General features: G+C 36.4%; 5 protein-coding genes and 1 long non-coding RNA gene across 19 annotated transcripts in view; 4 read left to right on the plus strand and 2 right to left on the minus strand.

Moving 5' to 3' along the window:
• Positions 1-856: 856 nt before the first annotated feature.
• On the minus strand, positions 857-7,335 carry LOC110891289. 11 transcript variants are annotated; one of them, XR_004873272.1, is made up of 8 exons: positions 7,001-7,335; positions 6,294-6,835; positions 5,500-5,571; positions 5,103-5,247; positions 4,945-4,993; positions 4,514-4,615; positions 3,935-4,131; positions 857-3,413 (listed from the first exon to the last, which is right to left on the minus strand). It is a non-coding gene; the product is annotated as an uncharacterized LOC110891289 (long non-coding RNA). The 11 variants fall into 11 exon arrangements; XR_004873273.1 differs by having other exon boundaries at positions 3,935-4,173; XR_004873267.1 differs by having other exon boundaries at positions 857-2,480; positions 3,318-3,413; positions 3,935-4,615.
• Positions 7,336-15,715: 8,380 nt separating this feature from the next.
• On the plus strand, positions 15,716-21,302 carry LOC110891288. 3 transcript variants are annotated; one of them, XM_022138984.2, is made up of 5 exons: positions 15,719-16,047; positions 18,857-18,957; positions 19,994-20,110; positions 20,180-20,281; positions 20,963-21,302. In XM_022138984.2, the coding sequence occupies exons 1-5, from the start codon at positions 15,819-15,821 to the stop codon at positions 21,131-21,133; spliced, it is 720 nt and encodes a 239-aa protein (XP_021994676.1). In that variant the 5' UTR covers positions 15,719-15,818; the 3' UTR covers positions 21,134-21,302. The 3 variants fall into 3 exon arrangements, with proteins under 3 accessions (XP_021994675.1, XP_021994676.1, XP_021994677.1); XM_022138985.2 differs by having other exon boundaries at positions 19,997-20,110; XM_022138983.2 differs by having other exon boundaries at positions 15,716-16,047; positions 19,994-20,281.
• Positions 21,303-29,343: 8,041 nt separating this feature from the next.
• On the plus strand, positions 29,344-30,910 carry LOC110891285. Its single transcript, XM_022138980.2, has 2 exons — positions 29,344-29,885; positions 29,960-30,910. Exons 1-2 carry the CDS (start codon positions 29,393-29,395, stop codon positions 30,886-30,888), a joined length of 1,422 nt encoding a protein of 473 aa, XP_021994672.1. The 5' UTR covers positions 29,344-29,392; the 3' UTR covers positions 30,889-30,910.
• Positions 30,911-32,588: 1,678 nt separating this feature from the next.
• On the plus strand, positions 32,589-34,842 carry LOC110891286 (S-adenosylmethionine synthase 3-like). Of its 2 annotated transcripts, none has more exons than XM_022138981.2 (2): positions 32,589-32,790; positions 33,482-34,842. In XM_022138981.2, exons 1-2 carry the CDS (start codon positions 32,604-32,606, stop codon positions 34,654-34,656), a joined length of 1,362 nt encoding a protein of 453 aa, XP_021994673.1. In that variant the 5' UTR covers positions 32,589-32,603; the 3' UTR covers positions 34,657-34,842. The 2 variants fall into 2 exon arrangements, with proteins under 2 accessions (XP_021994673.1, XP_035836227.1); XM_035980334.1 differs by lacking the exon at positions 32,589-32,790 and adding an exon at positions 32,970-33,186.
• Positions 34,756-36,422, minus strand: LOC110891287 (thioredoxin-like 3-3). Its single transcript, XM_022138982.2, has 3 exons — positions 36,167-36,422; positions 36,041-36,066; positions 34,756-35,082 (listed from the first exon to the last, which is right to left on the minus strand). The coding sequence occupies exons 1-3, from the start codon at positions 36,287-36,289 to the stop codon at positions 34,863-34,865; spliced, it is 369 nt and encodes a 122-aa protein (XP_021994674.1). The 5' UTR covers positions 36,290-36,422; the 3' UTR covers positions 34,756-34,862.
• A 33,328-nt stretch (positions 36,423-69,750) lies between these two features.
• Positions 69,751-72,089, plus strand: part of LOC110891284 (serine/threonine protein phosphatase 2A 57 kDa regulatory subunit B' beta isoform) — a 3,895-nt gene continuing 1,556 nt past the window's right edge. The window contains exon 1 of the mRNA XM_022138979.2: positions 69,751-71,285. Within this exon, the coding sequence (XP_021994671.1) occupies positions 70,149-71,285 (1,137 nt within the window). The 5' untranslated portion in view covers positions 69,751-70,148. The remainder of the gene's footprint in view (positions 71,286-72,089) is intronic.

Below are 72,089 nucleotides of genomic sequence, written 5' to 3' on the forward strand. Positions count from 1 at the left end.
GAACTTTTCAAAATGGGAAAAATGGACGCGTTGCGACGGGTCTGTCAAATATGAAAAATAGAGCAAAAACGTTGAGCCTCACATGAACGCTACGATATGTTAACTCGCAAAATTTAGAACGAAACGTAAAACGAAAAACTTGCGAAAGATAAAAAGCATGGGATACGAAAGTTGTAAATAATAAAGTGTTGTGTTAAATTATAAAAGATGGAAAACTTTGGGTTAAAAGTAAAAAAATGAAAAGGGGTTAAAATGTAAATTATGAAAAGTTTGGGTTAAAAAGTAAAAAATCAAGTTTTTTTTTTGAAACACTCACTAAGCACAAAGTACAACTAATGATGCACATATAAGTTGGTTATTAATATATGGAATAATATTAAAAGAAATTTATTATACAAATATAAATAAAACTAGGTTATCACCCGCGAACTTCGCGGGTTGGACAATTTAAATTATGTAAACAGCGGTTAAACAACATACATAGACTTTACCACTTAATTTTATAATATCTTTTATATTATATCATATTATATTAAAATTATAAATTTGGTTGAAATTACATACGACACTAAATAAAAAATAACAATAATAATTAAATTCAAATTTTAAAATGTAAAAGTATATACAAATAATTCATAAATGTGTAAATATATCTTTATCTACAACCATTTGCTATTTTATTTGTTATACTGCTATCTCTATCAACCTCATTAATGTCTGTTCATGGGTTGTGAGTTACAAAAGGGGCTCATTGAAATCAATTGAAAGTGAGCACCGGACAGGCGCATAATCACCTTCACATTAAACACGTGGCTCTTTGTTTACGCGGTTCTTTGATTCAACTTCACATGGTATATAAACATTTAAAAAATATATACTGACTATAGTATTGTTAAAATCTCCATCAGCATGAGGACCACCATTTAACATATAACCACATCTAAGGAATGTTCAGTTATAAAGGGTAACTTACATTGGGTTCATAAAAAACAGTATGTTACCAAGCCATCCAATTTACTCACGGGGCAAAAACTAAAACAAAAAATTGGAGAAAAACAATTACATAGAGACCCCCCCCCCCCCCCCCTTCTTTTCCCTTTTTTACTTCTCAGCGTCAAATTTGAATCAACTAAGATCCATATAATCTAAAAAAAACAGTCAAACTTATGAGCATCCATGAGGTCTACCATCTTGTCATCCACAAGTTAATTTTTCACTTGTAGTCTTCTGAATCATCTTCAAAAACCAGCCAAAAACTCTAGCATACCAAATAGGCTAAGACTTTGCGCCATGCACAAAGCGCTTTTCATCCACACAGACAAACAGGCCTGAGACTTTGTGCCATGCACCGAAGCACCAAGACAGATTTACCCACTATCCCCACGCCCCATAATTATTATAGAAACTGTAGAAAAAAATACACAACCTACTAAGAACAAAAACTCACGCCATGTAAGAAAACCCGAAAAGAAGATTGTAGCCTACCACTCATTCATTGACATGAAACCCTTAACCAGCCTCCCAAACAACACATGTAAAAACTCACACAAACTCCCCCTGGTAGACCACGAGACTGGCTAAAAAAAACTCACACACCAAGCTTATTGTATTTTTTTCTTGGTGCTAAGATGACTCAAAAAAATTAAAAAAAAAACAACAAAAATGGAAAATAGCCAAAGTTCCAAAACCTTACTCCCCCTGGTAGACCACGAGACTGGCTAAAAAAAAAACTCTCACACCAAGATCATTGTATTTTTTTCCTGGTGGTAAGATGACTAAAAAAAGGAAAATAATCAAAATACCAAAATGTTAGGGGTCTAGTTAATCTAAATCCCATTTTATCCAAATCATTTTAGTGATTTGGGTTCCATTTTCAAAATTTTAGGCAAGAAAATCAAGAACCACAAATTGTAAAATGGATTTGGACTTGAACTTAGATCAACTTAACCCTACCACCATTATCATTTGCCTTCGATCACAGAAGCTACACAACTAACCACTTTACTTCTAATCTTTGGTACCTTTGGTTTAATCTCTAATAGCTCCCAATGTTTCATAGCTTCCTCTATACCTCCTCCAATATCTTCAAACTCATCCATCAAAATCAGGTCTTTCGCGTCTGGAATCTGGTTAGATTTGCTTGCAATTTCAGTAAAAGATTGGTTATTCTTATCATTAGTCGGATTGTTGAGCATTCGATTGCAAGGAGAGAGCCATTTAGCTTTAAGTCTTTAACATAATCGGCTCTTCACTAAGGGGACAGAGGCATTCCTTTCTTCTTTAAGCTCTGTTTTGCAGCATCAGAAACTATGTTGAGGATATTCTGCCGACGATCGGGTCATATCACAGTTATATGAGGAAGCATTTAAAGAACCGTTCTGTAGCTTTTGGTGGATCTTGCAATTTCAAACTCTGATGTGAATCTATGTCCACTATCACACGGTCTCCTTCTAGCATAGCATCAATATACTAATACTTCCCTGTTCATATACAATCCACAAAATATTATTACATAAATCTATGTCCATCACTGCCACACATATATAAACATGAAGTTTCAACGGCATTAGTGGAGAATCAAGTTTAAAAAATGGGAAATGTAAGAGGGTGCACGTACCTGTCTTGGTATCTGCACAAAGCATGCAGTGAACATTAACATTATAATAAACACATCCAACAATATAATAAGCATTTCCCACCAAACCAGTTTTACACTTCTTCAAATGACCATAAGTAGAATAAGACTTGTACATATTGTACGCATCAGTTATATGTTATATGTTGGGTAACATGAAATATCGACAATCCTTTTGATTTATAAAAGAGATTAAATAGCTAATGTGTCATCTATATAAGTATATTAAAGAAGTTGTTACATTGAACAAACATGTAGTACAAACTTGAGCCTGATTTAGAGCTTCATTTAATAAAGAGCATTGCATATCGAGATTGAGAGCCTGTTATTATGTAAATGTAATAAATTTATATTTTATATAATGGTGTATAATTACATAATAGATATTATTCTTCATAAAAATATGACAAAAATAATACTCATTTTATTATTATAAAATTATAAATATAAGTATACATCTGAATATAAATAATTATATATGTATCAAAAATAATAATAATTAATAGACCAAAAGTGAATGTGGATTCAACAAAACATGACCCGTCCCGTTTCAATGCGTACTAAAGTTGACGTATCTCAACCCGAACCCATATGACCCGTTACTTAACCCATCCAAGTTCCAACCATAATCTAAAATATATAAAACTAAACAACATTAGAAAGCTTGACACAAATGAACCACCTCAGGAGAAATCCACCGATATGTCCCGGTTTCTGCTGTCATTACACCAGTCTGAGCCTTCACTCTTGCAACACCGAAATCAGCCACCTTAACCACCTGTATGCAAAACATCCCAAAGATTGAATTAGCCTTATACTGACAGCTAAAAGAGCTTTTTAAATGATACAAAGTTATAGAAAACCAAGAGTAAAATGCCATAATCGTCCTGAGATTTGGCTAGTTTTCCGATTTTTGTCTAAAGGCTTGTTTTTCCGCATCTGGGTCGAAAAGGTTTGAAATCTTACCATTTTCATCCGGCTCGTTAACGCCATTCATTCTTCTTCGTTAAATCAAGGGTATTTCCGTTTTTTTTTTTTTTTGTTAACTTAAGGGACAATTCCGTCTTTTTCACTTTATGTACAAACATTTAAAATACCCTTACTAATTAAAAGTTAAGTCTCCTGACTTTAAGTTAACAAAAAAAAAAACAGAAAATACCCCTGACTTAACAGCGAAAAATGAATGGAGTTAACGATCCCGAAGAAAATGGCAAGATTTCAAAAGTCGCAAAACTGGTCAAGCCTCAGGGTCAAAAATGGCATTTTACTCAAAAAATATATATAAACTGAGAATCTTACATCATTTTTCATCCCTAAAAGGTTCATGACCGTTGATAAGTCAGGGTCACGAACTCACGACTCAGGCTTTCTTTCTTGTCATTTCTGTCTGCAGTTCTGTACCTTCGGTATGCAACCATGCACCTGCACAATCTCCACCCATCTCCCCCTCTTCGGCTTTAACCCACCACCACGAACTGCCACCGCTTCAAGGCTCCCTACCGCCCCATTTTCATCATCACAAGCATGAACAGATTAAACTGATTACAGAGAAGATTGAATAAACGAAAAACTAATTATAAATCGTTTATCCGAACACATTTGTCAATGATAAATCGCAAACCGTAATCAAAGAGGTTGTGACCTAGAATAACATCATAGTAGACCCCGATTCTTGCACAACAAATAGGATTTGAATAGTGTTTAACAATTAATCAACCAAAAAAAACGGAAAACTGACTATTAATCCCAAAATCAAACATATACCACCATAATCCTCAACCCAGCAACCCTCAGCTTAAACCAACCACCCACAAAACTAAAGTCCAAAAACAACACCAAAACAAAACCCATACACAAAATTAAAGTACCAAAACATACCACCAAGCTACCGATTGTTGATGCCACGGCCGCTAAGCCGCCATAGACACACCCATCAGAACCCTAACTTTCGCCGCAGCCCTCCTCTATAACAATTGTCTCCTATAATCAACAATTCAACAACATACTTTAAAATTTGTTGTATGACTTAAAAGTAAGGACCCAAGAACAGTGACACCATTTCATGTAGCACAAAATCTAGTTTAAAGCCCCAAATTTCTTTGATTTATTGCTTGCCAACTCAAAATAAAATGTATACCATCTCCAGATTGAAGAACAAAAACGTTAAAATATCAAATAACATACCAGATCGACAAACAATATCGGTAACAAACTCGATATCTTTAACTTACGAACCTTTAAGCGTATTCAGATTTGAGTATCGATTAACTATAGAACAAAAAAGGCCAAATTAGTATTGATATCTTTACCTTACGAGCCTTCTGGCAACATCCGAAGGTCTCTTGTGACCAGCAAAGCCTGGCGTATCAGCAATATTAACATCAACTGACATTTAATTTAAGCAAACAATAATAAGTTTATATGACTTTTTACAAAATTTGTGACATGAGACTTGTTTTTCACTTACAAAGAGAGCCATAAACCGGAGGTACGCAATGCTGTTATTACTTCATACACCGTAATCATCAAAATCCGGTTCAAGAAACTGATTCTCAGAAACAAAAGCCAAGAAGTGAGCATCCCGGAGATCAATTTGCGGGCCCCATGCATGCCTAAAAAATACAATGAGAATCAAAAATAGTAAACCTCGTGCAGAAAGATTAAAAAAAAAACAAAGAATAATTTTTTCGCCAAATCTTTGTAGCAACTGTTCCTGATATCAATAGTCATGACATCTGGATTGGTTCTAGCTGGTGAAAGAGCGTAATCCGGTGAATAAATATATGAAACATGTCAAATTCAATAGCATTTCAATAAAAAAAATTCACCAAATTATTAAAATTCTGGACCAAAAAAGACCAAACCTGATTGCAAATCTCACAGGTTATATCCCCTTTCTTGTTGCACTATTTCTGAATACATTTCCTATGAGCAAACTGCAACCCACAAATACAAAATTACAATCCAATGTGACAATCCAAATCAATTAGAAAAAAAAAAATACTAATTTTGACTAAATTATCATCTGCATTTAATAAATAATAACCCATTCAAATTTAGATAAGAGTAAGCACCACATAAGCAATAACCTCCTATCGCACCACATTACTCTCTATAAATTTCATTAAATAAATTAGATGACATTGAATACTATATCAGATATTGTGAATAGAAAAGTGTAGTTATTTTTATACTTTATACATTAACAACTCCATTTAGTTTTGTCTTTAAAATATCGTCCTTGTCTTTTTGTCAACACTTTTATGCAATCTTTACCTAAATACCAAGAAATCAAAGGCAGACCACATAAAAGAAATGAATTTTGTGGTTAGAAAACAATTGTCTCTAATCCATATTAACTTTGACCTCAAAAGTCAAAGCATGCTTACCAGTTAGCTCTAACTTATGTTGGATATTAGGATCAGAGTGACCAAGAACATATTTACACAGTCTTCACACCATTAGATGATGATATAGTGGCAGGAGATCAGGTGTTAGAACTTAGAAATGAATAACGTGGTGTAATGGCATAGTAATAATGACCCCAAAACTCAAAGAAAACCTGGCTCTTCATGTTTCTGGTTGGATTTATGCAATATTTAAGGTTAGAGATAACAAACTGGTAGAAATCAGATGTGGTAAATGTAGAATCACTTACTCGGGTCAACTGATATAGCTGATATAATGGGACCATAACTTCCTCTCATTGGAATTCCAGTAGAGCCTTTTCCAGCCCAGTAAAGTTGAATCTTGAGTGTGTTGTTCTTCACAATAACTATAAAACTCTTTATAACTCCAATACCAGCACCTCGAGCCTCTTTTACTATATCAAAATCGATTAGTTTTAACTCCCCCAACAATTAAAGTTTTAACTCCCCCAACAATTAAAACAATGACCAATCATAATCTTGCAAAGGTAAAAAAGATTCAGAACTACATCAGCCGACATAATCTTGAACCTAACAAACTTGACGATGAATTTTTTTTTTTAAATTCTATTACAATGCTGACATAATCTTGAACCTAACAAATGATAATTTTTTTAAATTCTATTACAATGCGAAACTCTAAAATCATTCTTAAACCCAAATCTTTTGTGTTAGACGACCCTTAACAGTTCATCTTTCTTCCTCCTCTCCTTCATGCGTAACCCTAAAATTGTATCAGATTCAGCCGTCACACAAACACACCTTCATTCTTCTTCAATGTTAAAATCAACAAAAAACAACAGCAATCAGAAATAACAATCGTTTGTAAACATTGACCATTTAGGGTTTTGACAATCAAAAACAAAAACAAAAAACAGGATTCTTATGATTGGAATCACATAACAAAAACATCAAAGATAGAAAGGGATAAACATACCTATGTTCTTGATTGATGAATATGAAAGTGAAGAACACGAACTTGCACTCGTTGATCTAGGGTTTTGAGAGAGAAACTGAAAGTAGAGGCACCTAGTATTTTCTTCAACCATTCAATTGATCGACGACATTGATTGTATATATGAAAAAGATGAATGGGGAAATCGATTTAGGGTTTGAATCGTAGAACAACTAAGAAAAAAGAGGATCACGGTTGCTATTGAGTTGAATCGTAATGAAGAAGGAGGAACATGGTGGCTAGGGTTTCAGAGAAATGTCAATAGGGTATAAGATTATGATCTCAATTAGGTTTTTATATTATATCCGAACTGAGAGATGCCTGACCCAAATCATAAACGGATCCCGCGTCCACTGAATTTGTTTGTGTATTCCCTCCTAAACTCACCATCAAAACTTGCCACATCAGCAAAAATGGCCAAATTCAAATGCCACCTAGCCCACATCACATCTCATTTATATATATATAGAGATAGAGATTTATAAGGTTGAAGGAGAGAATGCCATGTGGCATTATTTGGAGTCTTTTATTATAAGTTAGATTTGCACCATTTTTGCTTAATCAATGTTAATCTACACCTTATTGGTTTGCTAACTTGCCCCATTTTTCTAACTTGTGCCCATTTTTTTGCTTTTTTTTAGTTTTCGTTTTAGCGAACATAATAGTTGCCGGTACAGAAAAAACACTATCAACTTTTTAATTAATTTTAACGAATTGAACACGTTCGACACCTTTTTGGTCATACTTTCTAACTTTTCTTTTTTCGTTTGCTATAATGAGTCAACCGAAACCGACCAAGTTCCTATCGTTTTAGATATCATTTTGTTAAATTTTAAGAATTTATTCATCGGTTGTCATTGTGCAATACGTACCGAATTTCAACCGCGTCCCGGCGCAACGTGCGGATGACTACGACCCTAGTTTCCTCTAAAATAAATATAATGTGGATTTTAGGGTTTGTTACATGATGAATCTGGATTATGTAGCTTTTCATAAAAATCCAATCTATGTATGAAAGGCTTGTTAATTGAATGATGGTGAGTAATTCACTAGATGATATATCATATCATATTATGTAACAAACCCATTTTTTTATTTTTTATAACACATTATTCTGTATTGTCAGAAATAAGACATCAAAACCTCTTGAATCGTGATCCTCTCCTAAACACATTCTTATTGCTATATTAACATTTTCTTACTAAAAGGTTATCTTAAGCTCATATAAGTTGATGAATGGTAAATACAACTCATCAATAAACCCGCCTACATTAAGTGAATTATGTAAATGCGTGTTAGATACCGATGGTGAAGGGGTATGGTCCCAAATAGCATGCGCGAGCGCGCATACGTGAGACCATACCACTCTTGAGACCTAACCTTGTCATCTAGAAGGATCTAGAAGGACGAGGGACACACCTGGCGACAGAGAGAATATCCTCGACAGACAAAGAAAAGGACACCACGTGGCACTAATCATTGGATGTCAGGGCCTGTCGCAGGGTCTTCAAAGGACAGCCAGGGATAACCCGACAGAAAGTACTAAAGGACGCTGAGGTGGAACGAGTAACCGTACGCCACGTCAGTCTTAGTACAGAATAAGGGGCTGGTCATGTCAGATAGGACATAATGGATATTCTCCACTATTGGACAACTAGCAAACGACCAGCTGGCACCTCCTTCTCCTTCACAAATCTTCGGCTATAAATAGAGGAGTTCACCTCCAGGTTTAAGGATCGCTTCTCTCACTCTATACACACACTTTTATTCCTCAAAGCGAATACTTATTCAGTTATTCTCACGCCAAATGGTGATTACAAGGGGAACCCCCAACCTCTCCTCCTTGTAATGAGTTCACAGGTGTTGTTTTCGTTTTGCAGGATTCCTGAACAAGAACTGAACAGTTTGACGAGGAAAGAATAGAGATTGACCCCCGTTACGAGACAAACCGGCTAAGTCTAACGTAGTACTGACTTAGTGTTTCTTCATATAGGAACCAACATGACAACGTTTTAAAAATACGTGTTGAATCAGGTTCACTCTTAATAAACTACACATAGAAAATAAATAGAATAAAAACACTTGGTACTAGATGACACTAAAAATACACATGGTCATATGACCCCGATATCCAACCTTGGGTCCAACTCTGCCTACTAACATGAGAGGTGCTTTTTCCAAACATAATAATAATTTAGTGTATAATGTATCACTAAATATAATAATAACATTACAAATTATAACACATTGGAAAACAACATACATGTATAGATTTGAGTTTTTTTATATGTTTTTTTATCTATTTACAGGAATATAAAAAAAAAGGTAGTTGCACGGTACCCCTGACCGCGGAAGGGATCTCCCTTCCCAGTTCACCACCCGACAAGGATCCCTGGCGGCAAATACCCATAGCCATCAAAGAGGGGTAAGAAACATGTTTCGAACCCGAGACCTCGAGTGTCCTCGGTCCGGCTTTAAAGCGGGTGTCGGTGGCCACCAAAGTGACACTAATGGGAATTGACTTGAGTCTCCATTGGAGAACCCAAGTCACTTCACCACTAGGCCACTTGTGATGGTTAAGTGATGTTTATAAGTGGTGTTTATAAAAGTGATGTGGAAACAGATAAAGCAATGTAACCAAATTTATTGGATTTTAGTCATCAAAATATAAAGGTAAACTTAAACTAAAGCTCATGTAACCCATATGAATGGTCTACTTGTCATATAGTTGATGTAATGCTCGTTTAAGCGAAAGCTCATTTTGCTATAAAGGGCATTTATACAGTAAGTTGTTACGGCTTCAGCTTGTGATTTCTAAAGAAAATATGTTTCATGTTAAAATAAACAATATATACTTGTTACGAAATAAAATGAGTTTCGCTAACTATATGGTTAGTGTTTAGTGATTTAGGTTAAGAAAATTTGTAGACACCTTTTTATATTTTACTGCAAAATAGGTTATTTTTAATAAGTATATGTAGGGCTGTAAACGAACCGAACGAACAAGAATAAGGCTATGTTCGTGTTCGTTCGTTAAGAAAATTAAAATGTTCATGAGCTGTTCACGAACGCATACCGAACATAAGTTTATGTTCGTGTTCGTTCGTTAAGGAAATTCAGATGTTCATGAACAGTTCGTGAACACTGGTCTCGAACACAAACGAACGCAAGCAAATAAAAACAAACGCAAACGAACATTTAACTTGAAAATAAAAAAATAAAAACAATGTTATCCTTAAAAATTGGATAAAAGTAGTTAAATACAACTATCAAATGATAAATCATAACACACGAAGTCTACTAGACCACCAAACGATGAATGAGGTTTAACTAATTTAGACATAATTATCCCCAAAAATGTCTTAGAATGTCCAAATTTTGGCCAACTTAGAAAAAAATAGGGTTTCAAGTTTTCAATATATTTAGATAAAAGGTTTATTATTTATTATTTTTTTGATATAATCAAACGGACACGAACGAACGTAAACAAACATATTACCGAACGTTCACGAACGTAGTCGAACGAACGAGACCTGTGTTCATGTTCGTTCGCTAAGCTAACCGAACGAAATTTTTTGTTCGTGTTCGTTCGTTAAGTTAATCGAACGGACATAAACGAACTTCCCACCGAATAGTTCACGAACTGTTCGCTGAACGTTCGGTTCGTTTACAACCCTAAGAATTAACCAAAATTTCATTAAACAAGGAATTAAATTGTTCATTACACATACTACTGGACTCAAAAGAGTTTGTCCTTTTAGAATTAAAACAATCAAAAACACAAAAACTACCGGTAGAACCACCAAAACCTAATCCAACCGTTTATTTAGTCAACACGTCACTATTCTCAATTCCTCCTCCAACCTCATCAGCACTTAAACGTACATTTTCTATATCAGAAGAATCAGTTTGTATAAGATCAATTAAACGATGAGGTGTAGGAATAGGAGCATAATTATTCATTAAAGGATGAGGAAACTGAACACGTTCAAAGTCGAGTTTATCACTATACCTGAAGGGGTATCGTCCCAAAAAGCCGACCAATCAGGTCGCACGCTGGACCATACTCCTTACTCAATAAGCTGACTAATCTATGGACCTCGCGCAAGCTGCTTAAGTAAAACCGGGACCTCGCGCGAGGTCCAAGCAAGGGATACCATCAGTTTCACACTTAGTATTCTGAATAAGAGCCTTCAACTCCTACAACCCTGCGCGGGCTAGTTACGTGCACAACAAGGGTCGCGCAGGAGTTACGGCACAAGGCCACTTCAGAAAGTACCAAAGGTACGAGCGGCAGAAGAGTGTGCCAATCAGCGTCCACCAGGCTGTGCTCTATCGTGCTCCACAATCGACTAACGTGCAGGAGACAGAGAGTACATAAGGACGCCTACGTGGCACCAATCAGAGGGCGGCGACAACTGCCCCATGATCTCCACTCACCTGCTGATGGCAGAGGGACAACAAGGCCGACAACTGGGACATGTGGCTCCAATCACGGTGCGCCAGCATCGGAGAACTTCTAGAAATCACTAACGGTCGATACCAGTGAGACAAGGAGGATATTCCTTGTTGTCGCCTTCCGGCCCAAGGCCCATCAGCCCATCTCCTCTTACACTACTCCAGCTATAAATAGAGACTTCCATATTCAGGTTAAACATTCCATTCTCTCTACTCTCACTCTTAACACACACTTATTTCCTTAAAGCAGTTACTTATTCTCAAGTCGGAGTCTGGTTAAGAGGGAAACCCCCATATTCCCCTCTTAACGAGCTAACAGTGTTGCTGTTTTGTAGGAAGATCGGATCACATCGGAGCTCATGAAAGATTAAGAAGATTAACCCTCATGTTTGAAACATAAACCAAACTAATTAACCTTAAAATGAGTTATGTGTTTCTTCATATACCCAATTCTTGATTTAATATAACTCGATCTTTGATCACTTTTAGTCTTTATCAAAAGCCTTTTTACTTATGTTTCATTTATCAATGATGATTTTGAGGCTTTGTTGCCTCATTTCTAGGGCTGTAAATGAACCGAACGAACACGAACAAGGCCTTGTTCGTGTTCGTTCGTTAAGAATATTATGTGTTCACGAACGGTTCATGAACACTTACCGAACGAGATTTTTTGTTCGTGTTCGTTCGTTAAGGAAATGAACGTGTTCATGAACGGTTCACAAACACAAACGAACACAAATAACATCAACGAAGTTCAATTGTATTTTTCGGTGTGAATAAAAAGAAAGAAAGGTGGAGGTAGGGTTTCCTATTTTTTTTTGTTTGGGTAATGAGATAAATAAGAATTAAGGAATATAAAAGGTTTAGATAAAATAAATAAATGCTAAAAAAATGTCAACATAAACAAACAAACATGAACGAATGTTCACGAACACGTTACCGAACGTTCATGAACGCAATTGAACGAACGAGACAGTTGTTCGTGTTCGTTCATTTAACTAACCGAACGGAATTTCTTGTTCATGTTCGTTCATTAACAAAACGAACGAACGTAAACGAACTTCCCGCCGAACGGTTTACGAACTGTTCGCTGAACGTTCGGTTCGTTTACAGCCCTAAGTATATGTGAGTTGCTTATTTTAAACTAGTTATTCTTAATAACTTTAAAATTACATGTCTATCATTATAGTGAAATACATATTTTTATACTTTTTTTACAAGTAGAGTACACATTTTTTTAAAATTAACAATTCAACACATTCCTATATAATTAATCCACAAGGTATTAAAAAAAAACTAGGTGAGTAATTGATGCACAAGGTATTAAAAAACTATGCGAGGGGCACATGTTGATAAAGTGATGGTGATATATTGGAGGAAACATTGATGGAAATTGGAAACTACACTTTGTCATTGTCCACACAATTTGCTTTCACAAATTCAAGTAGATTAGTTACTTGTCATCTCTCTCCCCCTTTTCATAATATAAAATACATTATTATCATTGTTTTTTCTAATTTTTTACTATATTACTTACTTACTTTAAGAATCTATATTATAAAAACATAATTTTATTCGGAAAAAAAAATAGCGACTCTTAGGGTGCACGCCGGGTAGCTCGGGTAGCTCATGCAGTGGCAACACCGACGTATGGGGCTCGGGTATTGGAGACGGTAAATGGGATATGCTTCTACTACCCGATCATGTGATGGTGGAAAATCAAAGAGGTGACTTGCTTTTGCGTAAACAAATTGGGTAGTTTTGGTAAACAAAAAATGAGGTGACATAGCATCATTGATTGTTTTTGTTTGGGTGTTTTAGATTCTTCCCCTAGTAGCACCCTTATGTCTTAACAATGATCTTGTAAAAGGTTTACCGCATAAGCAGGTCCCGTGGTTATTAAAAAAAACCATGATATTGTAGGGTGTGTATATATTATATCATATCACTATATCTTAAAAGTGTTGTATTTTCAGAAAAAAAGCTTCGGTCCTAAATGAGTAAATGGGTCCAGAAAAAGACCCATCATAAAAAGCCCAGGTACCTTTACAAACTATATGGGTTAGTTGGGCCTGATTGCGTCCAAAATATAATAAATATTACTTTTTCAGACCCGGTCTGTCTTTTTGTAAGGACATTTAATAAAAGGAAAAAGATTATAGAGAAATAATAAAAAAAAAGGAAAAAGATTATAGAGAAATAATAAAAAAAAGGAAAAAGATTATAGAGAAATAATAAAATTATTTTTACATCACACAAATTGATTTTAACTTTTAATATATTTTATAACAACACCTAAAAAAAATAAACCACTGTGAGGAACTCAAAAATCATATGGGCCTAATGACAAGGCTTTTTTTAGTCAAAACGGGCTTTTGAGCTCTTTTGGGCTTGCAAGAATGCAAGCTATCAGTCTATTACGGTTTACGCAATATCACATAATGATTATACTGATTTTGCATCTCACGATATACTTTAATAGTCTGTCAGTTATCCAAATTTGTCTGAGGAACAAATTTCAGGTTCAGGTTTAATATAAGTTGGGTTCGGGCTAGTTTGGTTATGTTATGGGTTCGGGCTAGTTTGGGTTTGTCTATGTCAACTAGGCGAGGATAGTGGGTTAACACTTATTTTTTATTTTTAAAATGTGTGTTGCCTAATAAATTAACATGGTTGAGTATTGTATGCTAAAATTACTTATAAGAGAAATTTATATACTATTAATTTGTAACTTAGTAGTGCATTGATGTTTGTACTTTGTGCTTTGAGAGCATGTTATGGCTCTTTAGATGTACTATATGCTTCTTTTGTTGTGCATTTGGTAGGGTTTTATAAACATCATTTTCAAACTATAAATAAGCAACACTTTCTAGCTTCATGTTGTTGTAATACATGCGTTGGGTTACATTGAGTTCAATCAGATACGTCGGAACGCGTGTTTTCATATGGTTAACGCATCACATAACGTTTCAAACTAATCCATTCGATGTTTGCGATGTACCCACGCCGCAACACGCACGGGTGTTATTGCTAGTTAACATTAAACTTTATAACTAAAATCTGTTTGTTTTATACACATTAGTATTTTTTTCGTTGTAATGTTATATTTCTAAAGTTGTCTTGTGCAAAAAAAAAAAAAAAAAAAAAACACACAAAAAAAAATTGTTGATTATGTCAACCCGTGAGTCTTCTGTTGTGTTTATATGTCTGATTTTTAGGTTTGTGTTGGGTTGGACCCTTCCAACCCGTGATGCGGACTATGTGTGTTATTAACTCTAATCAATATGACTTAGGGGCCATTTGGCAACTTCTGAATGGTTAAGTGCTGAACGAGTAAGAGGTCTGAACCATTAAGTGCTGAATCAGTAAGAGGTCTGAACCATTAAGAGTCAGTATAATACTTAACCATTCAGAGGCAAATGTCTGACCAATTCAGATTAGAGGTCCTAACCATTCAGACTTAGTATAATCCTTAACCATTCAGAGCAAGTTTGAACCATTCAAACATTTGCTCGCGAAACAAACAGTCTGAACCATTAAGTGCTGAACTAGTAAGATGTCTGAACCATAAATAGACTTAATGCCTTAAGAGGTAAACAAACAGCCCCTTAGAATGATAGCTACTAAGGCTTCATGTTGTGGAAGGGGTGAGCACCGACGCTAGTCACGTCATCCGCCACCTGGCTCGCGAGCACCACAACGCAGTTAGGCTAGCGCAATCGCGAGTGGCCAAAGTGAGCGTTGAGCGGGTGTTTTGGGAGTGTTTTGGGGTGTGGTAACTTGGGCGAGTAGAGGTTAACCACAACAAGCTCAAGTGAGATAAGGCGCGAATGAGCAAGGTGATGAATATGCGTATTGTCAACATCATGTGTCACAATGTTAGAGTATAAATCCGAGTTGTTAAGCGAGCGAGCGACAACTTAGGGGAGTGAGGGATCACTCACAGACATCCAATCATGTTCCGCCATGTCAGCAACCACTATTCTATCACTCACAAGCATTTTTTAGTGGCGGTGGTCATCACTAGTGATGGAATTCCAACGTACAAGTATTAAAATTTTTTACAATGCGTGATATATTCAACGCGTTCTTTTTTTTCACGAGTGATGAGAGTGGTGACGGCGGTGTTCATAAAAAAAAAAGAGTAATAGAATTCTATCACGCTCCCATCCCCACTCGCCTTGTACAAAATGATGATAATTTTATATTTTCCAACAAGAGATGTCAACTATCCCACGTGTCAACCAATGTGTGGCACAAACAACAAAACTTCATTTCTTCTCCTATTTTTCTTCTTCATCCACCCCCAATTTCTCAACCCTTTCTGATCAACACAACAACAATGGCTTCCTCATCTGCTCCTTCATTCTCAACATTCACTTCCACTTCTCGCTTCAACGACGTCGTTCCGTCATCCTCTTCATCTCCTTCATCAATCCTTCACAGATTCTCCGATCGCCACTCTCCGTCACGTTCCGTTTCACTCACCGCCAAATCCTCCAACTCCGGTAACTTTTCCGGTGATGATCCGTTTGGATTCTATCCTTGGGAGTCAGCTTCCGGAGATAACGGTACGGATATGAATTATTAATAATTTTACATCTTTTTGTTGTTAGATTACATCAATTTTAGGTTAGAAATGTCAGCACTGTAAGTAATTGTGTAGTTTTATGCTCTACAGATCTGATTTTGTTGTATCGGTTATCGATATGAATTATTAATAATTCTACATAGTTTTGTTGTTAGATTACATGAATATTAGGTTAGAAATGTCAGCACTGTAAGTAATTGTGTAGTTTATGCTCTACAGATCTGATTTTGTTGCATCGGTTATCGATATGAATTATTAATAATTCTACATAGTTTTGTTGTTAGATTACATGAGTATTAGGTTAGAAATGTTAGAACTGTAAGTAATTGTGTAGTTTTATGCTCGACAGATCTGATATTGATTAACCTCAATATCGTAATGATATATTGTAGTTCTACATACTTTTGTTCTTAGATTACAGGAATTTTAGGTTAGAAATGTCTAGCACTGTAAGTAATTGTGTAGAATTATGCTCTATAGATACGAATTATTAATCTACATGCTTTTGTTCTTAGATTACATTTTAGGTTAGAAATTTCAGCACCGTAAGTAATGGTGTTGTTTAATGCTCTACAGATCTGATTTTGTTGTGTTGGTTAGAGAAATTTGAACTTGTAGTAGACGATCTGATTCTGATAAACGTCAATATAGATACGAATTATTAATCTACATCCTTTTGTTCTTAGATTACATTTTAGGTTAGAAATGTCAGCACCGTAAGTAATGGTGTTGTTTAATGCTCTACAGATCTGATTTTGTTGTATTGGTTAGAGAAATTTGAACTTGTAGTAGACGATCTGATTCTGATTAACATCAACACCGATATGAATTAACAATAATAATATTACATCCTTTTGCTCTTAGATTACTTGAATTTTAGGTTAGAAATGTCAGCACTGTAAGTAATTGTATAGTTTTATGCTCTACAGCTCTGGTTTTGCTGTATCGGTTGATGGATTTTTAGTTGTAGTAGATGATCTGATTCTTATTAACGTCATATCAAATATGAACTGTTAATAATTCTGCATCCTTTTCTTCTTAGGTTCCATGAATTTTAGGTTAGAGATGTCAGTACAGTAAGTAATTGTGTAGTCTTATGCTCTACAGATCTGGTTTTGTTGTATTGGTTGAGGAATTTTTAGTTGTAGTAGACGATCTGATTCTGATTAACATCAATACCGATATAATTTTTTTTTGAATCTGTTGTATACGTATATGAAATAAGAGGCAATTTGTTGTGAATGGTGGAAGTTATCGCTTGATTTCAAGATATTTAGGTTAAAATGTTAGCACTATAAGTAATTTTGTGATCTATGCTCTATAGATCTGATTTTGTTGTATCTGTCTAAGTAGTTAATGCGGTAAAATATCGGATATCGGTCAAGGACCGATATTTGAGATATCGGTTATCGCGGTGGGATATCGGTAATTTTAATATCATGCTAAATTTATATATATATATATATATATATATATATATATATATATATATATAGCAATTTAACACTAACAATTGTAACAAGTAAGAACTGACTATGACTTAAAACACTAACATTTAACAATAACAACTAACAATTAAGACTTAAAACACTAATAGCAGCAATAAGAAGAAAAATGAACGGTAGAAATAAGAAGAATGGTACTGATATCGGGAAAATCGGTGATTTATCGATCAAATATCGGTCCTATATCGGTCAAATATCGGACAATATCACTGATATTATCGGTACCGATATTCTGACCAATATTTTGTACCGCTATCTCGGCAAGGGACCGATAACCAATATATCACTGATATATCGGTTGATATATCCGGATATAAACTACATAGGTATCTGTTGAAATTTTTTTAGTTGTAATAGACCATCTGATTTTGATTACATGGATATGAATATGAGTTTAAGAGTTCTCAAACCTTTGATCGACTGTATTCCGGTGCCGGAATTGTTATCAAATTTGTTGTATACATTTGAAGTAAGAGGCAACTTTTTGACTACCGTGTTAATTATGGATCATGGATATATTAACGCAAGTCCTGTTGCATTGGTTGAGAAATTTTTAGTTGTAGCAGACGATCGGATTCTGATTAACATCGCTACTGATATGAATTTTCAACATTTGATTGATTAATATTTTGGTGCCGGAATTGTGTTCGACAACTGTATTAATCATAGATTACTTTTAAACTTTTGTGGATGGAGAACTGTGGAAGTTATTATTTGATTTTATGATATTTAGGGATTTTCTTGGTGGTGTAAGCTCCGTGACAGATTGCTCAACCATAGTTGTCAATAACGAGCGTAGCGATTGCTATAGCGTGCTACGTAGTGTATAGGTCTAGGCTTGCTATTAGGGTGGTAGCGATAGATAGCGATTTTTTTTTAAATATAAATAGTAATTAAATATTGCTATAAAATAGCTGGATTTTAGGTTTTTGTTAAATATACATGTAAAATAGCATATATACCAGGGTATTTTGATATAAAATACATATAAAATTTTAACTTTTATTTCTAGTGTATCACTATTTATAAATTAGCTGCCCGCTATTTATCACTATTCGCTATGTAGCATATAGGTACCTTATCGCTATTTGTCGCTATTTGCCATTAACAACTATGTGCTCAACCTTTGATGGTGATTACGGTCAAATATATAATGATCACATAGCAAATTGCACATGATTCTTATTTCTTAGAAACTTAAGCTAACATCCTATTAAATTTAGGCGTCTTTATCTGTCAACATAATTTCCTGTGGTTTTTAAAATGCATCTAAAACGTTTACAGGTATTGAATGGGAACAGCAGGAAACGATTACATTGTTCACTGCTGATGGGCTTGTTCAAATCGGAGGATTAATGGTTCCTAAACGTGTCTCTTCGTCACAGGTATGTTCAAGAATCAAGATTAGTTCTCTGACTTTTTTCCTATTAACAATAGCCAAGTACACTTGTAATATATAGTTATATCTTATATGCTATATATGTCTTTTCATTACTTGACAGTTGACACCGTTATGGTGTTTTTGCAAGTTGTTGGTTTTTTAACTTTCTTTTTTTTAGAGTGAAATGCCATTTTCGTCCCTGAGGTTTGGCCAGTTTTGTGATTTTCGTCCAAAGGTTTGTTTTTCCACATCTGGATCCAAAAGGTTTGACATCTTGCCAATTTCATCCGGCTCGTTAACTCCATCCATTTTTCTCCGTGAAATCAGGGGTATTCTTTTCTTTTTTGTTAACTTAAAGGGCAATTAGGTCTTTTTTACTTTATGTAAAAGCATTTAGCATAACGTACAAGTATTGAAAAAAGACGAAATTTCCCTTGACTTAACGGAGAAAATAGGATGGAGTTAATGAGTCGGATGAAAATGGCAAGATTTCAAACCTTTTGGATTCAGATGCTGAAAAACAAACCTTTGGACGAAAGTCGCAAAACTGACCAAACCTCAGGGACGAAAATGACATTTTACTCTCACCAATAATTAAGTTTATTACTATCATTGAATAAAATGTAATACTATATTGTTTTGAATAACAAGATTTTAGGAGGTTGTATGCATTCAACATACACTATAGGCAACCTTCTGACCCTTTTTTTAGAGTTAATTACTGTTTTCGTCCCTGTGGTTCGTCAAAAATCACTATTTCAGTCCATTAGTTTAAAAATTGCGATTTCAGTCCCTATGGTTTCACTTTGGTAACCATTCAGTCCACCTCGTAACCATTTCAGTCCCTGTACTTACAGAATAAATGGATTGAAATGGTTACGAAAGTGAAACCACAGGGACTGAAAGCGCAATTTTTAAACTAATGGGCTGAAATAGTGATTTTTGACAAACCACAGGGACGAAAACAGTAATTAACTCCTTTTTTTATTATCTAATATTTATGAAATAAATCTGATAAATGTTGCGGTTCCTGGGTCCAGAAGAAGCAATTGAAGTCAAAGACGTCCGCAAGATCACAACAATTTAAGGAAAGCAATTACATGGATCCGGCTCAAGGCCTGTGTTTGGGTGCACTTTTTGACATCGCAGCTACAAATGTAGATCTTCACATTCTATCGTTCAACAATTACTTCAAATCTTTTTATGAGTTTGAAAATTGGTTTCAGGGACTTGATTCCGGCCGAAGACTTTGCATAATTGGATTTTGCCGTTCCATTGAGATGTTAAGTGATGTAGTTGAGGATACCGTTTTGGAGCACGGTGGAGAAGTATTGCACAAATCCTGGGTCCTAAAAAGCCCGTTCTTGACCAAAACAATTGGGCCAGTTGGTCTATACAGGGCCCATATTTTTTTTTTAATTTTAATTGTTTAAATTTGTGAAATTGATGTAAAAATTTAGAGTAAAGTACATAGATGGTCCCTATGGTTTACCAAAGTTTTGTATTTGGTCCCTAGCTTTCCATAAGTACATGGGTGGTCCTGATGGTTTGCACATTGTAACGCATTTAGTCCCCAACTTTGCCAAAAGTCACATGGATGGTCCCTGTGGTTTGCACTTTGTAACGCATTTAGTCTCTTAACTTTTTCTAAAAGTGCAAACCACAGGACCATCCATGTACTTTTGGAAAAAGTTGGGGACTAAATGCGTTACAAATTACAAACCACAAGAACCATCCGTGTACCTTTGAAAAGCTAGGGACTAAATCTAAAATTTTGGTAAACCACAAGGACCATCCGTGTACTTTACTCTTTATTAAATCACACTAGTCGCTGCCAATCTGGTTTATACAACTAAAACTTTCAAACAAGTAGGCGTTTTGGTCTATGGATCGGGCTTCAGGCTTAACGGTCCATGTAGGGCTATTTTCGTTTTTTTGGACCTGTTTTGGGCCTAACCCATTTGTGCACTTATTATTGTAATTCATATCTACTTCTTTATTGATGTCAGGTGGTTGTAGCAGAGAAGGGTAGTAAGGGGGGTTTAAATGAAAAATTAAAGATGACAGTCGCTGTGCCGCTACTTTGGGGTGTACCTCCGGTGTCGGAGTCGCTTCAGATTGCGGTTCGTAGCGGTGGAGGAATTGTTGACAAGGTTTTCTGGCAATGGAACTTTTGGTAAATCGGTTTAAAATAATGAATGTTCTTTTGTACATAATTGCTGTATAAAACATATGCTGTATCATATCACTAACTTTAATAAGTGTATATCTAATCATTCATGTGAATATCAAATTGATTCAAGGCAATTGTATCTTTTTATAATAATCCAAGAAAATATATCTTGAACATGTTATCGGTTTGTTGGTTGTTATGATGGCGCTTGTAAACAGTGCGTGTTCAAGCGCATCTTGAGATGTCTTCGGGGGACGATTTTCTTAGCCGAAATATTTGTATATATTTTAGGGATATATTTATCTTTATTTATTGATCGGTATTGTATTCATTATAGGATTGTATTTTCTTATTTAGAGATAGGGTTTTTATGTAACCTATATAAAGGGACATTATGCATTATGTAAAGGGCATCAAATTTAACAATACCATGAATGCTTTCATGGTATCAGAGCCTCGGTTCTAATCTCTACCCTATCTCTTCTTTCTTCCAGCTGGCGCATCTGTAACCCCGATTTTACCTCTTTATTTTTTTCCGTTTCCAGCCTGTTACAATCATGACGAAGACAAACGAAGATACTGCTAGCAGCGATAAACCCACACCGTCCAACCTTCACCCAGCGTATTCTGTAACCAACATTCAATCGAAAATCAGAACCCTAGATGGCTCCAAGGTTGCTTATTCTTCTTGGGTGAAATTATTCAGATTTCACGCCATCGCCTATAAGATGCTAGACCACATTGATGATTCCAAACCACCAGATTCCACAGACCCGACTTACCACACATGGAAGGAAATCGATGCACTGGTTTCTCAATGGATATACAACACATTTCAGACGACTTCTTGCTGACATGGGTTCTGGACACTGAAGCATCAGCCAAGGATACATGGGTAAAACTTCAGAAAATCTTTCTCAGCAACAAACATGCCAAGGCTACAGGCTGCAGCGCTGGAAACACGGTTTGTTGTGACTCTTGCCTCTTGCACATCTGTTGATGACTGTTGTCATCAATTAAAGGAGTTAGCAAACCAACTTGCTGATGTCGATCAACCTGTTTCTTAAAAACGTCTGGTCCTACAACTAGTGCACGGGCTCTCAGCCGAGTTTGACAGTACGTCTCAATTAATTCACTCACAGTAGGCTGATTGGGATATGGCTCGGACTATGTTACATGATGAAGTCATTCGATTGGAGGCTAGGCAACAGCGTTCGTCCTCTGCCCTTGTCACTGGTTCACCATCACCTTCCGCACCTACTCAATCCACAGAAAACAATCCCACTAACACAACTGGTTCACAGTTGACGGGGACGAGGACGCGAGCCAAACTCACAGGGTCGGGGCAGACGCGGACGCGGGTACAGTAGTCAGCCCGCAAACAACTCTTGGGCCTTCTAGAACCAACAGTTTCCACAGTGGGCCTGGTGGTCCACACCACCTTGCCCCTACCCAACTCAAACCACTTGGAGGTCCACTTTAAACTCACTTCCAACAAACCAACCCCAAGCCCAAAATCCAAATCCCCACAGCCCGTTATGCTCGTTACAATACCCCTAGCCCACCTATTTACAGCCCATAGTCCACGGCTCCCGCTGCTCCTCCCGGTTTTGTTGCATTGAACCCGTCCGAATTAAGTGCACCCTTCAATACTATGCAGCTGAATTATACGGATCCAAACTTGATTATGGACACCGGAGCGGAGCGTCATGTCACCGAAAATCGAGGCATGATTCCCAATTTAAACTTATCTAATGTAAACACTAAACTAATGGTTGGTAATGGTCAATATTTACCAATTGAGGGATCCGGTACCGGCTTCCTTCCCATTCAAAACCGAACCTATATTTTACCTAATATCCTTTACAACCCGTAAATAATTAAATCCCTTGTTTTGGTTCGCCGTTTCACCCATGATAACCATGTTTCCATAGAAGTTGATTTGTTTGGTTTTTCTTTGAAGGACCTCAAAACTGGACGCCTGCTTTCCCGCCACAATAGCACGGGCAATCTATATCCGGTCGCCCTATCAGTTCTCCCGACGCAAGCTTGTTTCATCGCTACTCTAGCTTTACCTTGGCATGATCGCCTTGGGCATCCTGGCGGTCAGGTTTTAGATATTCTTACTAAGCGTTCTGGTTTTCTATTTAATCACAATAAGACTTCAAGCTTTTGTCATTCTTGTCGCTTGTCAAACATTAAAAGATTGCCATTTTATGAATCTACTTCCTTTACTTTTGCACCCTTTGACATTATTCATTGTGATTTATGGACCTCACCTATAACTAGTAACATCGGATATAAATATTACATGGTGTTGATTGACAAGTTATCTCACTTTGTTTGGGTCTACCCATTAAAATACAAGTCCGGAACTTTCCCCACCTTTGCCAAATTTCATAGCGTTATAGCAAACACAATTTAACCAAACCATCAAAACTTTTCAATGCGATCTAGGCGGGGAATTTGACGATAATGCTTTTAAACAATTTGCACACCAACATGGTCTTCTTCTGTTTCTCTTGCCCACAAACCTCCTCTCAAAATGGCACGGCCGAATGAATGATCTGTCGACTCAATGACATCATTCGTTCCTTCCTTATTCATGCCCACCTCCCGCTTATCTTTTGGATAGAGGCCCTTCATACCGCAACCTATTTACACAACATATTACCCACTAAGAGACCCAATTTCTTCACCCCCACGTTTGCCTTGTACCTACGCCATCCAACATATGAGCATCTTCGTGTGTTTATCTAAACACATTAGCCACCCAACCCCACAAACTTCACCTGATGTCCATTCGTTGTATCTTTCTTGGTTATCCTCCAGATTTTCGCGGGTAGCGGTGCTTTGATCCGACGACTGGGGAGGTACTGATCTCTTGTCATGTCACTTTTGACGAACACACATTTCCCTATACCATACCGACACCACTCACTTCCTACACTTTCTTGGATGACCCGCCTCCCGACTTTACCTTTAACCGACCCACTACCACACCGCCTACCACCCACTCACGACCTCACATGACATCACCTTTCCCTCTTCATTACGCCCGCCGGCCCAGACTGCCCAACCGGTTGCCACATCAGCCCAGCCGTCAGCACCAACTCCAGCCGTCATGTCTGACTTAACCGGACCCACTAGTGTGCCCACCGGCCCTCCACATCAGTCTGTACAACCGCCAAATACCAACCCTATGACAACCCGACCCAAAGCCAAACATGCTCCCCTTTCCACCACTGTCTCCCCTGTACCAACCTCCTACTCTTAAACCTTTACCGACCCTCATTGGTTAAACGCCATGCAAGCGGAGTTTTGTGCTTTACAGGATAATGCGACTTGGGAGCTCGTGCCTCGACCGGTTGACCGACCAGTCATACGTTGCATGTGGATTTTTCACCATAAGTTTAAATCCGATGGCTTATTAGAGAGATACAAGGCTCGCTTGGTCGTTAATGGTAATTCACAGACAGTGGCCATTGATTTTGAGGATACCTTCAGTCCAGTGGTTAAACCAGCCACCATACGGACCGTTTTATCCATTGCAGTCTCGCGTCCTTAGCCGATCCATCAGTTGGATGTTAATAATGCTTTTCTACATGGACATTTGAATGAAACTGTGTTTATGCATCAACCACCAGGTTATATGGATAGAAGTTTTCCTAACCATGTTTGCAGGTTGAAGAAGTCTCTTTATGGTTTAAAACATGCTCCTCTGACGTGTTATACTCGGTTTGCCACCTTTATCTTCTCTCATGGTTTTCGTGGTGGTGTGTGTGATAATTCGTTATTTGTGTACACACGAGGCTCTCACACAACTTATTTATTGCTTTATGTGGACGGCATCCTGCTAATTGCCTCATTCTGTTGCATGATATTATCACTACTCTATCTCTTGGGAATTTGCTATGACTGATTTGGGCCCACTCCATCACTTCTTGGGAATTAAAGTGACTCCTCATGCATCATGCAAATGGTTTATTTTTGGATCAGACAATTTCGAGGGCTTCTATGTCCACATGTAAGCCTTGTACTATTCCGTTTGATTTGTCTTCTAAATTGAGTGCTACAGATGACCCGCTTTTCCATAATCCTACGTTATATTGAAGTCTGGCAGGGGCATTACAATATCTTACCTTCACCTATCCCGATATATCTTATGTTGTGTAACAGGTATGCTTGTTCATGCACGAACCACATGAGCCTCCCTTTGCCGTTTTGAAGCGCATAATTCGGTATTTACAAGGCACTCTTGACTATGGTATTCGTCTCATTAGGTCAACGACCCATTCTATGGCGGCCTATTCAGATGCACATTGGGGAGGTTGTCCCGATTCACATTGATCCATGAGTGGTTATTGTGTGTTTTTAGGAGACAACTTGATTTCATGGTCATCAAAGTGTTAGCTACTATTTCCCGAACACTTATTTCTCGATCAAGTGCCGAAGCAAAATATGGTGGAGTGGCTAACGCAGTAGCTGAGGCTACTTCGATTCGGAATTTACTTTCAGAATTGCATTTTTCGCTTCGTCACGCTTCGGTCGTTTTTTGTGAAAATGTATCGACAATATACTTATTAGATAATCCTGTTCAGAATCAGAGAACGAGAACGAAGCACATTGAGATAGATATACATTTTGTTCGGGAAAAGGTCTGTGTTGGTCATATTCGAGTTCTTCATGTCCCGACCTCTCTGCAGTATGCTGATATTTTCACCAAAGGACTTCCTCGACAGCTGTTTCAATCTTTTCGCTCCGGCTTGAGCGTTTGTCCTACGCCCGCTCAAACTGTGGGGGAGTCTTAGCCGATATATTTGTATATATTTTAGGGATCTATTTATCTAATTGGTATTGTATTCATTATAGGATTGTATTTCCTTATTTAGAGATAGGGTTTCTCATGTAATCTTCCCTATATAAAGGGATGTTATGTATTATGTAAAGGGCATCGAATTTATCAATACCATGAACACTTTCAGATTTCTCTTGGATTGAGTATTCAGCGGTATGATAGTTGTGATTAGGGCTATAAACGGACCGAACGTTCAGCGAACAGTTCGTGAACCGTTCGGCGGGAAGTTCGTTTATGTTCGTTCGTTTAATAAACGAACGAACATGAACAAGAAATTTCGTTCGATTAGTTAAATGAACGAACATGAAGAGATGTCTCATTCGTTCGATTGTGTTCGTGAACGTTCGGTAAGGTGTTCGTGAACGTGTTCATGAACATTCGTTGATTTACGTTCGTTTATGTTCATATTTTTGTGTTTTAATTGAAGATCTTTGTACTTTCTTATATTTTATTTGTACTTTTTATATTATTAAACATTTATTTATTTTATTACTCTAACAATTAAACTAGGAAGCCCACTTTCACTTTGTTGATGCATCATTTCCCTTTCATTTCTCATTATTTACATCGGCGAATATGATCTACCTCCGATCCATAATAAGGGATTCAAGTTCGAGTGCTACTCTCTGGGCCATCTATCTTTATCCTTCGTCGCGTTCGACAAATTTATTTGTGTTCGTTTATGTTCGTGAACCGTTCGTGAACACGCTCATTTCCTTAATGAACGAACACGAACATAAAATCTGGTTCGGTAAGTGTTCATGAACCATTCGTGAACACATTTATTTCCTTAACGAACGAACACGAACAAGGCCTTGTTCGTGTTCGTTCGGTTCGTTTACAGCCCTAGTTGTGATATACATGCTTATTCTGATGCCTGTTGTCCTGATGATCGACGGTCTACAACTCGTTATTGTATTTTTCTTGGATCCAACCTCATTAGTTGGTGTTCCAAGAAACATGGTGTTGCTCGGTCTAGTATAGAGGCTGAGTATTGTGCTTCGGTGTATGCTGCGAAGGTTCGTTGGATTTTATCTCTTTTACATGAGCTACGCATGTGTTTGTCATTCCACCTACTATTTGGTGTGACAACATTGGTGCTACTTATCTTACACTCAACCCAGTGTTTCATCAACTACATTATATTCGGGATATGGTTTTCGATCGTGTTTTGTCGCTGAGATGTCTCCCTACTATAGTTTAGGCTGATCTTCTGACCGAAGGGCTGTCTTCCTCTTAGTTTGACACTCTAAGGTCCAAGCTTCACGTAGCTGTTTCCCGTTCAGTTTGAAGAGGTATTAGAGTGTATTAGTGAGGCTCTTGCCAGCTGGAGTTTGTTAGAGTTAAGTCAGTTTGTCGTTCATTTAATTTAGGAATGAAGTACAGAAAATCATATGTCCCCCTCATTATTTTCTGACAACAGGGCCCACCGGTAGTCCAGTGAGCCCGTCTTGGGCTTCCATCATTTGGGCCGGCTAGTGAATCAATAGAAAAGGCGGGAAAACGGAAAGGATCTGTACTATCAATTAATGCTTGACGGAGAGAGAGAAAAGTTGATTGCCGGAATAGGAGTACAAGGCATCTGGCCTCATTAATGAATCCTGGAATCCACCCGTTGGGGCTCAGACACGTGTCTGAGTCCCCCAAAGCTGCCAGAACGCCGTTAGATGATCCCGGCAAGCTATCCAAGAAAGATAAGCGACTTCCATTATATAAGGAAGGGGAGGATATTTGGTAAAGGTATGCATTCAAGAACCCTTCTCATTAAATACTGAAACACTTCATTTATCACCCACATTATCCTGAATTCACACCAAGGAGAATGTTCCGGCGATTACACTTTTTTTTTTTTTTTACTCGTCGGAATAGGCTTCTCACTTCTCCGGCAAGTTTACTTACTCTCACGCCGAAGCTTGGTCACGGATTCCCCCTCCGCCTCCGGGGTCCTCTGTGACGAGGCTAACGGTTTTTTATTTTGTAGGACGACGAGGCAATACCTTTACAACGTTGAGGAGACCCATTGACCGTCAAACGGGACCTGAGGTCTCGACATTAACGCCATCATGGGACCCTAGTCCACTAGTGATCCTCCTTAGAACACGTTGTAAAAGGTCACCACCCACCTGAACCTGAAAATTATATGTCCCCTCATTATTTTCCATATTTTTTTAGTCTAGCTAACGTACTCTTCTTGAATCCACTTTGTTTTATTCCACAATTGGTATTCTATTTTTTTTTTCTCGTTTACTTGGTCTCAATTTTTTTTCCCATAAATTGGTAATTTTAGTTTTTATTCCACACTTAACTCTATGCGTTTGATTTAAAGATTAAACGTACCCTGTTTAAAGAATTTAGAGTTGTAACTTTTAGGAAATGAGGGTGCTTAATGTTATTAAACTACAATGAAGATGGACTGTATTTTGTGTGTATTATAATAATTTATTGAGTTAACTGTCATTTTTCGTTATTGTGGTTTGGTGGAAAATGTCACTTCAGGTCAAAAATGACAGTTAACTCTAACCGACTTCAAATCCGACTAGGGAGCTCCTAGCGATTTTTGCAACCATGTAACCGACTTCATAATTGATTAACCATAACCGGAGTTTGGTTATGGTTAATTGTAAAAACCGAACCATGCACACCCCTAGTTTTAAAGTTTTATGTTGTCAAGGGCTTTACATGGTTAACGTTTCATGTTATTTAACCTTTATAACACGTAGGCTTTCGATCTAGCATTTGTATACATTGCGTCTTAAATTGTAAGCCCTCAGCCGCAACGTGGCGGGGTAAAACCTAGTTAAACCTTAAAAGGATATTTAGAAGTGTACAACACTTGCAATATCTTATCATCTCAAGTCGTAAAACCCACGTGACAAAATAAGAAAAAAGTAGGTAGACAAAACAAAAAAAATGAAACGTTTATTTCTTCCCAACTTAGAAATTGAAATTTGAATGTTGGAAACGGTCAAAAATTTCCACTATGCTTATCTAGTTATCATCATGACAATTCACTTCCTCTACACCACACACGTCGACAAGTAAATCATTATCATTATCATCAATCATGCATATAGGTTATGAAAGATCATGCCATTAGGACATATGTAATGGGGCGCGAGGAGATGGCATAGCGCCGATACGGCGCCCACAACACCGCCCCCCGGGGCGCTATGAGAAAAAAAAAAGAAAGGGCGTGTTTTATTTCGCGGCGCGAGGAGATGGCTTTTTATGTTTTTGACCGTTTGATAACGGTCATAAATTAAAAAAAAAAAAAAAATTCAATTTTTTTTATTTTTCACACTATAAAACCTCATATTCTTCCACTTTTTTTACAACTCAAACCTCATACTCATTCTCCATACTCATTCTCCATATACTTTTAAAAAAGCTAGTCTCACTTTATAAAAAATGGGTTCCCCGTCGGAAGAGTCTTTCACCGAAATTTACCGAAGATATTTTTCGCCCGACGAAGACGCGGCCGAGGAAGAAGCGGTTACGAGTGCATGTACTTTTGTGCTACAAACATTTGAGCACATTCGGCCACCACCCCCTCCACGACCCATCTTGCGACGCACCTATATCTTGCGAGATCGTGAAGCCGCGAACGAGCGTTTGATGAAAGACTATTTTGACGCGGCACCGGTTCACGGACCGAATGTTTTTAGACGACGTTTTCGGATGAGCCAAAGGTTATTTTTGCGCATTAACAATGACTTGGAAAATACGTACGATTTCTTTAAGCAAAGAATGGACGCACGAGGATATCTAGGCTTCACCTCAATTCAAAAGGTCACATCCGCCTTACGCGTATTAGCATACGGAAACACGTACGACATCAACGACGAGTATTTGAAGATGGCGGAGAAAACAACCCGAGATACCTTGGAACATTTTTGCTATGGTAATTTTTTAATTGTCTTTTATTTATTTACTTTTATACATTTATTTTTTCGTAACTTTTAAATTATATTTTAGGAATATGCCAGTTATATGGAAAATGTTATTTGAGAAACCCCACTTGGAACGACCTTCAAAAAATATATGAGGTGCATCTAGAAAAGCATGGAATACCCGGCATGATTGGTAGCTTGGATTGTCGTCAATGGCGTTGGTATAATTGTCCAACCGCATGGCGAGGTCAACATACGCGGGGTGATCAAAAAGGGCCAACTTTGGTATTACAAGGTGTTGCGTCATACGACCTTTGGGTTTGGTCGGCCTTCTTTGGTGTAGCCGGGTGTTTTAACGATATTAATACGTTAGAGGCTTCACCATTAATCGAGGGCTACATTTCTGGAACTATACCAAAGGCCGGTTTCCATGCAAACGGGAACGATTACGAGCATGGCTACTACTTGGGCGATGGTATCTACCCCGAGTATTCGATTATTGTTAAAACGTTTTCTGAAACTTTCGATGAAAAAAGAAAGTATTTTAAAAAATTACAAGAGTCTTCGAGAAAGGACATCGAGAGGTGTTTTGGGGTTCTACAGCAACGATGGCATTTTATCAGGAATCCTTGTCGCATGTGGCATAAGGATAAAATACGAATGGCCATGTATGCTTGCATCATTTTGCATAATATGATCATTGAGGATGATGGAAAAGCGATATGCCAAAACTATATTCCCGAAGATTTGGTCGAACTACCCCAAGCGACAACGGAAGAGAGACTCGCAAATGCTCAACTACTCCGATCTAGAGAAATACATAACACGTTGAAGGCGGATTTGGTTGAGCATGCTTGGGCGATTCGCCCAATTCGATCAAACAATGATCACGACGAAGATTCCGAGGAAGAAGTGGGGGAGGAATTCGAAGACGGGAACTTTGAAGACGTAGGTTTAGATGCTGGAGAAAACGAAGAGGAAGAAGGAGAGAACGAAGATGACACCGAAGAATAAATTTATTTTTTAGGTGTAATTTTTTTTTTAGTGTAACTTTTTTTTTTATTTTTAATGTAGTGTTTTTTATTTAATGAAATGTTTTTTATTTTATAAAACTTATAAATTATTTAAAAAATAGAAAATTAAATTAATTGAGTAATGATTACACAGGGGCTTTATGACTACGGCCCCAAATTGCATAAAGCCCCATAAAGCCCCTTTGCTGACGTGGCATGCCACATGGCGCATAACGCCCCTTTGAGGGCTTTATGACTACACATGCCCTTATAATGATAAAATTTGCAAGTTATACAACGCAATTGTTATTATCTGAGTGGGTTTGTCGTAAAGCTTGTCTATGTTTGAAGGGGGGGGGGGTAAACCCTACACGAACTAGAAATTTTTACATGAATTTAAACTACTGCACTTGATCTTGAAGATGACTAAAGCCTGAAAATAGTATCTGACATACGAACCTGACCATGACTTGCGTATTTGACAATATAACTAAAGAGATAAAAACATATTTGGTGCCTTCAAAGAAAAACTTGAAGTTACGGCTAACAAGCTCAGAATCGGAGGATCAAATCCCACACAAACTAAGGTGGCGTTCGTTTCATGGAATGGAATGAAATTAGGAAGTTTTTCTTTGTAAAATTGATCTTGGTTAGGGGAGAGAGGAATTTGAAATCCCATGAATTTCTTTAATCAATGAAATTTGTGACTATTTCAACATTCCTTAGAAATCCTTCACTCTAATGAAGGAATGAAATGGAATGTTGAAATAGTCACAAATTTCATTAGAGTGAAGGATTTAAATTCCTCCCTCCCCCAACTAAGATCAATTTTACAAAGAAAAACTTCCTAATTCCATTCCATTCCATGAAACGAACGCTACCTAAAAGTTTTACGTAATTTTAAACTGTGTTTTAAAAAGCGCGTCTAGGCGCGAGGCGCACTAAGGCGCAGGTCTCAGCGCTTCAGGGTACCTGAGGCGCGCTTTTACCACAAAGCGCAAGAAAAGCACATTTTTTTGGGTTTTTTGAGGTCTGAGGCGCGCGCCTTATGTATTTTGGGTGTTTTTATGTTGTTTTTATGCATGGAAGTGTTAAAAAATAGGTTTTTTGGCTTGTACATATAGGTAAAATCATATATAAACCTTAGGTATAACTATATTTTGGATAAGAGATGCTAAAAACCTATGGGATATGTATAAAGATTTATATAATATTCTTGCGCCTCAGGTACGAAAAGCCCACCGCTTTTATGCTTTGCGCTTCGCACCTCATGTTACTTTTGTGCGCCTCTCGCTTTTTAAAACCAGGATCTTAAAAACTATACACGACACAAACCCAAAAATAGTGTCGGACATATGAATTTGAACATGACTTGCATATTCGCAATTTAACATAAACACGATCCGTATAATTCAAATAATTTGCTTATAAATATTAATCATCTAAAAATACAAATTTATAAAAAAAAGAAAAAAAGAAAACAACTCAGAAGTTGATTTCCAAAGGTATCTATCTAAAACCAAAATATGCCAAACATAAATCAAAACCAATGGTTAATCTAACAACAATTGTGAAGATCACAATTGATTATCAATCCTAACCAATAGTTCATCCAACGGTTGTAAACATCTTACTTGAACAAACTACCACTAAGGTGAAAAGGTTGGTAAAAGGGTCCCACCAAAAGGTTAGAGGGTTGGTGAAGGCGCCAACCATATGGGAGTAGTTGAGTTTTCACATGTACAACCTTCACTGCATACCGTACAACCTCATATCAACATTCACCAAATTCATATCCTTCACATCCACACCTATAAATTTCACAACTCCCTCACTCACTTTGAACCATCCATCTTTGTTGTTCTTCTTCATATCTCTCTCTCAATATCCACATCAATTAAGGGTATGCTCATTTTACGTTTATTATATCAAATTTAATTCCAAAATTTCGATTCGGATATCGATTTAGGGATAACGATACCATACTAGTACTGTACCATACTGGTACGGTACTATACCATATCATATCATATCATATCATGCATTCATACCAGTACTGACAAAAAATATACAGTACAGAATTTGATTTTGAATTTATCTTAACTTTGGTATCGGTACTATGTGGTGTGATACCGGCACTAACCGGACATATACGGTTTTAGTTTTAGCTAAATTTCGGCATCGATATTGTGTTGTACGTACCGGTACCGATCTCACAACTATATGATTTCTGGTTTTATGATCTGATTTTTCATTACTTGAATTTGCGTATGATACTGGCACTGACTGAACATATATGGTACGATATTTGGTTTTAGTTTTAGCTAAATTACATATACGGTACAACATTCAGTTTTAGTTTTAGCTTAGTTTCAGTATCGGTATCCCTATGTATATGATACTGGCACTGACCGAACATATACGGTACAATATTCAGTTTTAGCTTTCGCTAAATTTCGGTATCGGTACTATGAGGTACGGTATCGGTACCGGTAACGATCTCTATCCCTATGTTGATTTCTAGTTCTGTGATCTGATTTTTCATTTCCTGAATTTGAGCTTATGTTGTGGAATTTTGTATCTATTTGTCACAGAGATGGAGACCTTCCTATTCACATCCGAGTCGGTCAACGAAGGACACCCAGACAAACTCTGCGATCAAGTCTCGGACGCCATTCTCGACGCATGTCTAGAACAAGATCCCGAAAGCAAAGTGGCCTGCGAAACATGCACGAAGACGAATATGGTTATGGTCTTTGGTGAGATCACCACAAAGGCTAATGTCGACTACGAAAAGATCGTCCGTACAACTTGTAGAAACATCGGGTTCACGTCTCCGGAAGTCGGGCTCGACGCTGACAACTGCAACGTTCTAGTCTACATCGAGCAACAAAGCCCGGATATCGCTCAGGGTGTGCACGGACACCTCAGCAAGAAGCCGGAAGAGATTGGGGCCGGTGATCAAGGTCACATGTTTGGTTATGCAACCGATGAAACTCCTGAGCTTATGCCGCTAACACACGTGTTAGCGACTCAGCTCGGGGCTAAACTAACCGAGGTTAGAAAGAACAAGACTTGCCCATGGCTCAGACCCGATGGAAAGACCCAAGTGACGGTTGAGTACCGAAACGACAACGGTGCTATGGTACCAATCCGGGTTCACACGGTTCTCATCTCTACACAACATGACGAGACCGTGACTAACGACCAAATCGCGGCTGATCTCAAAGAGCACGTGATCAAGCCCGTGATCCCGTCTAAGTATCTTGATGAAAACACTATCTTCCACTTAAACCCGTCTGGCCGGTTTGTGATTGGTGGTCCCCACGGTGACGCGGGTCTCACCGGAAGGAAGATTATAATCGACACGTACGGTGGATGGGGAGCTCACGGCGGCGGCGCGTTCTCCGGGAAGGACCCGACGAAAGTGGATAGGAGCGGGGCTTATATTGTTCGGCAAGCGGCCAAGAGCGTAGTGGCTTCGGGGCTCGCACGCAGGTGCATTGTTCAGGTTTCTTACGCTATTGGTGTGGCCGAACCGTTGTCTGTGTTTGTCGACACGTACAAAACCGGAAAGATCCCGGATAAGGATATCCTTGCTCTGATCAAGGAGAATTTCGACTTTAGGCCCGGGATGATGGCGATTAACCTCGACTTGAAGAGGGGTGGCAATTACAGGTACCAGAAGACCGCCGCGTATGGTCATTTTGGTCGTGACGATCCCGATTTCACCTGGGAGACTCCGAAGATTCTCAAACCGAAAGCTTGAGTAAAACGACACTTTTACGGTTTTACCCCTCGGATCGGAACTTTGGTTTATGGTTATCTCTTTTGTTTTGTTTGATTGGAAATGTGTGTATGTTTTCTATTATATAAACTATAAAGCAATTCCATTTGATTTAAAATAGTTTATGTTATGAAGATTACATAAATAAAAGTGACTTGCATTGCAACATTTGGTTTAAGCTATTTTAGTTAGGAGTGTAACCATAAACGGTCGTGCAGCCTCTCTTCACCGGCACCAAACATGGCATCAACCCGTTCACCGTCTCTATAGAAGTGGAACGTAGGCGTGTATCGAATATGTTGGGTTGTTTCTGGGCATTCGTCGATGTCTGCGTACACGAAAGAAAGTTTTGGGAACTTGCTGCTTAAGTGGTTGAACGAAGGGAGAATATCCGCACAAACACGACACCTGTAAACAACAATAAAATATACAAATTTTAGTTTAAACATGATCACGGTCAAGGGCGGATCTATGTGTTCGGATGATAGGGAAACGATGACATTTAACTCTTTAAAAAAATAACTGAAATCCCGCTATTTATGGCTACATACCCTGTAGCGACCTTCGACCTATACGCTACACTATTCGCTATAGAGACCGCTATTGACAACTATAAACTAGAGGTGAACATATGAACTGTCTTGTGAACCGAAACCAGTTTTTAACCCCAACCGAAACTGATTATCAAAAACTGGTCGCGGTTTCAAACCAAACCGCCAGTTTGATATTGGTTCGAAAACTCCGTTGAAACTGAGCCGCTTAAAAAGTGATTTCAAACCAAACCGCCAGTTTGATATTGGTTTGAAAACTCCATTGAAACCGAGCCGCTTAAAAACCGGTTGCAAACCTCACCAATCCTTTTCCGGTTTCAAAACCGAATAGTTTGGGAAAGAACCTGTTTTGACCATCTTTGACCGAAACCGGACCGGTTGGGCTCAGAAACCTATTTAACCTAAACTGAAACCTATTATAAACTGGTCCCGGTTTCAAACCGAACCACCGGTTTGATACCTAGAACTCTTTCGTTGAAACCGAACAAGTTACAAACCGATTTCAAAGCGGACCGTTCCGTTTCCACTTGGAAACCAGTCTCAAAACCAAACAGGTTTAAACAAACACCGGTTTTGACCATCTTTGACTAAAACCGAACCGGTTTGGGATTAAAAAAAAACCTATTTGTGCCCCTCTACATGAAACCACATTCACTCAGGCATTTCATCGAACACCTTATCTTCAACTTTAGTTTCACAATCTCAAACACTCTCAACTTAAAACTGTGAAATTATCAATCTGTACTCTACAGTTCTAAAATCGTACCCCTTTAATAAAAACAAAATTGTTGTTTATAAATCAGCAATTGACATACCAAGATGCACCGAAGTTGATGACAGCCTGAAATTGGATAAAAATCATATAATTAAGAACTAAAAAAGCAGAATTATAACGAAGATGATGAAGCAAATTGATTTAGAAGTAGTGAAGATTCATATACAGGGGATTTTGAAGTTCTGATTTGATGAAAGATGCCTCTGAGATGCTCATCGTTTGTTGCAGTGATGAGGTTACCATTGGGGTTTGTTTGATTGTGGGTGTTTGTTGTTTTTGTGTTCGCCATGTTTGCGTTCTCGTTAGCTATGGGGGATGAGGACTTCACCCCTTACCTAAAATTGGTTTCTATATCTTTAAAGAGTAAATTGCAAATTTTGTCGTTTACGTTTTAACGTTAACGTTAGCATTCTGCGGAGTCCTTTAGCATAAATGTTGACGAGTTCAATATATAATTTTTCAAAATTCTGTATGTCATGTTTTTTTAACCCTGACTTAGTTAGATTTTTTGGTTAAGTATGATTAAAGAACTAGTAAATTGCTCCGCGCGTTGCCGCAGTGTTCCGTAAAATTTTTACGTCAAAACATAGAACAACTGAAAAACGTACATAAAAATAAGTACGAAAACGTATTACATTTGACCCAACTCATTTTAAGAGAAATTTACGTAGAAAAGTAAATCAACTTAAATTTATACACACACGTACATAAAATAACATGTAAAACTCAATTACAAAGTTTTTAGAAAGTTAAATAGGTTGTAAGTGTCAATGTTGAAATTTAAGGGGTAGCGGCGCAGCTTGTTGCTCGTCTACCTACCATTAGTTTGTAATCGTATTGAGTTTGTTCAATTATAATAATAAAAAACTACCGATTTTCACACCAAAAAAAAAAAAAAAAAAAAAAAACTATAAAAGTATAGAAAAGACAAAAAGGACATTGAAAAAAAAACCTCACATCACTATTCACAATAGTTGGTAATTGTATTATCTATATCTATACTTTCTATAAAAGGAGAAATCCAAGTGACATAAGAAAAGCTGATGTGTCAGCTAGAGAGCATGTCCAATAAGGCTTTTCTTATCTCATTATTACATCATAAAGCCTAATATTAAAAGAGTTTAAAATTCAAAGGTGACCCACATTTATATTCCAAAGGTCTGCCCATTCAAAATCTCTGTTATAATACAAATCACTGTCCATTCAAGCCACTGTAATCAAAACCATTGTCCATTCAAAGGTCTGCCCATTCAAACGAATGTAATCAAACCACTGATGATCAAACCACTGATGATTCGAAATTCAAACTTCAAAACCTCTGATGATTCAATATTACGGCTCCAAATTCAAAATTCAAAATTATGGCTCCAAATATATAACATATCATCTTCTTCAATCAATTACTCTCTCTAATCAACATCTGTCCTCAACTTTTTATAATCAAACATTTGTTCCTAATTCAAAATTCTGGCTCCACATTCAAAATTCAAAATTCAAACCATATTTTCTAATTCTATAAATAAGACATAATTATCTGGCTCCACATTCAAATCTCTCTCGCTGATATCTGCAAGCGTGTCTCCCTCTCTCTCTTTCTCAAATGCATCTTTCTCGTGATTCAGCCGCTATTCCCCGATTACACTTCTTTGTTCGAATGTTTGATGATTTTGTTTACATGTTATCATTCCGGTATCATTGTTCCAACATCATCGTTTCAATGATGTTAGCCATAACACATCAACCTTTCAATATCGATGTTGCAATATAATTGTTGCAACATCGTGAAAAGTTGCATGTGCTACATTCTTTAATGGGAGAGTTGCAACTTCAACCGACGGTATCTATCTTCTATCGTGAAAAAGTCAGTTGTGCTACACTAGTTGAGAAGAGACCTTTGCATTTTAGGTTTGTTTCTTATTTTTTATTAATTGTTAAGATGCATGTTTATATTATTAAAATGAACTACTACATAGAAAAATAGGAATTTAATGAAATATTTATAAAGTATTACACGCTAGGGTTAACACTTGCTAAGATTTCGTAGACTCTAGTCTTTCTCCATGTGATTTCATGCTCTCTTTTTAATTTCAGGTCAGTTAGCATGTTGCAGATTTTCTGATCCTGTTCTAGAAGTTGTGTCAGAAACTCTTCTGCTTTCTTCTGGAAGTCTGATGGAGGAGAGTGAAGGACTTCATCGAGCAATGCTATGCTGTTCCAGGTTTTGTTGTCATTAGTGTTGTTGATTATGTCGACTTTCCTGTTTAGTTCTTGGTCTATTCTTTGTTCTTTGAGTGACCACATTCAGAATTGTGTTTTAAGATCGCTGGTGTCTGACCAGTGGTAGAAACTGAAGTTTGCCATGTAGATTTTTTGTAGGTTTTCTGATTTGGAACTATTTTTGACAGAAAGTGATTTGTAGGATACTAGGATGAGTTGTTGATGTTTTGAATCAAAACTAATCATCGGTCTTTTATAGAGTTTAAAAACGCGTCTACATGGTAAATGAAGAGTTTAATTGTAATTTTGATAATCTGCTTTTGTTCTTTGAATTTCGATATTTTGTCCCTTGGGTTTCTTGGTATTTAATTTTACAGTTTTCCCATAAAAGTTGGGGTTTTGAAAAGGTTTTTGCATTAAAAGACTGCTGTTTTGAATTTTACATTAATATATTTATATATATTAAATCTACATGTTTTCATAATTACAAAGTTCAGTATATAAACTCATAGTCACTTCACCTGTTTTTCATCACGTTTTCCTACGAAGATATCATACTTTCAGGAAAGTCGAGTAATTTAGTTTATTCAAATGGCCTCATTCACAGATGCAAAATCTGATGATTTCAAGCAGCGTTTTGTCAGGCAAATCGAGGAACAGGTGTATGAAGACAGGGCTACTCTTCAAGAGTTGAAGAGATGTTTTGATGGATTGTAGGTTGGCCTATTCACTAGAGAGCAGGTTTCCAGAGATCTTATGCGCATGCCTTCAACTTTCGTTCGTGAACTTTGTGTTGTCAGTAATATAAAGTGCGGTGATAGAGACATGGAGTTCATGGCGATGCTGAAGGACATACATCGAGAGGTTCAGCAATCGATGGAGTTGAAGCTAAAGTTTCTTCATTCTTGCTGTTATTGTTAGATGTGAACTTTAATGTTGTTCAGTATGTGATGTAATTATTGGACTTTTAATGTCATGAATAAATGAATAAATTTTAAACTTGTAAATCTACGTTGCCTTTTAGTTTTACTTATGTAGATTTTTAGTTTGATTTAGTTTAATGTGTAAACTGCCATTTTGGTCCCTGTGGTTTGGTCAATTTTGCCACTTTAGTCCAAAACTCAAACTTTTTGCATCTGGGTCCATGTGGTTTCAGTTTTATTGTCATTTTGGTCCAAAAATTGAAATCAGATCATATTTGTCTTATAAAATCTTGTTATTTTGTCATTTTCTGCAGGGGTAAAATGATCATTTCTTTTTTATAAATAAATACCATATTTTAAAGACAATATGACTTGATTGCCCCTGAGGAAAATGACAAAATTGTAGGATTTTATAAGACAACTATGACCTGATTTCATTTTTGGACCAAAATGGCAATAAAACTGAAAGCACAGGGACCCAGATGCAAAAGGTTTGAGTTTTGGACTAAAATAGCAAAAGTAACCAAACCTCAGGGACCAAAATGGCAGTTTACTCTAGTTTAATTATTGGTAAGTCAACAGAAGTTTAATAATATGAAGGGTTGGTTTGATGGCGAAAAGATAATGTTGATGTTGAATTGTGTCTGAACATCTGCCTGGTAAGTCAACAGAGGTTTAATAGCATCAGGGGTTGGTTTGATGGTGAACACATGAGTGCAAAGATAAAACAAATGTTCAGAATTTGATCATTGATAGTAGTTTTTTGAAGAATCTGCTGATGATGAAACGGCTGTGTATGCTAACGACTGTTTGATTTACCACTGTTGACTAAATGACATAAATTTTAATAGTATTAATCTTTGTTGTCGCATCTTCATTTTAATTATTTCAGTCATTCCTAACAGTGGTTGGGCTAATAGCAGATGTTAGACTTACCACTGTTGAGTTACACTGATTGAAAACAACTGTTTTTGAAACTTATGCTTGCCTAAAAACACATCCACTGCTAAATGGTACCGTCTGTTGTCATAATTTCTGTTTTTCCTAATGACTGTTCATTTACTATAGTGCTCACTGCTGACTGTCATGCATTATGATAACAGAGGTTCTGACGTGGACAGATGTTAGCTAAAAATAAAACAACTGCTGAAAGTTATCATCTGTTGTCATAACTTCTGTTTATCTAACGACTGTTTGACTTACATTATTTTCAACGACCAACAGAGGTTTCCAAACACATTTTGTTAGACATCTTTTAGACATCTTTTATTAAGTTTGTAAATGTAAATAACAAATTCAATAAGGGGTGTATGTGTAAATATTTTTCATTTGTTGAAAATATGGGAAAACGAAAACACAACTGTCATTATTTCTTTAGCATTATTACACATCTATCATCTGACTTCTTTCAAAAATCTCTTCTTCCCAGTCATTTTCTAGGGTTTCAACTTTCTTATTCTCCGTCTTCTACACTTGAATCACTGGAGGTTTTGTTGTTTTTTCTTCAACAACTGGTATGTAAATCCATATTGTAATACTTTATATTGTTTAACCGATTTTAATTCAAAAAAAAATTCAAATCCTATCTTCCTACAAATATGATTTTAAGTTTATTGCTATACATTCAAGAAGGGTTTAGTTAGGTGTTTGAATCATTTGTTGAGAACATATTAAAATAGTTATTATTTGCATAAAATTTTTAACTCATACTCTGTTTCTATGATTAATTTCAGTAGATACTCTGTTAATACAAAGTTAATGTTCATCATCGAAGCCAACTTTTTAATTTCAATGTTTTAACATCTTTACTGATTCAGGTTTTGTCATGTATACTACATTTGTCAAGTTTCTTGATAACCTAGAATCTTTGAAACTGGTATGACATGTTTTTATATACATAATTTATTTTTATTGAGATATATATTTAACAGTTGTTATAGTTTATATTTTCTTACACTACTTAAAAATTATATTTAACAGTTGTTATAGTTTATATTTTTATTGAGATATATATTTAACAGTTAGCAAAAAAATAAGTTGCGAATCTATCATGAGTCTGGTAAAAAGTGGTTTGTGAGGGTCAGAATAGAAAATTCAACGCCAATAATAACTGACGGTTGGGACAGTGTTGTTAAAGATCTCAATTTGCCGGGGGATACTTTGTTGGTTTTCAGAGCCTTAGGTGATTTTGGGCTTGAACTTTCATGTTTTGTTGATGGCATGAGACGTGTGCGCGACTGTACATATTTTTACAATGAAATTACACACGATTTGGTTTTAAATTTATAAAAGTGATTATTACTTTTACATCAAAACACACACGAAAGAGGCAAGTGTACCCCGTCATATATGTAGTAAAGTATCGGTAAGAACCAAGTATCGATCCACGGAAATGGGCGGAGAAATAATACTAGACCTTTGCCACTAAATTACCGGTAAAAACATAAGTTGTTTTGGTTTTAATTAATCTAAAGTAAGCATAAATAAATACTTATAAAACATAGTAAATTATATATAAATAGCCTTGCTTAATACACAACCAAAGCATGTCAACTAAGTCAGTTTTGGCACTAGAAGCATTCGGTCAATTTTCCATTTTGAGACAATTAGTATCCCTTTCGGGAATCCTAACATGACAATCATTCGGAAAGTTAAAACGATAAACACACTTTAACCACCTAAAATTGTTCTTTAACGTGCAATTGATAAATGTCTATGAAAATCTCCTAAAAATAAGTTAGTCATCCGTTAGGAGTTTTCTAACCTCACTTAATCAAGGAAAGCAACACCGATAAACACAATGCAACCACCGAGACAAGCATAAACTAGATTAAATCACAACCGAGTTCATTTTACAAATCTTGCTCATAAATTCACCAAGATAGCAATTTTGGCCGAAACTACCAACTAAGCTACCAAATCATGGCAAGAATTCATAACAACACCATCTAACCCGTTAGAGTCCTTCCGTGAGGGCAAGCTTTCTTGATTAACAATAATTACATTTTATTAAACCACTAACCATTTCTAGTATCATGGTGCCCACATTTTAACCAAGTTAAACTAGTTAACCAAATTAAAAGTTTACTAATACATGATTAATTAAGCTTCATTTTTCAAATATCTTAACTAACCAAGCACCAATCATCCAACACAATTACCTATAATCAAGAAATCAATATCAATAACAAGGTTGCAAACTAATCATCAAAGATAATCATAGAAAATACTTCCAAATGTCATTACAAACAAAGATTAACATACTAATGGTTATAATCAAGCAAGGGATTGTTGTGTTTTTGCCCAAATGCTTACATTAATACATAATAATCAGTCTAAATACTTGAAACATAACAAAATTATGGAAAGATTTAAGAAACCAAACCATAAACAAGCATAAGAATGAGAATCTGGATAGTAATCGAGCTAAACCGGGTAATGTGGCTTGAATCCGGGCTAAAGCTAATGCTTCCGGAGCCTGAAAATTGCCTGTGAAGCTCTCCAAAATTCCAGAGTTACTAACATAATGGTTCTGTTCTGTTTTTATGCTTTTTCGATGTCGCACGGTCGTGCATGGATCGCACGACCGTGCACTTTAAGCAATTATTGGTGGTGGGCCACCATACTGCATGATGTTATCAGATCGTTGACCGGATTCGATATGGCACGACCGTTCTTCATGTGGCACGATCGTTCTATTCCGAGTTCTTGTTGCACGCCTGGTCGCACTGGTCGTTCAGTTCCGAGGTTGGCTTGATCATCGGAGATGCACGGGGTGCAAGATCTGGAACGACCGTGCATTCCCGGGTTGGCCTTCAATGTGCTGCACACGGTGTTGCACCCTCGTTCACTGCCGGGTTCTTCTTGATTTATCGGAGATGCACGGTCGTGCATCAGGTCGCACGACCGTTCCACACGCCCAGGTCAGTTTTTCCAACAGAAGGTTCGCAGCTTCGTCGTTTTGTCCGGAAAGTCCTCGTTTTTGCTATCATCTTGTCTGGTATGCTGTTTTAGGCCTGTAAACAAAAGTGTAGGTAATTAAGTATCCGAATGACGGTTTTACGGCCGAAAACGCACAAAATAGGGGTAAAACGGGGGACTAAAATATGTGTAAATTAGCGAATATCAAATCTCCCCACACTTGAACCTTGCTTGTCCTCAAGCAACCTGAACTAAAAAGCAATAAAAGACAAAAATAAACAAGAACGATAATTTACACACTATTTTATTGAAAACTACTATAAACGGTTAGCCGGTTTGTCGAAAGACAACATCAAAAGACTCAAACCCAACAAGCATATGCAATTATAATAGCGACAACCAAAAAGCCGTGACTTCACATTTAATTGACTCAACATGTTAATCTTCACACGACTCACAATGTTCATACACACTCGGTTTTATTTATGAAACATACATAAAATGTGTATGTGTAAACACTCAATGCCTTGTGAATGAAATATGCAATATCATAAGCTTGTCATAAGATCTCGTCTCCACCAACTAACATGCAAACAAGTGCAAATCAAGAGGTCTTTACGGGTTGTAACGTTAGGCTTGGGCGAAGGGTATGGAAGTGGACATATAAAGTGGCGAAAATGGTTAAAACTCGGTAGTAGCGTTTAATTAGCAACAAAAAATATACAACTATACATACAAATGCCTTAAAAAGGCGACTATTGCGCAATCGAGCTTATCAACGAAATTTTAACATTTAAGCATTCAAAATTGCTCAATTTTTATCAACTTTACCCTATTTTAGGGTGTTTTATTTTATTTTCTGTTTTTTTAACATAAAAAGATTATACAATAAACTGAAATAAATGCTAGTTAAACGATTATTTTGTCCGAGTTTCAACACTAAAAAGGTTTAAAACATACAAAGGCTAAATTTGGCTAAGTGGGCGATAATGTGGGTAAACAAAGGTAAACGGGATGGCTCGACATGGTTAATCCTAAAGGGTAATATAAGGTGAACGGGAAGCACAACACAAAGAACAAGGTTTACAACAAAGGGGTAATCTAAGTGCCTCTATCACTTTTACACAAATCCACAAGTTCATGGTCTTAACAAGCATACTAGTGACAAGTTCTAAATTACACATAACATCCGGCTCACTCCTATATCTGAAATGAACAAATATATAACAATAGGCTCAAATATGCTCACGTAACGAATGGAATGGGTAAAAGTGTGAAAACTATCATGTAAGTCTTTCTTTGTTTGTCACGCTTTCCGGTTTCCTTTTTCAAAAATATTTTGCTTTCGAGTTTTTATCAAGTCCGATGCTTTCTAAAACACAATCAACCGGTTTATTTACTAAAATATATACAAAATACAGGTATTTTTGAATGATTTTTCTGATTTTCTGATTTTTTTATATATGAGGACAAACAAAGTTAACAAAGTTAACCCCCTCCCCACACTTGAACTTCGCATTGTCCCTAATACGAGACCCGAAATATAGAGAAAAGGATAACAATACTCCCCTCAAGATGATGTTGATGCAACGAGACTTCCGAAGCTGTACCTGTCACGTGCTCCGGTCCAAAATCCAATAGCCCAAAACCTGCAAGTATGTCACATGTGCACCAAAATAGAACAGAAACAGAAAAATCACAAATCAACCATAATATACATAAATATAAATACTAGCAATCCCAACAAAGACATAACATAAAAACTAAAGTACAGAGTCTGAAAAATAAAGCATACATAACCGGGGTGTTTTGAAATAACAGTAAAAAATAAACACCCAAAACAAAGTACTGAAATACTAAAAACAACCACCAACTAGCACTCCATCGCTCCTAAGCGTCATCACCATCATCGTCTCTAGTAAAGGACGGACCCGCATCGCCATAACCAGAGGGGTTCCACGGTGGGAACTGTGGAGGGTGCTGAAAGTAGTCGGGGTATGCATGATGCATCTCCCCGAACAAGTATGAAAATCCGGCACTCACCCCCTGGTATAAGCTCTCCTGGCTATGCCTAAGCTGGTCCTGAGCGGCCCTGAGCTGATCCTGACTGGCCCAAATCTCGTCCTGGCTCGATCTAATCTGGTCAATGTAAGTACCATGCTGCTCATGCGTAACACGCATCTACTGGAACTGCTGGTAAAACTCTGGCCAATCCTGATGTTGGTGGTACTCATGGTGCTGTGGCTCATGTGGCGGTGTCTGGTGTGGTGGTGTGTGCGGTCCGTGCTGCTGGACTGCGTGCTGCTCCTGCATTTCTACATCCTCTTCGTCTGCTGGAAGTGGGGGTAACGGGTCCCAGACCTCGTTATTCAGCCCCCTCAACCTATCCCCCCTATCTAACTCTACAATCACCCCCATGGCCTTTAGTGACCTAATGTCGACATGAACCCCCTCGGTTATTAGAGTGAGACCCTGAAGCACCTCCTCAGTCATATAGCGTTCGTTGTACGCTATTTCGGTCACATACTGACCGCCATGTATCTGACTGCTCGGAGTCCGCCCCGAGCACTTGACGAAGTATTCAGCCATTCGTGCGGCTAGGTTGATAGGTGCTTTCTCCAACAACGCATTTAGAAAGTTCAAATATGGTGTTGGACAGTTACCAAGACTGTCCATGCCACCGCATATCGTATGGCTAAATACATGGTGCATCACTCGCACCAAAGGGTCTCTGAGTCGCGAGGCCTTTGACATCCTCGGGTTGTAGGGGTCCCCAACAGCTTTTGCAGCCCAAAATGCATCTCGTGCTGCATCAGAAGGGAAGGTGAACTGATCTGTGAAGATATCGGGATCATCCATGTCTTCCCTAGTATAAATCCCGAGCCTTCTACCTAAACGACCAACCGACCACCTATGCCATTGACCACATAACCTGAAAGTTACCCGCTCCTTGTAGCGGAATTTGGGTCTTCGATGAGCAACCGGCTTTTCATAGGCATAAGATGCGAAGAACTCTATGGTCAGCTCCAGGTAAACGGGCCGGTTGCAACCGACCAGATTTACAAGCGGGTGACTCATCATATCGTCTAGTCTGTCATACTGATTGAGTTCCTGCATTACTTCCCTCCAACCATCGGGGGACTCCGAACTGCCCCCGCCGTGCCCATAATGCGTCTCGTTTCGGGATGCACAAAGCCTCTCGCTCATTGTTGGGGTCGAATTGAAGGAAAGGGTGGTTTATCTGTATGAGAAATAACATTAGAGAGATGGAAACAGGAAAAATTTGAATTAAAAACAGCCGAGCAGCCAATTATGAAGAAGCTGTGAATTCTGATCTGGGAATATGGCACGGTCGTGCGACGAGACGCACGGTCGTGCATCGCCGATGACAAGCACCATCTGCCCAGAGATGTCGGAACTGCATGGCGTGCGATCAACGGCACTACCGTGCAATACCGAACAACAAGCTGACATCGTGAATCACCCGGAATGGCACGACCGTTCCATCCAAGGAACGTCCGTGCGACAAGTGACCTGCAGATTTCGAACCCCTGAACTTCGAATAGCCTGATTTTCTCAAAATCAACAACCTTTTTTGTACAAACAGGGGTCGGAAACTTAACCGGGTGTTCACGATAAGCAAGATTCAAACAAGGGTTAGGGTTTCGATTTGTTTATGAAGAGAACCCTAATAAATCCCTTGAAGAATCGGAGGAAATCTAACCTAGAAAGCAAGGAAACAAGAAATCTACAACTAGGAACATACCGTGCGAAGGAGGGTGTGAGATCGTGCGAAAAATCGTGCGATTTGATGAAGTATCGCTCTGGAACGGCCTGGTGCTGGTAGGGTTTCAATAATTGTGAATGGGGGCTGCAGAGGAGGGTATTTATAGTGCCAAATAACAAAACTGCCCTCAGCCTGACGCACGGTCGTTCTCCGTATTGCACGGTCGTGCGTTACCGACATCGCCCAAACCCTAGCAACTGTTCTCGGAGATGCACCAAGGGTGCGATCCACCGTGCCGGCCCTCGGAAACGCACGGTCGTGCGAACCGAGGAACGACCGTGCAACAGCTGCAGATCAGAATTTTTCCGCAGAAGCCATTTCCAGCAACTGTTTTGGCCGTTTTTCGCCATTTTTTCAATACGCCAACTGTTATAACAATACTGCAGCACAGAACCTTCGCTCGGCACGTACGAAACTACAACAAACTAACGGAAACTACCTAACTAACCTAAATTACGCTAAAACTACAAAACCACAAAAAAGGACAATTTTACCCTTATAGCGCCAAAGACGCTCCTGCTACATTTTTGTCGGCGAGTCAGTAGCGTAAACTCATGCTAAATTTTTGTCGACGAGTCGATAGCAAGACTCCAAGCTAAAACTAGAAAAATTCCTAAAAAGACGATACTACCCCTAAAGCGCAAAATACGCTCTTGCTGCATTTTTGTCGGCGAGTCAGTAGCGTAGACTCATGCTAAATTTTTGTCGACGAGTCGATAGCAAGACTCCAAGCTAAAATTAGAAAAATTCCTAAAAAGACGACACTACCCCTAAAGCGCAAAATACGCTCTTGCTGCATTTTTGATCCCCGAGTCAGCAGTGTAGACTCATGCTAAATTTTTATCGACGAGTCGATAGCAAGACTCATGCTAAATTTTTGTCGGCGAGTCGATAGCAAGACTCATGCTAAATTTTTGTCAGCGAGTCGATAGCAAGACTCATGTCCCCACACTTAAGCTGTATGCGGGGTGTGGAGCTCGATAACCTCCACCGCCGACTCGATCGGCCCTCCAACGTAAACCTTCAACCGATGCCCATTTACCTTGAAAATAACGACGTCCGCGTTCTTTATTGCAACAGTCCCATAAGGAAATACCTCTTTTACTGTGTATGGTCCTTCCTGTCCAACGTGAATGAAGCTTTCCTGGAAATAAGTGCAACCGCGAGTTGTAAAGAAGAACAAGATCGCCCGCTTGGAATTGTTTGTGGTCCTTCAAGCGTTTATTGTGCAATCTCTTTGTGCGCTCTTTGTACAACACGGAGCTTTCATAGGCGTGTTGTCTCAGCTCTTCCAATTCATGAATCTAACAAATCATGAATCTGAAGAAACCGGGCTTCACCTCCGGTTTTTAAATCCAGATTTGCGGTTTTTAAAGCCCACATTGCCTTATGCTCCAACTCCACCGGTAAATGGCATGCCTTTTTCGTAAACACGCTTCTTGTCTTGTCGTCCGCCATGATGATGTGTCCTTCATCGGCTGGGCCCTCGACCTAAGTGGGTACCACCTGCTCGTCCACAGCTACTACGAGTTGCAGCGCAACCACACGGGATCTCTTACGAAGAAGTCTCCTCAGATCACGCTCGGGTTCGTCTGAAGGCTCAGCAGCGTCGGGAGCGGGGGTTGAGGACAACAACCTGCAAACGAGAAATTGACACACATGCATCTAATATTATTACAATAAAGTTTTTTTTTTTTTGCTGAAAAGAAACAGAATATTATTTTAAATGGGCTGAAAAATTTATAAAAATCCGAAAATGGGCCTGAAATTTTATAAAAATTAAAGCAATGAAAATAATCGAATCGGCTAGTGTAAAAACGACTTTTAAGAGCCGAAAACTCAACGAATAAATGAATAAATAAATCCGGATTAGAACAACTAAATGGAATAAAAATTCACAAGTGTACAAAAGAATCACGAAAACGAATAAATTGAATTAAAAGCAAGAAATATTAACAAATAAATCAACAAATAAATAATCACGAAAATATACACAAGTATTTAACAAGTATATACACCGATAAAACAATGACTCGGGTCGTTCCTAAAACTCGCCACTTCCCCGGCAACGGCGCCAAAAACTTAGACGTGTGCGCGACTGTACATATTTTTACAATGAAATTACACACGATTTGGCTTTAAATTTATAAAAGTGATTATTACTTTTACATCAAAACACACACGAAAGAGGCAAGTGTACCCCGTCATATATGTAGTAAAGTATCGGTAAGAACCAAGTATCGATCCACGGAAATGGGCGGAGAAATAATACTAGACCTTTGCCACTAAATTACCGGTAAAAACATAAGTTGTTTTGGTTTTAATTAATCTAAAGTAAGCATAAATAAATACTTATAAAACATAGTAAATTATATATAAATAGCCTTGCTTAATACACAACCAAAGCATGTCAACTAAGTCAGTTTTGGCACTAGAAGCATTCGGTCAATTTTCCATTTTGAGACAATTAGTATCCCTTTCGGGAATCCTAACATGACAATCATTCGGAAAGTTAAAACGATAAACACACTTTAACCACCTAAAATTGTTCTTTAACGTGCAATTGATAAATGTCTATGAAAATCTCCTAAAAATAAGTTAGTCATCCGTTAGGAGTTTTCTAACCTCACTTAATCAAGGAAAGCAACACCGATAAACACAATGCAACCACCGAGACAAGCATAAACTAGATTAAATCACAACCGAGTTCATTTTACAAATCTTGCTCATAAATTCACCAAGATAGCAATTTTGGCCGAAACTACCAACTAAGCTACCAAATCATGGCAAGAATTCATAACAACACCATCTAACCCGTTAGAGTCCTTCCGTGAGGGCAAGCTTTCTTGATTAACAATAATTACATTTTATTAAACCACTAACCATTTCTAGTATCATGGTGCCCACATTTTAACCAAGTTAAACTAGTTAACCAAATTAAAAGTTTACTAATACATGATTAATTAAGCTTCATTTTTCAAATATCTTAACTAACCAAGCACCAATCATCCAACACAATTACCTATAATCAAGAAATCAATATCAATAACAAGGTTGCAAACTAATCATCAAAGATAATCATAGAAAATACTTCCAAATGTCATTACAAACAAAGATTAACATACTAATGGTTATAATCAAGCAAGGGATTGTTGTGTTTTTGCCCAAAGGCTTACATTAATACATAATAATCAGTCTAAATACTTGAAACATAACAAAATTATGGAAAGATTTAAGAAACCAAACCATAAACAAGCATAAGAATGAGAATCCGGATAGTAATCGAGCTAAACCGGGTAATGTGGCTTGAATCCGGGCTAAAGCTAATGCTTCCGGAGCCTGAAAATTGCCTGTGAAGCTCTCCAAAATTCCAGAGTTACTAACAGAATGGTTCTGTTCTGTTTTTATGCTTTTTCGATGTCGCACGGTCGTGCATGGATCGCACGACCGTGCACTTTAAGCAATTATTGGTGGTGGGCCACCATACTGAATGATGTTATCAGATCATTGACCGGATTCGATATGGCACGACCGTTCTTCATGTGGCACGGTCGTTCTATTCCGAGTTCTTGTTGCACGCTTGGTCGCACTGGTCGTTCAGTTCCGAGGTTGGCTTGATCATCGGAGATGCACGGGGTGCAAGATCTGGAACGACCGTGCATTCCCGGGTTGGCCTTCAATGTGCTGCACGCGGTGTTGCACCCTCGTTCACTGCCGGGTTCTTCTTGATTTATCGGAGATGCACGGTCGTGCATCAGGTCGCACGACCGTTCCACATGCCCAGGTCAGTTTTTCCAACAGAAGGTTCGCAGCTTCGTCGTTTTGTCCGGAAAGTCCTCGTTTTTGCTATCATCTTGTCTGGTATGCTGTTTTAGGCCTGTAAACAAAAGTGTAGGTAATTAAGTATCCGAATGACGGTTTTACGGCCGAAAACGCACAAAATAGGGGTAAAACAGGGGACTAAAATATGTGTAAATTAGCGAATATCAGCATGTGTGGTGAATCTTATTTCACATTTAATCGTTATGCAAGATTTGGTTTTACGGTATGACTATTGATCTTAACTTGAATCCTTTTGCATCTTAAATCTGTCAACGCTTATTCTCATAAGTCACATACTTCACGTATAGTATTCATTATTTTTAATTTTATGCAGGTAATCGAAGACTGCTTCATTAAACAATTTTACGAAAACAGCCCACCAAGTGGCAAATTTCAAATCTGTTATAAGGGTTCCTATTGGAATGTTGAGGTGTCTAAGGTTGATACGAACTTTGTATTTGCTAGAGGATGGCCGGAAATGTGTAAAGATGTTGGAATACTGGAGGATGATTTGCTTGTGTTTAGCAGAATTGATGATGTTGTTTTTGACATAGTAGTTTATAGAGATGAGACTAAGATTTGCTTTTCGAAGAAACCTGAATCTTACGATGATAGTGTGCTTGAGATATCGAAGGCTGATTATGTTGAGAATGTATTCAAGGTACGTATGTATTTAGTATTAGAAGTAAAGGTTTTAATTATTTTAGCATTATATAAATTCTTTCATTAATGTTGACCAGGACATCTATGAGGATGAAGAAGTTATGTCTGTAGGTGAAGGAAGAACCGTTACTCATGTACTTACTAAATTATTAAAATTATTTATTTTTAATTTAACACATATAAGAATTTAATGTTTTTACAACTATTAGTAATGCTGTTTACTGATGTTACATTTATCCAATAATGTATTATTTAGAAGAAGTTACGAACGAATGCCGAATGCACGTCGAAGAGACGCATGTCTTCACGATTGAATAAAACACAAGATGTAAGTTTACCGTGTTAAAGATTGTTATATTACTATGGTTATGAAAGTTACTCTATGACAACAGGTTAAGAAGAAAGGTAAAGTTACTTCTGAGATAAAGGAGACGGTCAAGAATATGACTAAGGGAAATGCTGCCTTACCTGTCGACACAAGTGATCATATTGGATGTTCTTCATCTGCTCACAAAGTTAAGGTATCTATACTCGCCAGTTAATCAGTATATCTTATATAAACTGTTTTTTTTGTGCATATATTCAACATTCCTTTAATTCACATGTATATGTTTACTTTTTCATCAAGGGGAAGAGAGCCGCCAACGTTCAGAAAAAGCTTATTTGTAGAAATAAGATTATAAAGACTGCAAAAAAACATTCTGGACATCTTCTCGACCCCGAGTTCTTTCATTTTGATCACAAAGGAGACTATAGGCTGGTATACCATTTTTTATAATAAACTAATGATTTATGTTTATTTGTCTGACTATTATTTTTTTCCACACAATACATGTAGCGTCTTCCTGTTGAAGTTGTCAGACGAGCAGGTCTTTCTGTTGATCTTCACCATGTGAAAGTTCAAAACATGGTTGGAGTTGTGGAGGTTTATGATGTTAAGTCGGAGTTAAATGATTTGAAGCCACGTTATGCGTTGGACGGTTGGCGAAAGTTTATGACTGAGAATAAGTTGAGGTTTGGTGATATGTTGCACTTCACATACGTGTCTTCGGAACAGAAGATCGTATTAAATCAAGTTACCTCAGTTTAACAACGACATTTAAGTATGTTCTGATATCAGATATTATAATTATGAATTTTTTGATGGTGATATTGTATGTTTTTTTTAAATTATTAACTTGATGTTTTGCTGCTATGTATAGCTAACATGATAAAACACTGTTATTAGCACTTTATGTTTTATATATAGATGATATCATGCTTCTTTTTGCTAATAGTAACTGCAATTAGTAGAAACTAGGTTTATTAATCGCAAATGTGACATTCTTCTGCATTTATGGGTTTATGAATTCAGAATAATGGATGGATGTATATGACTGTATTTGGCATGATGATGTTGTGTTTCATGTTGTCAATAGCAGGGAATTGTCAGATAATTGATTGCTTTGCCCGATTAGATTATGTGTTAAATTATAGTTCTTTAAGTCATTGTTTCGTTTTCTTGAAATTTATGTAATTTTGTAAAGAAATACAATAACAGACAATGGTTTGAACATCTGTTTGACTTTTGGTCAGTAGTTAATGGAAACCCATGTTAGGTTCAACAGTGTTTTGAAGAGGAAAACAGTGTGAGAAACAGTAGATCTGATTAAGTTAAACATCTGTTCAGACTTGATGTTTGGCCTTTAACAGATGTTTGTCTTTTATATCAGAGGTTTGGACTTAAACAGATGTTTGTGCTTAAACAGATGTTTGGTCATAAACAGATGTTTTGCCTTAAACAGATGTTTGGCCTTCTATATCAAATATTTGGACTTAAACAGATGTTTGGCCATAAACAGATCTGTGGCGTTAAACCAAACATCTGTTTAAGGTCAACATCTGTTTGACTATTGGTCAACATCTGATTGACTTCTGGTCAACATCTGTTTGAATTTTGGTCAGCATCTCCTCTAGTATTCAAAAGAACTTTGAATAACTTAACATCTGTTTAATTTGTTGTTTCGTTTTCTTGAATTCTATGTAATTTGTTAAAATAGTACAAAAACAAACATTTTTATAAAATCCCAAATCACCCTATCATTAAAGTAATTTTGTAAAGTAGTTTGCTCTCAACATAATGGAATTGCTGTTGAATAAAGCTATTGATCATTAATTTATATCATTTTTGTAAGTCTGCAGTAATTATTTTTTTACTCTCTGTCAATATACTTATATGCATGGTTTTCTAAGAAACGACCCGTGTTTGCACACGGGTCTTACCGCTAGTAATCTATAAGAAGAGATGAGAGGATGATGAAAAAGTGCTTACGTGTCAACCATTTAGCTATTCCACGTGTCCATTGTGATGTCATAATTTGGATTGTATATATTATGAATTTTTATTTATATTTTTATTATTATAAATTATGTTTTTTAGGAGGGAATTTTTGAAATGCTTTGGGAGTTGTTTTGTGCATTTAATGCACTGAGAAGTACTCATATCTCCATTTCTCTCTTTCTTACTCATATCTCCATGTCTCTCTTTCTTCTCTATTCAAAATCACAGGCGACATTTAGGGTTTATTTTACAAAGGAAAGAACACCACATTGCATCAACAAAATCCAAACAACACCTCCTGAATCTCCTGTTTTCAATTGCAGAGGGAAGAACCCGTATCGAATTGAAGAGTGAGAAAGTGATGGAGGAGACATAAATTGAGGGAGGAGATTCAAAATTCAAAAATCAAATCTCACATATATCTGCAACGATTTAGTCTCTCCGACAACGATTCAGGTTATGTTTCTTCTTCATTATTCTTTATATTCATCCCCAATTGTCACTTTGTCTTTTTGTTGATGTATTTTTCATTTTTTAGTCTTTCCGGCAACGATTCAGGTTAGAAGAATTAATTTCTTACGTGGAAATTTGTTGATTTTTTATTTGCAATTGTCATTTTGTCTTTTTGTTGATGTATTTTTGTTATAAATTGAAGACTGTTAAGTTGTGATCTAGGATTTAGGGTAGAATATGGAATTTTGATAAAGTGTGATCTAGAAATTCTTTGTTATGGATATAAGAAATTACATGTTTAATAGAATATGGAATTTTGGTAAAGTGTGATCTAGACGAGTTCGCGGGTATGTTAAACAATATCAAGGACTTTAGAACCCTAGACAAGAAAATGTATGATTATGTATTGATCTGCTTGCTTGATGAAATAATCTAGTTTGTATGTGCATATATTTTACTTTATGATCCATGTTTGAAGCATTATTTTCAACTAATTGTATTTGGCAGGCCTTTCATTACAGACTCAAGAACTCACAGCTATATTTTTAGCTGTAAGATTAGTCTGTAGCTTTATTATGGAGCACGACATTCACACCATTCTTGATTTCGCTACTTTGGTGTCTACTCTCTGGGTCATTTACATGATCATATACAAGCTAAAGGCGACCTACAATGAAGATCTAAGATAACATGCCCAAATACTATATGGTAACCACATCCCTTGCGTCAATGATAACGACAATGTATAATTGCTTTATTTATCTAAAGAATTAATTTATGTGTGTGTGGTTGACCCATTACTATAAATCTTCGCTGCAGCTGGTCCCGTGTCCGCTTCTTGCTCTGGTTATATACCCGCATACTTATCATCCTCATTTGAGCAAAGTCATGTGCGCGTTCTGTGTCTACTTGGAAGCAATTGCAGTGCTTCTTCAGCTAACTATGATGCAGAAAACAAAGGTTTTCCACTAATTATGAAAATTATTGATTTGATTAATATTGTAGATGATTGAACCATCTACCGCGCATTATGTGTTTGCACTCGGATTTGCAAGATTTTTGGGATCTGCTCCCTGGATCATTCAGGTCAGCCTTCACTTTCTCGTATATGACGTAAAACCGTTGCTTATGTACAAAAAATGGGTATGAATTGAAATATGGTACAATTAATCAGGTGTATGAGTCTGCTGGGGCGTATCTGTTCTTATTGGGAAGTGGTTCCTTTTGGCTACCAACAGTCTTGATAGGATAGGGGGTTCAAACTTTCATCTTAGCCGACTTCTGTTAGTACTATGTTAGAAGGTGAAAACTCTTTTTAAGTTATGTTTTCAAGTAAATAAATAAAATTTAAATTTTGTGCGGTCAATTTGAAAAAAACAAAACTTTGTGGTCAATGTGAAAAAACCAATAATGTGTGGTCTTGGGAAAAATGTAAAGTTAACTATTCCTAAGCTTGGTTTTTTAATAATAGGTTAATGATATTTTATGATTATAGTCAATGTTTTGTTGTTGTTTGCTGTTTTGTTGCATAACAAGTCAAAGTGTTTGTGTACAACAGATATCATCTCCGTATCCACTCTAATACGTCTTCTCAAAAGCTCTCGGTCATCGATCTATCGTCGGGTAAAATTCGATAAACACGCATTGATTTGCTAATAATATAAGCTCAGTCATGTAGATTGTTTCAGTTGGGATCAGTATAGCTTAGTTCTTATTTAAGTATATTAATATAGTCGAATTTAGGGTTGATTATATTAACATTAATAATCAACGACTGACTTTCAGATGCTTTAGACTGGCAGCTTTTTGTAGATTTTGTTTTTGTAAATTAATTTTTATTTCTAAGATTTTTTTTATTTTGTAAAATTAGCGTATGCGTGGCACAAAATGGTTTCCAGAATCCGGCATAGTTTTGGAATCCATCATGATGCTAATGTATGAAATACAGAGGCTGACCATAAGGATCTTCGTCTTAAGGTAAAGTGCAGGTTGTGCTATATTTTTCCTCGATTTAACGCAATATGTAGTGTACTAATAGGTGGCGTATTCGGTAAACTTGCATGCAATATGTTGGTTTTAGAGTGTACTAATTGGTTGTGTTTTCGGCAAATTTGCAGTATGATTATGGAGATTTTAGCTAGGAGCAACTTGCGGAATTGTTCGTGATGCTAATAGTTGTGTGTTGTAGATTAGTTTGTATGAACATCATAAAAAGCTTGTCAATTTGGATGGTTCAGTCAATTTTCAACGGATTTTGAATATCTTTGGTTACAATGGTTAGCAGGTTTTGGTTTAATATACTCTTATTAACCCTTTATTAATTTGGGATACTGTTTTTTTAATTATTTATTGAAAGAGGTACATTGCATACATTATATTTATAAAATTATAAATATGGGTTTCCTTCTTGATGTCATTTATTTATATCCTTGACATATGCATTGCATACATTATATTTATAAAATTATTTTTTCTGACCCAAGCATTCTTCTGAAAACAATTATAGGAATTGTGGGTCAACTGCTTTATTCAAGTGGGCCTTTTCAAACGATTTCTTGCACTCAAGGGTAAATTAGATAATGCAAACTCCTAAAACAAGGTATGAGATCCAAAGTAATCATGCTTGTGTGACTGGTATTACATGCATTGAAATTGGTACCTTGCACTATTGCAGTAATTTTGTCAGTTTACACTTAGATCATGGGCTTAGTCTTTTATACTGGTATTACATGCCTTGAAATTGGTACATTGCACTTAGTTGTTTGTAAACTTCAAATTCAGTCTTTCCATTTCCTTAGAAAGTTGGTTAGCTGAGACCAAGTCGGTATGTGTTTGAAGAACCTATAACAAAACAAAAATTCAGCATTGAAAACAAAACCAACAAAATTGAAAAGACGAAAACCATACCTAAAATCATCATAATGAAACAGAAGCAGGAGGGTCGTAGACAAACTCAACGACTGAAGCAAATCAAGATACATACAAGCAAGAATTTAAGAAATATAATTAGAATTTATATGTGGATGACTCATAACAACCATGTGTAAGATACTATGATCACCATCAACTGTAACTAACAAAGAATCATTAAAATGCTAATAAAACATTAGAATCAATTGATCAAACAACTACACTTGAGTCTATAAGACTACCATATTGAGTGTTGTTGCCACTAATGGAGCTTTCGACTTTAGCCCTAGAATATATACAAGTACTAAACAATCTTAATTTAATCCAAATTAAGAAAAAAGTTACCCGGGTTTGTTGAAACTGTTTGGCTTCCAAAACTGTTAAAGGAGAAAAATAAATGAACATTAAACAGTTTGATTGAAATGAAGGAACTTGATCCTTAAATCTAAAAGTCTAAAACATAAACTACAATTTTAAATCAAACATAAATGAACAAATCTTCATGGATGATCTGTATACCTGAATTAGAGCAGTGAAGCCAACAAAGATTTGGATGAAACACAGGAAAATGTTAATGGATTTGGATAATTAGGACATGAAAAAGCAATATCTATAGAGAAAATGGTACCAAACAACAACCTTAAAAAGAATTCAGATGAAACATTTTCTAATTTATCGAAAATGGAACATTGTCTCTTTATCTTCAAACTCATGAAAAGAAGTAAAAATAAATTGTGATAAAAAAATTAATACGATTAAAATATAAAGTATTAAAAAAGTACCAATTACATATAAAAAAGAAAACTAATCAGACACGTCTAACTCTAATAGCAAGAATCAAGAAACTTTAACTTCAACTCCATGGAGCACTAAACCTCTCGATGTATCTCATTGATCTTTTTCATGAACTCCAGGTCTCTTTCTCCACATTCTATATTACTCGCAACACACAGGTCACGAACGGAAGTAGTCGGCATCGCCCTCCGGTCTCTCGAAACCTGGTCTCTTGTCAGCAGACCAACTTCCAGTCCGTTAAAACACCTCTTCAACTCTTGAAGAGTAGACCTATCAGCAAAAACTTGCTCTTCGATTTGTTTAATAAAGCGTTGCTTGAAATCGTCAGATTGTGTAGAAGTATATGACCCCATTTTAATATATTTATAAGAACTAAGGCAAAACAATAACAGTTGCTCTTCTATTTCACTGAATGAATCTGGGTATGATGAAAAAACTTTTTATTGGCAATGCTTTTATATAGAATATGTAACAGCCCAAAGGTCAGATTTAAATGCAACCATTAAATAAAAAATTATATTTAAACACCATGTACATTTAATGATTTAAGAGGAAAAAACATGTATATGGGAGATGTCTGTTCAGTTACCCTATCAAACATTTTAATGCAAAACCTTTGAAAATGGGAAAGAAAGTAAAATTAAATATCTAGAAAACCAAAGAACAAAATTGAAACCTTCAAAAAAAGGTTATCATAATTAGGAGACGTCTCTTCATTTACCCTATCAAACATTTTAAACACTATAAAGGATCATGATTAGTTTACTTAAACACATCAACACTTCATTTAAAAAAAAACGTTCATCCTAAAACAAACCGTCCAAAACCACTCACACTCTTCCTAAATGGCAAGCAAAACCTTCTACCACTGGTCGGATACTACCGATCTTAAAATCGAATTTTCAAGATGGTCACTCCAAGAACAGAGAAACGATGAAGAACTCAACAAAAAAGTTGCTATGGTGAGTGATAAATACTATAAGCAAACCTGGAGTAGCATTGCACTGCTGGATGAAGTTGTCTGTTCTACTCCAACAGAGTTTAAAGAAAAAGCAGAAGAGTTTATCATAAATCTGCTGAAACAGGATCAGAAGACCTGTGATATGCTAACTGATCTGCAAATTAAAATAAAAAATGAAATTGCATGGAAGAAGGCGAGAGAACGAGATATCCTAGGAAGTGTTTATTGTAATGTGTAATTTTTAATTTTTAATATTTTTCAAAATCATAATTTTGTAATATTATTTAACATCGAATGAAGAAAATTCAAAGCTTCAAAATCAGAATTTTGCAATTTCACTTTTACCAGTTTCAATAATAATAAAACAACTTCCAAATACAAAAGAATCCAAACAGATATCAGTGAAAACCAGAATGAAACGCAAATGTTTTTCCACAAACTCGGTAAACTAACATAACCATCTTACCTTTTGAAATTGATGGAGGAAGGGATCATCTTCAAATCGATGGATAAAGAAAGCTTGAAGTTGACTAAATAAGAATTAGGGTTTGGGGAAACATCTTTTCCAACTACATGTTTAGGTTTTTGGGGAGAATAAGAAGAGCTAGCAAACAGATTATTGATAGGAACAAACAAACCAAAAAGGGTGATCATGACCTATAATTGTTGCGATGGAAGAGGGAGGAGTTTTAGGTTATCTGTAGATTGGTGGAAAGAGAGCATGCAAAAAGAACCAGGTATGATTGGGGGAAAGATTTGGCCCAATGAATATTGTTGCAGAAATATTAATTAGTCTTGGTTATTGTTTAACTTCAAGGTTAATTAAAAAGATTACAATTTTAATTTTAAATATAAAATCCTTTTATTGGGTAACAATTATAATTTTAAATATAAAGATGACATCAGTTTTGCACGAATTGACATCACCTTTTTTAAAATAATTGTCTATGATTGGGGGAGGGCTGTTTTATAACATTAGCCTTAATCCCCATTTATTAGATAAGTAGATACTAATACTAATTAACATTTTAATGAGTCTGATCTGTAAAAAGAGCTGCAACCTTGGAGGTGCCCCAGAGGATGCAAAAAGCTGTCATGCAGCTCAAAACTTCAGGAACAGAGGCTGATCATTCTTCCTCGCAAAATCCAGTTGCTAAAACATCTAAAGTCAGAAGTCCAAAAGTTGTTGATCGACAGTCACCTCGCAATCCAACGTCTGAGGTATAATACTGCTAACCTTAAGCCTGTGGCATGTTTAGGGTATAGATTGAGAGGTAATGAGAACACCCAAAGTGAGCCAAAGGGGCTGAAAAAAGTTTACAGGGTGCGAACGAGCCGAGTAACTCGAGCTTGGTTAATAAAAGACTGAAACAAGGCAATCTTAAATGAGCTTCAGCTCGAGCCTAAAAATGAGCTCATTTAGTAAACGAGCCTGAGCCTGTGCTTCACTTATCGAGCTCAAGCCGGCTCGCGAGGTTAAATGAGCCCACTGTTTATATAATTTATAATTAATATATTAAATATATATTTTAAATAATAATATCTACTATTTAAAAAATATTATTAAAAATAATTTAATTATAATATATAAAATAATAATTATTAAATCTATATATCTAGATATGCCATGTAATCTTTGGGAACACGTGAGTCTTTTTTGTTCAAAATGAGTACATTTGTAGATCAAAATTTATAAGGATTTTGTCAATTTTGTAGATACTGAACCGATATATGCAGTATGGTATTCAGTATCTACTTTTTCTCAATTTCGGTATCGGTACCCGTATGATACTATATTCAATACTCATCCGTATTGGTTATAGCTAAATGTTGTTTCTAATTGGTTGTAGCTTTGACTAATAGTTCTATTAAATGGAAATTTGATAGCTAGATATGGGACTAATAATACTTCCTTTTAGATGATATGATTTTTTTATCATCACGTGTTGCAGTCAGATAAGGGGAGGCTGGTCCAATGGAATGGAAACTGGACAAGTGAAATCTGTAGTATGTGAGCTATAGCCATCAGAAACTTGTCCAATGGAATGGAAGCTGGACAAGTTGGGGAAAAATGCAAAACCTGCAACTAAAAGGCACATGTTTCATCAATGTCACTTGCTTGGGACGTGCAAGTTTAAATAATGATATAATAGTTTTGTCTTTGTTAGTTTTTTGAAGATTAAATGGCACTTGCCAAACTACAATCTTTAAACTGTGAGTAGGTCATTTGGTGAAAACACATATATAAACAAGTCATTATCATATGCACCGCCTCTAATAGGTCATTTAGATTAGATTTTGTTTCTCCCCATTACACACTTCATCCATACAGAAATCTTCAGAGAATATTATTATTCTAACACCAACGGATCTATTTGGTCAAAACAGATATATAAACAAGTCATATACATAAAAACAACAATTAAATTTGCTAAGTTTTACAGTACTGAAAAATAATCTAAGAGTATATATGTCATTCGGTTAAGGGCCAAACATGACCTTGCCTAACTTCAAACAGTGTTTTAATCCGAGAAAAGTGAAACCACTGTTTTGGGTTAAAACAGTGTTTGAAATCACTGTTGGGTTAAAATAGTGTTGTTAATGATATGTTTTGAAACCACTTTTGGGTAAACAATGTTTGAAACCACCGTTGGTTTAAAACAGTGTTTGAAACCAATGTTTTAACCCAAAAGTGTTTTCAAAACAGTGTTTTAACAACACTGTTTTAATCCAGCTATCTGTCATTGTTTGTATCTTCAATGGACACACAACTTGAATCGTCAAATCATAACATTGAGAGTAGCCCATTAACAAATATTACAAACTGTACGCTGTATAGAGTTTTGTTATTGCTATTAATCATTCATTGAATGTTGATTTATCTATTGTAGCTGATGAAAGGAGGACATCTTTCGGAAGAGTTACTTATTACAGACACAATTGATCTAGTTGGTTCTCTCATATCATTCACATACCCTGATATTTCAAGAAAAGTTTTTAATCCTTCTTATTTTTGCGATAGAGTTATTCAAGAAAAGTTGTAGATACAATCGATGACAGATTGCTGGCAATGATTCCAGGAACTGAAACCATTTATCTTAATTGTGATAACATTTCAGACTGTGAAGACAAATGACAATGTTTCCTTAATGTAAACTGTACTTTTGGATTTTTCCTTATTTTCATCAATATTTATATTATGTTCTCCATGGATATACTATAGATAATATATAGTTATATATAACATGGGCCAAGAAAAATCGATATACCGAATTTAGTTATATCTGTTACACATCCCAAAAACAAAATTGCGATACCATCGTAATGGGACGTGACTGTTAAAGTTCTACTTAACAAAACCAATTTTTTCCACCTAGGATAACCACCAAAAGATAAAGCATTAAATCCTAAAAACATGTTTATAAAACATATTAACAAACTTCAAAATGTACTTTGTCACCTATCATACTTTTTTCTTCTACCCGCTCAAACCTCAATACTTTGTCCGCAAACACCCCGTTTTATCCAGTATATGCTGCCAGTCCGTAACCATTACCAGATGGGTGTCATCAGCAGCTTGTCTATCATTTGTCTTGACACGTAGGGGTACAAGAAATTTCACATGACCAAACGACAAGACTGCACAACTGTACCTATTTAGCTGGTTGTCTCTAACAAACTTCTTTGGTATCGTCTGTAAAAGTAAATCATTGACTTTATTATTCGTTCTTCATAACCGTTAGTTTAAGTAAAAGTTAAAGACAAAATTATAACGAAAATAACTTATAAAAACAAAGTTGTTATGTAAATACCAGGTAGTTTTTCTTTGTCACATGATATTGAATCTGTTTCTTGTATGTGGGACGCCTTTTGTTGTGTCGGTGGTTGCTACGGGTGCATTGATGTTCAGCCGTTACTTGCAGTCCTACCCCATTTTTGTTGAAAATGTTAACATTGAAGTTAAAATGGTCTACTGGGGTACTTCCCATCCATTGAAACAACAACTGGCAGCCCTCCTCAATGTCATTCTCAAAGCAAAATGTGGTCCATCCTGACCCCATAAAACCAGCAGCTAAACTTTTTGGATTTTCCGTAGTGAAAACATAACACACATCAACCTTTGAACTTTGTTTAGGTCCGTGTACTTTTGCAAGTAAGTGATCAATCTTTAACTGCCTATCTAACAACAACCACAGCAATCCATATGGTAAATCCTACAATTTTGATACATTTCAGAAATATTATATTACATTTTACAAACAATTCAACATATATATAACTTTATTTGACAAAAAAATAGATACTGACAGAATATAAAAACAAGATAGCAAACTTTAACCTGCTTATAGTATGTTTCCTCCGAAGCACGTACCAAGCAACCATACACATAATCTTTTCCGTTGCCATCCTTTCTAATTTCAAAACCTTCATCGCTCAGAACAAATACTTCAAATTTGGCTTCTTTCAGTTTTTTGAAACAAAGCTTGGCTATATTCTTGTGTTTGTGACATTCAAGAAACCGAATCCATCGAGAACCGTGTATCTTTCTACTTCTATGACCCATGTTTTCTACACAAACCTTATACTTAACCCCCAAGTAATCAACCAACTTTATCAATTGACAATCTCACGGTATGTGGTTAGTTAATATTACCTATACATAGAATTCATTTACTGACATTTAAGTGTATTCTATAAATATAAACACAATTCTAAGAATGTATCTTACCAATCCTTGTGTTACTTCCTTCATTCCACTTACATTTAGAATTATCATAAAATCCATCTGAAATTCAAAAAGAAAAAAAAAATCAAAACAATTTAACAAAAAATGGGTTTTATCTAAAAAGCATACTATGTAAGCCCTAAAATAACCTTTAACACTTTCTAGGACAAAGTCATATCTTTCTACTGCAACTCGGTCCCCACTACCAACTATATTACACTAAATTTCCAAAGATCCCTCTTTTTCCCAACTTGAAACATCAATTTTTTTAAACAATCAACACTCTATTCGCTTACAAATCAGATATATCAACACTATAAACCGATTACAGAAGAATTCCACAAGCAATCCGAAAATACACTTTCTATTATAATGCTTGAAATCACAAACAATCTCTATTTCAACATCACCACATTATGATTTTGATGCATTTAATCGAAATCAAGAAACCAAAACCCAAATGTAAAACCAGGAAAGTAAAATACCGAAGATAACAAATGGTATTACCTGATAGAAATCTTCAAACCTCTGATCGGCAATTGTGAAGAAGAAAGTGAACAGCTGCCTTGTGAAGGAGAGTTGTTCATCAAAGTTGTATTGGGATTGTTAATATTTGTTTATAAAACCCTATATAATCAGGATTCTTAAAAAGAGTTATTTAAGTAATCAATCTTTTTATATTTGATTTATAATCACTCTTTTTTTGAAGTAAAGTTTTTATTATTTATTAGGAAATTTTATAAATGTATATCTTTTCTTTTTAACTTTTAATAAATTAATAGATAAGATTTTATTAAACAAATTATTTTTAATAGAATGTAAGATGTATTTTGATCTCGTTCACTAAAGAAAACCCGTTTGTTACACTTAAGTAAGAACAAGTTTTGCTTGGGCCAAATAAGACTGGTTTTAATGAAAGTTTGTGCATTGGTGACATATTGTTTTTACATTTGTAAATAGATCTCTATAATCCATAATTATGGTTTCAAATCCGTTTCTTGAGTTATTTACAGTTGTAGTACACTAAATATTTCATTTTTTTTATTGAGTTGGTATATAGGGATTAAATACTGAACTGGTGGAATTATATAGTAGTAACAAGTTATCTTCGGTATTTTTCCTGGGTTCGTTATGCTTCTCTTGTATTGAGTTGGTATATTGGGAACAAATAATGTTTCATGTGTTCGTTATGCCTCTCTTGTGTCTAAACTTAATCAGTCGACAAGTTTAATGTATTCTTAACTGTAATGCGAATGTGAATTCATCAAATATTTGTTCACATCATATTTTACATATAAACATAGACAAAAACTTTTATCATTATAGTTATAATACTACCCACTGCATGTGATGTCAAATTTAACACTTGATAATGCGAATGTGAATTCATTAAATAGTCTCACATCATATTTTACATATGGATGTAGACAAAATTTTTTATCATTATAGTTATAATACTAACACATATTGTTTTTAGCATTGTTTTATAAAGATATGTAATTAAACACAAACAATTTAAATGATGTATTATAATCTATTTTTTATTATTTGATTTCGATGGTTATTAAACTTACCCGTGTGTTCACACGGGTCCTACAACTAGTATTAAATAAATTATTATTTAAGGACTATTTCTACGAACTTGATAAATAAAAAAGAAATATAAAAACTCTCTCTCTTTTCTCCATCTCTCTCATCTAATCTGAACCAACCTCCATCTCTCTCTTATATCTCTAAGATATCAAGCTTTTTGAAGTGGGTTTCAACGAATGCTATCAGTTGGAGTATGCTAGTGGTTTGAGTTATAAAGGGGTTAGGGTTACAGGTATGGAGATTTCATGATCTTCATGGAGAGGACAAAGTATCGATGGTTTCTGATATGGATTCACAAAAATTATGTAACCAAAAGCCCTAATTACATAAAAATGAAGATTTTACCATTGGAAATAATCAGGATCCACTCTGATTTTTATTGATGCAGAAATTGAACAGAAGATTCGTTTTGGTGATAATGAGGGGCGATAAATCCAATCAAATTAGGGTTCCGGCGAGGTCAAACGGAGAAGACAATGATGGAGGTTCACCAGGTTCTAGCGATTGAGGGTTCTTTGGGGTTAAGGAAGCTACGTTCACGACTGCTAGTGCAATCTAGGGTTCCAATGAACTCCGATGAATTTTCGGTAGTGGTTCCGACAACCCTTTTTTTCAATGCATGTAGCTCTTCGATTTAATGCTCATTCTTCTAAGTTATACCAAAGAACATGTAGATTTGTAAATCAATTATAAACTTTTATTGAATTTTGAATGTCAGATTAACCTATAGTGAGTTTTGGCTAATGATTGGATCCGGTGTTCAAAGAGGTCGGTTAAGAACATCAATATAGTTAGGGTTGTCAAGGGGGTGCAAGTGCGGTGGTGAATGTTGACAGTTGTGCTTGGTGGGGGTGAACAGGTAGAGAGAACCGGGGGGGGGGGGTATTTATATATTAAATTTTTTAAATAAATGAGATAGAAAGACTAAATACCCTTGGGTGGCCAAATTTAACCAAAAAATTAACTGGGTTAGACTCAAAGGACATACCGTGTAGGATTTGAAAACATTAAGTACAAAACTTGTAATTTACTCATCTTTATAGATATTGAAATACGAGGGGTCTAACGAGGAGGTGAGTAGCGAATGAGGTATTGAGAGCGGCTCGTTAAATAACTCAAATCAAGTTGAATTTAAACTTTATATCTTTTTATTTAATATACTGGGTATGGTTGTTGGTTGTTGTTATTTAATATATTAAATATTATTTATTTATATAATAGTTATTATTAGTAGAATTATGATGAAAATGATTAAATAATATATGTTATATTATACATAATAAATAGAATAATTATAAATAAAGAGGCTGGTTATCGTACTAAGAGTACCTTATCATGCGTTGCGTACGCGAGTATCTCAGCGACACCTTGATACCCACTCTGCTCCTCCACTCGATGCGATGGCAAGATCGAAAATAACAAACAATTAAATTAGAAATTAAAGAGGGAATGACATAATTGTCATTTGGGATTCATACATCCAGAAACCGATTACCAATTGGGAGCGAAATCTAAGCCCTAAATCTCGACTGTTTGCTTCAAATTCAAATCACATTCCAAAAATAGAGATTCAATCATGGCAAAAACTAAAAATGCAGGTAATCTTTCATCCTACTATGCGTATTGCTGAAATCCTAATAATCCAAATTGAACACTCTATTTAACTAAATATCATTTGATCGGGAAAGACGAAGCAAAAAGAACAACTACAAACTACAAGCAAAGAAGATACATTACAGTATGAAAATCTCGTTAAACATTGAATCCATGGATGTAACATGAGTTTCTAGTTACGGTTTTTGATAATGTGTGTATGTGTTAATATAATGTGCGTTTATATAAAAGCTATCAAGTTGTGTTTGTATAACGTGCGTCTCTGATTTGTATAACATGTGTATCTGAAATATACAATGTGCGTCTCTTAGTTTCATAATGTGCGTCTCTTTGTTTCATTGTTCAGATCACGAGATAACAAGATATATATATATATATATATATATATATATATATATATATATATATATATATATATATATATATATATATATATATAGGGAGAAGATCATGCGAGAACCACCTCTTGTTGTGAGAACCAATGTGAACACACCAAAAATGCCTAAAAATAGCTAAAAATCACACAAATTTTTTTTTTTGAATTTTTTAATATTTTTTATAAAAAAATCGCTACTTTTCGAAGCAAAAAAAAAAAATTTAAAATTTAAAAAAAAAATTTTTTTTTAGCTTCTAAAAGTAGCGATTTTAACATAAAAAATATTAAAAAATTCAAAAAAAAAATTTTAGATTTTTTTTTTTATTTTTTTAGATTTTTTTTAGGTTTTTTGAGGGTTTAGTTTTTAGCATTTTAGCTTGGGGGTGGGGGGGGGGGGGGGGGTTAGGTTTTTGGGGGTGGGGGAGGGGGGTTTAGGTTTTTGGTTGGGGGGGTGGGGTTAGGTTTTTTTTTAGTTTTTTTAGCATTTAGCATGGGGGGGGGGGTTTAGGTTTTTTTTTTTTTTTGGGGGGGGGGGGGAGGGTTTAGGTTTTTTTAGGGTTTTTTTTAGGTTTTTTTTAGCTATTTTAGGTTGTGTTCACATTGGTTCTCAAGTTTCTCACAATAAGGGTGGTTCTCGCATGAGCCCCTCCATATATATATATATGGTTGATTTGTTTAGATGGAAGAGAAAGAATGAGTGTGTATATAAAGTGGGCATTGGTTGGTATATTACTTAATAATGGGTGTGAACCACTACACCGAAAATGATCTTGATGTGAATGACACGTGACAAAAAAATAGCATTTCTCTTGACTTATCACTAGTTATGATCTTGGTCTTAGGCCATTTGGTGTGAAAGGGCATGAAAAGAGGGTATGAAACGCCATGTGACAGCCACGTAAGCAAGATGGCGAAGCAGGAGGTGCTACCCGGCGTGGAAATGGCCAAACCTATTGTTTAAAAAAAATTAACAATCACAAACTTCCTACCACAAATGACCAATCAACTCGCGCCACATCACCAACCAAATTGCCCCCATGCCGGTGAAGAATCCCCAGCCACACACAAACCCGTGGAAAACGCCAAATTCGAGGTGGTTTTGTGGGCGTAGACTGACCTCCATACCAAACTTCCACGCCTTCACCGTGTAATCTTTAGGGTAGGGGGTATAATGCTCGGTGAGTGGTGCGGGTAGTGGGATTCACCGATCGGTGACCACACCCACTTGATTGAGTTATGCGGTGAGTAGGAGAGAGGTTACCAAAAACGGTGTGTAGCCACCGAATGTGATTGAAGAGTGATGGAGGAGAGAGAGCGAGAGAGAGGAGAGAACAACCAATCAAAAGTGAGAATCACTCAAACACCCTAGGGTGATTAACCATACCCCCTGGTTGAGTGCAAAATAGGGAGTGGAATGAGGAGTTGACATGACATAATATTATTGGGTAGGATTTCACTCAATCACCCTACCCTAGAGTGATTAACCATAGCCTCCACCCTTAAGGAATATGGCATAGGGTATAGGGTAGGGATAGATTAGCACAAGACCTCTCGACCGACTTAGTAATATGTTTAATTCCAACACGTTATCCAGCCAAAAGTCAAAGTTACCTCAACAATAGGCTAATTATAGAATGTATCCATGACGACACAATTTCGATATTACTATATGTATATAACAATATAACAACATATCAAATAATCATTTTGGATAGATTTATACGTTAGGCAGACAAGTTTTAACTTCTATAATATTCATGTATCTAGTTTATGTTTTATGTACGAGCAAAAACTGTCTTTTTATATTTAACCCAAGAAACTCTCTCGTATTTTGCTATGTCTAAAAAGTTCATCAAATTTTTATATACGAGTACATTTACCGGTATTAAATAAACGAACAAAAATGACCGTATTAAATTATATTATACATTTTACAACTAAAATTAATTTTCATCTACATTACTTTTTGCATAAATATAAAACGATACTTATTCATTAAAAATCCACACGTGCAGTGGCGAAACTTGAGATTTCCGACCGGGGGTCGAAACGTATATGCCCAAAAATTACTATAAAACAGGAGGTCGAAAACATATATATGTAAAAGTTTCTATACGAAAACTACATATTCTCCACTACTGAGCGAAAAGTTCGGGGGGTCGGCCGCCCACTCCCGCCCCTTAAAAGCTTCGCCCATGATCACGTGCTAGACCATTTGTTTAGGCTCCCGTAATTCCCACACTCCTATAATCTTATTTTTACACCTCTACTTCTATACGACTCATATATAGTTATACGAGTCGTATAAGAGAATATTGCACCAAAAAATATGTTAGAGAATGTTTTTTTTGTCTTCATCTATACGAGCTATATAACATCATACGACACATAAAATACTATACAACCCAACCCCATATAATGTTATACAACTCGTATAGAATGTTATACGACCCAATATTTTCTCCATCTATACGAGGCGTATAACATTATACAGACCGTATAATATTATACGACCCAATATTTGACATGTCAGAATATTTTATATGAGTCGTATAACACTATACGACCCAATATTTGTCGTGTAATACTCCCGTTCTTTAAACGTTAGTGGTTATGAAATGATTAAAGTAATCCCCTTTATCAACTTACTAAAAATATCACTTGCAAAATCTACTTGTCACTCTCACCTTTCAATCTCCCCCAATTTCAATATTATTATCACTCACTCACTCACCCACTCACTCTATCTCTCTCTCCATTATCGCCACCAATCACCACCGCCGGTCACCGGATCGCCACCACCGCCGGTCACTCCATTCTCATCCGTACCGGTACAACCAACACCTTTCACTTTTTCTTCCGCTTTAATCGCTAAATCACTGACCTAGGGTTTTAAACTCTTAATTTTAGCACAATCATTAGATTCACTGATAATATACCGTAGATAGTAACATATTTTAAGTTATTATAACATATGTTAGGGTTAGTTAGTTTACTCTATTGATTTGTTGGATTAGAAGATTGAAAACTATAAGATTGAAAACTATAGGATTGAAATATATAGAATATGTTGAATAAAATTATGAAGCGAGGGCAACGGAAGCCGAAACCGGATACTGATGGTTACGGTTATCCGGTATCTGGAAACCGGAACTCTGAATCGGTTTCGACGTCGAATGTTGTTGCTAATCAGTCGTTACGCAGTGGTTCTGCTTCGAGTGCTAATAATTTGGTGTCCGGTGGAGCTGTGGATGCTCTGCCGATGTTTAGAGATGTTCCGGGGTCGGAACGACAGAATTTGTTTGTTAGGAAGTGTCAGGTGTGTTGTGTGCAGTTTGATTTTTCGGATACGTTGAAAATGGTTAGGGAGAAGGAGGTTAAAAAGTTGAGTTTAGTTGAGCTTGTGGATTATGTACAGTCGGGTTCGGGGAAGATTAGCGAGAGTAATCAAGAGGAAATGGTTCGGATGATTTCGGTTAATATATTTAGGTGTTTGCCGCCTAGCTGTTATGAACACACAGGGTCGGAGAACGTTGAAGCAGATGAGGAAGAACCGTATCTTGATCCGTCGTGGTCGCATTTACAGCTTGTTTATGAGCTTCTTTTGAGGTATGTCGTGTCGTCGGATACGGATGCAAAGGTTGCGAAACGTTTCATTAATCATTCGTTCGTTTTGAAGTTGCTAGACATGTTTGATTCCGAGGACCAACGTGAGCGCGAATATTTAAAAACTATTTTACACAGAATATACGGGAAGTTTATGGTACACCGTCCGTTTATTAGGAAAGCGATTAATAATATATTCTATAGGTTTATCTATGAAACACAACGACATAACGGTATAGGTGAGTTGTTGGAAATACTTGGAAGTATAATTAACGGTTTTGCATTACCAATGAAAGAGGAACACAAGTTGTTTCTTGTTAGGGCGCTTATACCGCTTCACAAGCCTAAATCGGTTGCTATGTATCATCAGCAGCTTTCGTATTGTATCACTCAGTTTGTAGAAAAGGATAATAAGTTGGCGGATACTGTTATAACGGGTTTGCTTAAATGTTGGCCGATTACTAATTGTCAAAAGGAAACTCTTTTTCTTGGGGAGCTTGAAGAAGTGTTGGAAGCAACTCAAGCGGCGGAATTCCAACGGTGCATGGTTCCTCTTTTCAGACAAATCGCTCGGTGTCTTAATAGCCCTCATTTTCAGGTTTGACTCTTTGAGAAAATCCATTATCTTATTTCCTATAATTTGGGAAGTCTTTTGTGTTGTTTTATTTATTTATAGGGTGTGGTTAATAGTAGTATAGTACAGCTTTGATACTTAATATAGTGTTAATTTTGATCTTAATGAATGATCTGTAATTGATGTACTGTCAGTGGCTAAGCAGTTAATATCGCCGATATATCGGTTATGCCCCCTGGTAAGCTATGTAGTTAATATCCCGATACATCAACCAATATATCAGTGATATATCGGTTATCGGTCCCCTGCCGAGATAGCGATACAAAATATTGGTCAGAATATCGATACCGATAATATCAGCGATATTGTCCAATATTTGACCGATATAGGACCGATATTTGATCGATAAATCACCGATTTTCCCGATATCAGTACCATTCTTCTTATTTCTATTGTTCATTTCTTCTTATTGCTGCTATTAGTGTTTTAAGTCTTAATTGTTAGTTTTTACTGTTAAATGTAAGTGTTTTAAGTCTTAGTCAGTTCTTACTTGTTACAATTGTTAGTGTTAAATTGCTATATATATAAATTTAGCATGATATTAAAATTACCGATATCCCACCGCGATAACCGATATCTCAAATATCGGTCCTTGACCGATATCCGATATTTTACCGCATTAACTACTTAGCTGGTAAGACATGGGTGCAAAATATCGGTCAGAATATTGGTACCAATATTATCGGCGATATTGACCAATATTTGACCGATATATCACCGATATCAGTACCTTTCTTCTTAGTTCTAACATTCGTATTTCTTCTTATT

The sequence above is a fragment of the Helianthus annuus genome, chromosome 11 (genome assembly GCF_002127325.2).
Source record: "Helianthus annuus cultivar XRQ/B chromosome 11, HanXRQr2.0-SUNRISE, whole genome shotgun sequence".
NCBI classification, from domain to species: Eukaryota; Viridiplantae; Streptophyta; class Magnoliopsida; order Asterales; family Asteraceae; genus Helianthus; species Helianthus annuus.

What these genes read in the sequence shown, in the direction of transcription:
- LOC110891288 (XM_022138983.2), top strand. Translation starts at nt 15,819, where the DNA reads ATGGCTTCCTCATCTGCTCCTTCATTCTCAACATTCACTTCCACTTCT. An exon ending in GTCAGCTTCCGGAGATAACG is followed by an intron (nt 16,048 to 18,856) that starts GTACGGATATGA and finishes AAACGTTTACAG; the next exon opens with GTATTGAATGGGAACAGCAG. An exon ending in TTTTGGAGCACGGTGGAGAA is followed by an intron (nt 20,282 to 20,962) that starts GTATTGCACAAA and finishes TATTGATGTCAG; the next exon opens with GTGGTTGTAGCAGAGAAGGG.
- LOC110891285 (XM_022138980.2), top strand. Translation starts at nt 29,393, where the DNA reads ATGGGTTCCCCGTCGGAAGAGTCTTTCACCGAAATTTACCGAAGATAT. An exon ending in CTTGGAACATTTTTGCTATG is followed by an intron (nt 29,886 to 29,959) that starts GTAATTTTTTAA and finishes ATTATATTTTAG; the next exon opens with GAATATGCCAGTTATATGGA.
- LOC110891286 (XM_022138981.2), top strand. Translation starts at nt 32,604, where the DNA reads ATGGGAGTAGTTGAGTTTTCACATGTACAACCTTCACTGCATACCGTA. An exon ending in AATATCCACATCAATTAAGG is followed by an intron (nt 32,791 to 33,481) that starts GTATGCTCATTT and finishes TATTTGTCACAG; the next exon opens with AGATGGAGACCTTCCTATTC.
- LOC110891287 (XM_022138982.2), bottom strand. Translation starts at nt 36,289, where the DNA reads ATGGCGAACACAAAAACAACAAACACCCACAATCAAACAAACCCCAAT. An exon ending in TCAGAACTTCAAAATCCCCT is followed by an intron (nt 36,067 to 36,166) that starts GTATATGAATCT and finishes ATCCAATTTCAG; the next exon opens with GCTGTCATCAACTTCGGTGC. An exon ending in ATCAACTTCGGTGCATCTTG is followed by an intron (nt 35,083 to 36,040) that starts GTATGTCAATTG and finishes TGTTGTTTACAG; the next exon opens with GTGTCGTGTTTGTGCGGATA.